Source organism: Budorcas taxicolor, chromosome 13 (assembly GCF_023091745.1).
Source record: "Budorcas taxicolor isolate Tak-1 chromosome 13, Takin1.1, whole genome shotgun sequence".
Lineage (NCBI taxonomy): Eukaryota > Metazoa > Chordata > Mammalia > Artiodactyla > Bovidae > Budorcas > Budorcas taxicolor.
Window position 1 is genome coordinate 76,496,672 of NC_068922.1, and position 72,089 is coordinate 76,568,760.

At 46.7% G+C, this 72,089-nt stretch overlaps 1 pseudogene; it reads left to right on the forward strand.

Annotated features, from left to right (window-relative positions):
- Positions 1–20,507: 20,507 nt before the first annotated feature.
- On the forward strand, positions 20,508–44,184 carry LOC128058110 (kinesin-like protein KIF11; annotated as a pseudogene).
- Positions 44,185–72,089: the final 27,905 nt, after the last annotated feature.

Consider the following 72,089-nt stretch of genomic DNA (forward strand, 5'->3'; position numbering starts at 1 on the left):
ATGAGAAAGATAACTCTCTAGGACCATAAATACGGCACACAGTTAACATACAGACCAGGACAGATCCTAAAGCTTCTATTCCCTCGAATAAATCCTTGTCTTTCTAGAGTGCAGGAGGCTGTTTTGGAATAAGTTATCTGGCCCAAGAGGGCAACAAAACTGACTCAAAGCCTGGGCTTTGGAGTATATCTGGGGTCAAGTCCAGGTTTGATCTTAAGGGCTGTGTGTGACCTTGGCAAAATCAGCAGAGCCTCTTCTCTTCAGCTTCCACCCCTGTGAAATGGAAATAGCAGCAGTTTTATTTCCTTTCCTTTATTTGGCTGTGTCGGGTCTTAGTGGTGACACGTGAGAGCGTCATTCTGGCACACTGGGCTCTCTAGCTGTGGCGCCCGGGCTCAGAAGTTGTGGCGTGTGGAATTAGTGGCTCCATGGCGGGCATGTGGGATCTTAGTTCCCCGAACAGCAGTCGAACTCCTGTGCCCCGCATTGCCAGGCAGATTCTTAACCGCCATACCACCAAGGCAGTCCCAGTTGTCTTTTTAATGATCATTTTAAAAAGTATCTGAAATTGGAAAAGAAATAGTAGCTGGACCCTCCCCCTGGGGTTGTTTGAAGGGTTTTCTGAAATCCCACACGTGGGTGGCTGACCCAGGATGCCCCTTCCCATTAGCTTGGCTCTGAGGTCCTGCCCCAGAGAGTGCCCCCTGCCCAGCCCCCTGGCCCACCTGCACCCCCAGGCGGAGAGGCTCTGGCAGATCTTCATAAGTAGCAGAAACAATAAAAATATGCTCCTAGACATATATTTATATAGAGTACATTGATTACATAATTGGCTCTAATGTGATAAAAATTACATAGAGTAGATTAAAACTACAACTCTCTCTGGCCCATAAATTTGACCTATAGCTTGCACACGAAGTTAAAGAAGACATTAAACATTTCATTAACTCTCGGTTGTGGGGCTTCTGAGACTTTTGAACAAGGGCCCTGATGACTCACCTGCCACTCCCCCCACTCTTGCTTTTCTGGAATTTGGAATTCACTGCCCTACTCCTCCCCCGCAACCCAACACGGCCCTAGCTTTCCATCTGTTCCGGACCGAAGGGAATCCATCCCTCCATCAGATGTTTATGGAGCACCAGCTCTGTGCCAAGTGAGGTTCTAGGCACTGGGTAAAACATCGACAAATAAAAATCACTGTGCTCTTGAAATTTAGAGTCTAATCGAGTGAGATAAAGACAAGAAGGAGGAAGAAAGGATGGATGTTTGGGAGGGAGGGAGGGAAAATAAGCTCCTGTGTGCTGAAGGTTTGCTCTGTACCAGGATAAATGCATTGACAGACACACTGTCTCACTCCAGAGTTCCCAACAACCCAATAGGTACAGGTGCTCCCCCATTTTACAGATGTGGAAACTAAGGCCGGGGGAAGTTAGAGACAGCCACCTAGGAAGCGGTGGAGCCAGGGATTGAACACAGGCCCATCTGGATTTAAGCCTCTCATAGGTCTGGAACGAATGGATGAATTCCGTCTTGAGGGAAAGAGGGGGTGCAGAAATAGACACACACGGCCACAACGTCCCTGTGAGCAGAGAGGCGCAAGGGCTTTTTGAAACCCATAGAGAGCCCAGACTTCTCTCTTGTGCCCCTTTTTGTTGCTCTTTAGTTGCCAAGTTGTGTCCGACTCTTTTGCAACCCCATGGACGGTAGCCCGCCAGGCTCTTCTGTCTGTGGGATTTCCCAGGCAAGAATAATGGAATGGGTTGTCATTTCCTTCTCTAGGGGATCTTTCCAGCCCAGGGGCTGAACCCATGTCAGATTCTTTACCACTGAGCCACCAGGAAAGCCCCTTCCCTACTTTCTAATTCCCAAGATTTATTCAGAATCAAGGGCAAGACACCTCATCTGCAACCCACCCCAAACCTTCTTCCTAAAACATTTTGCCTGGACTACTGTGATCACCCTCCAAGCACTCTGCCTGATTCTGTCCTCACCTCGTCACCCCCACTGATGGGGACAGAATGAAGGGACAAAATAGGTGACTAAATAGTTAACCCCAGATGATTATACGAAGAAAAATATGAGAAACTCCTGTAAGTTAATAATTACTCAAGAAAGCAGGTTTCCTTAACCACAAAACCAAGCAGGCTTGCTTAGCAATGAAGCCACGCAACAGAAGCATGGGACATGCCCAAACAATGAAACAATGGTGTCATGAGACCCACATCCTGCCCAGTGAGCTCAATAAGTTACTGACCCCCCAAACAGGCTCTGTCCCCACAAAAAAACAATCATCTATGGGAAGGTGACATTTCAAAATGAAAGACCCTCCTTGTACTGAGACCTGAAAATATTTTTCCAAAGTGTTATGATAGTCCTGGCCTGACCACATAGGGAGGGACAAGTCAAATTCCCTGCCCTCTCTTGGGGAGGAACTGATGATGGAAACGTGAACGTCTACTGGAGAAAGACCAAGGGGATCTTCCCCCCTTCCCCACTTTTCTTTGGATTATAAAACTAGCCCACTAAGTTTCCAGGTCGTGGCATTTCTGGCTTGCCTGCTTGTAAAGCTCAGTTCAGTTCAGTCGCTCAGTCGTGTCAGACTCTCTGTGACGCCATGGACTGCAGCACGCCAGGCCTCCCTGTCCATCGCCATCGCAAGTGTCCTATTCTAATAAATCCTTTCTTATCTGCCACTATGCTTTCGCTGAATTCTTCTCTGCACTGAGACATAAAGGGCTGTGAAGGCAGAGGTCTTCGGAGCTCCCTTGAAATGACACCAATCAGTTTCAGGCCCCGCAGTATATTCTGTACTCACACCCACAGGAATCCACCAAAAATACAAGTCAGGCTGTGACTCCCCTGCTCAGAGACTTCCCCAGCTCCCACCTCACTCACAACAAAAGCCAAGTCCCCACAGGGGGAGAGCCCTCAGCCCCCCACATCCTGCCTTTGCCTCTCTGATCCCAGCTCCTAGCATGCTCTCCTCGATCACTCTGTTCCAGCCACACTGCCTCCCGTGCCCTGGACAAGTTTGTCCTTGCTCTTCCCTCTGCCTGGAAAGTTCTTCTCCAGGGTCCTCCAAGCTCCCTCCGTCAGCTGCCCCAGGTCTTTGCTTATATGTCTCCTCCTCTGGGAAACCCACCCTAATCTCCCACTTTCTGACCTCCCTCAATCCACACCCACCCCCTGCAGTTAAAACAAACTTTTAAAAACATCAATCATATTGTGCCACTACATTCTGACACCTTCAGCAGCTCCCTATTCCAGGGAGGAGGCTGTTGTAATTATTCGGAGTGCTTGGCCTCAGGAGGCACATGGGGGTTCAGGCATCCTTTGGAGATAGACTTGGCATTCCAGCCTGCCCGTGTGGAGTCCACGCTGAGGTCTGGGAATAAAACCTCTGCTAACAGGGAGGTGTGGCTGTATCTGGAAATGCTCTTGTTCCCTGGATGTATTCCTGTTGGGACTTTGTGGGAAAGAGAAGGGGCTGGACCAGTGCCCGTCCAAAATGCTGTCACAGCACAACTCTAATGCCCCCCAAATCTTACGCACCCCCACGTGCTTCTGATGGGGTCGTCATCCCCAGCTTCCCTTCTCAAAGGACAGCCTCCACTGGAGTGTGCACACAGCCATAAAGCTCATGTGTGTTTTGCTAATTGATATAAATGACCTGTCATTCACAGCCCAGCATCGGTGCTGAGCACGTCCACATTAATTGGCTTGGAGGAGGAAAATTAAGTGCTTCAATTTGTCATTTTTCAAGATGAAAAATGGGAAAGGAGAAAAACCACTCATTTGATAGAGAGGTGCTGTGAGTCACTGAAACCCCCTTTGGGGAGGGGACAAATGCTCTCTCAGGAAGGGGTCTGGGTTGGGAGTAGCCCTAGGGAAAGGGAGGTGAGCCAGCACCTCCAGCAGCCCTTCATATGCATAAAGTGTTTAAAAATGACAAAGTGCTTTTCAAAGGCAGTTCTCATCCAATGTTCACAACTGCCCTGTGGGTACCAGTACACTGACAGGATCCTAAAGTTGCAAGGACAGAAAACGCAACTCCAGGAGATGTAAGCAGAAAGAAAATGTATGGGTTCATAAACTAAAAAGTCCCGAGGATGGGGTGGATCTCAGGTAGGGCTGGGTCCAGGGACTGTAGCCAGTTTCTCCCAGCCTTACAGGACTGTTCCTTTCCTCTTCCCTCACTGGGGGGAGATGCTATCTTGCCAATGCAGTAACCTCAGAGAGAAAACCTTCTCTTCCTGGTGGCATCTGCAGATTTCTTAGGATTCACCCAGTTGGACCAACTTGGTCACATGCCCATATCTGACCCAAACTCTGGGGTCACAGGGATTTGCTCATGGCCAGGGTTACCCTCTGAGGTACCACGGTGTCAGTTTAGAAACGGTGCTCATTTTTCTTGGGAGAAGCAGCCTTGCACCAGGACTTGGGCTTGGGGTGGGGCAGGGATTTCAGCCCCTTTTGCGGGTACCACCTGCCCTGGTGTAGCCAGTGGTCTGGGATGTGTGGACTGCCAGGCCAGGGTCATGGATCCCAAATGCAGGGGGTATGGGGCTTGCCTCACTCATAGCTCATGAGCCAAGAATGTAGGACAGAGGTTCCCCAAAGGGCACTCAGGGTGCTGTGGCCAGAAGGGAGACTTCATTCCTTCAGTTAGCATATTTCTATAAAGTACCCACTATGTGCCAGGGCTGCTCAGTGAAGACCGTGGACCTAGATCCCTGCCCTCATGGGACATCCAGCCTAGTTTGGGGGAAGAGACAAAACCGAAATCCATGGATTTATTAGTTATGGGTACTCACGACCGCAGAGCTGTGGAGAAATGGAAGCAGGACAGGGACGGTGTATGGCATCAGATGGGCAGGCGTGGCCGGGCAGCGATGGCCTCACGGACAGGCTGATGTCTGAGCAGAGGGAGGGGGTGAACCGCACGACTGCTCAGGAAGAGGTTCCCCAGGAGCCTCCCCTCCTCCCCAGGGGCTGCTGGCGCTCCACCCGCGGCCTGGGGAACACAAAGCAGCAGCCGCTAATGCAGACTCGGCCGTCAGGCTGCCTTCCTCCTCCGCAGCTGAGAGGACCCGCAGGGACACAGCGGGAGGAGGAGAGAAGCCTCAGGGTGAGGAGCGTGGGGAGGAGGGAAGGGGGAGAGGAAAGGGAGGCCGTCAGCTTCCCTCAGAGCACCTCCAGGGCCCCAAGATGCCTCCACCAGCCTGAGTACAAATCCACACCTTGTCTCCAATTATGCTTGGGTGCCCGAGGCAGGGCAGGCTAGGGGGCGAGAGGCCCGGGGCATCCCCAGGGCCAGGCTTTATGCTGGCAAGATGGCCATTCCAGGAGGTCCAGGGGTGAAGCACCAAGGAGGCTCAAAACCAGACCCAGGAGCCTGAAGGAGAACAAACACCTCTGCCCAGGGCTTCCCCAGGGAGGGGGGCCGTGCCACTGAGACCCACTGCCAGCCCAGGGCTCGGGGCATTTTGGCAGAATACCTGTGCCCTGATTCCTTCACCTTTTCTAAATCCAGCCTGAACATCTGGAAGTTCTCGGTTCACGTACTGTTGAAGCCTTGGAGAATGTTGAGCATTACTTTGCTAGCGTGTGAGGTGAGTGCAATTGTGCAGTAGTTTGAGCATTCTTTGGCATTGTCTTTCCTTGGGATTGGGATGAAAATAGACCTTTTCCAGTCCTGTGGCCACTACTGAGTTTTCCAAATTTTCTGGCATACTGAGTGCAGCACTTTCACAGCATCATGTTTTAGTATATTTGGATCATAGAAAAAGCAAGAGAATTCCAGAAGAACATCTGCTTCATTGACTGCACTAAAGCCTTTGGTTGTGTGGATCACCACAAACTGGAAAATTCTTAGAGAGATGGGAATAGCAGACCACCTGACCTGCCTCCTGAGAAATCTGTATGCAGGTCAAGAAGCAACAGTTGGAGCAGGACATGGAACAACAGATTGGTTCCAAACTGGGAAAGGAGTACATCAAGGCTGCTTATTTAATTTATACGCAGAGTACATCACGTGAAATGCCAGACTGGAGGAAGCACAGGCTGGAATCAAGATTGCTGGGAGAAATATCAATAACCTCAGAAATGCAGATGACTCTACCCTTATGGCAGAAAGTGAAGAGGAACTAAAGAGCCTCTTGATGAAAGTGAAAGAGGAGAATGAAAAAGCTGGCTTATAACTCAACATTCAAAAAACGAAGATCATGGCATCCAGTCCCATCAGTTCATGGCAAATAGATGGGGAAACAATGGAAACAGTGACAGACTTTATTTTCTTGGGTTGCAAAATCACTGCAGATGGTGACTGCAACCATGAAATTAAAAGACCCTTGATCCTTGGAAGAAAAGCTATGACAAACCTAGATAGTATCTTAAAAAGCAGAGACATTACTTTGCCAACAAACGTCCATCTAGTAAAAGCTATGGTTTTTCCAGTAGTCATGTATGGATGTGAGAGTTGGATCTTTATGGTCCAACTGAAGAAGTGCTGAAGAAGTGATGCTTTTGAACTGTGGTGTTAGAGAAGACTCTTGAAAGTCCCTTGGACTGCAAGGAGATCAAACCAGTCAATCCTAAAGAAAATCAGTCCTGAATATTCATTGGAAGGACTGATGCTGAAGCTGAAACTCCAATATGTTGGCCACCTGATGTGAAAAACTCATTGGAAAAGACCCTGATGCTGGGAAAGATTGAAGGCGAGAGAAGAAGGGGATGACAGAGGATGAGATGGTTAGATGGCATCATCAACTCAACGGACATGAGTTTGAGCAAACTGTGGGAGCTGGTGATGGATAGGGAAGCCTGGGGTGCTGTAGTCCACAGGGTTGCAAAGAGTCGGACAGGACTGAGCAACTGAATGACATGTGTACTGGGTGTGCAAGTGTGTGCTCAAGCAGGACTGCATGGACCCGGTGGGCTGGGCTGCGTTGCCTTTTGTGTACTTGGAGGTGGAGGCTAGATCCTGCAGGATCACAGTGTATGCATGGGGATTATATGAAGTCTGAAGTTAAGACTTTTTATTTGCTCCCTACACACCATTCCATGTGGCATTTACTTTTCCAGACCTCCACAACCTCCAAGTCTGGTGAAATGCCACCAGTGAAATACCACCAGTAAAATACCACCAGGCAAGGCCTAGTGTCTCCTGTGTTTCCTCCCTGCCTCCATCTCCTTCTCAACCACCTTCTTACCCAAGAACGGACAGTCTTAAGGGACGATGTTCATTAGCTCCAAAGAAGTCTGTCTGAATCAAACAGGACTGGAGTCCTCCTGTCTCACATTAATTTTTGTAATAAAGATGATAAAACAGCTACCATTGATTGTCAATCACCCTACGCCAGGCACTATTCCAAATACTCGAGATCTCACTCAAGCCTCACCCCGAGAAGTCCAATTCAGTAGTGTTTTCCCCACCCATCATTTACAGATGAGGAAACTGAGGTTCAGGTTGGGCAGTGAGTGATCCAGGATGTGAGTGGTAGAGGCAGGATTTGAATTTAGGACCACCCACTCCAGGGTAAAATCATCCTCCAATTCCAGGGCAGGAGTATGTGCCCAAGAACAGCCAAGAAAACCCAGGAAGGAAGGAGGAATAGAGATTGACAAGGTGGAAGGGAGCAGAAGCTGTAAGCAAGTCGAGGTGGTTCAGACTGTGGAATAACCAAAGTATATCTAGCAAAACATTACAGTGACCCCAGAATATAATCCCAGGAGAGATGAGACGTTAATATTCCTGCCAGGTACTGGCAATTTTTAAAAATCACCATTAGTTTTTTTTTTTTTTACTGTGGTTGTTGCTATTATTATGAATGATTGAGTGGGATCTATTCATTATCCCAGAGGAGATTGGAGCATTTACTTCTTACCCCAAACTATGAAGCATTTGGGGCAGAGAGGCATATCACACAGCATCTTAGGGATTTTCCCAACCTGCTTTGCAAACTGCAACCCATTTTTGCAGATGAAAGAATGGAAGTGAAGAGGCTCAGGAATGGATATCCTAGGGCTACCCACCAAGGCAGAGACAGGGATGGAGGGAGAGAGGAACAGCTCCAACTCAGGGCATCAGCAGCTGGTCGGGGGGAAGGTGGTGATGGGAAGGAAAATAAAGCGAAACCTCGGTGTATCACCTCCTGCGGGGGCCTCCAGCCCAGCAGATTTGTGACTCATAAGGCTCCCAGGGAGCCTGAAACTACGCTTCCCTCCCTCTTTTTTCCCGGGGAGCACTGAGTATTGTCTTGGGGCTGGGGGCCAGGTCTTCAGGCAGCTGAAGTCACCATCCCTCACCAGGATGGACCCACAGTCAGTAAGTCACGGGGTTAGGAACCCGTGAGTCCCCTCTCCCAATGGTTTTTACTACAAGCCAAGCCTGCCGCCTGCACAGAGACTGCCTCCTCGGGAAGATGAACCCAATGACAGGCTTTCAGCGAGCAGCTCCATGTCCCTCCACAACCATCGGCGTGTACTGCAAAGGCCAGCTCACACCTCTTCCCCAACCTTCTGGACAAAAAGCATTGTCTGGATCCACCCCCAGCTCTGTCCTGCTGCCAGCCGCTCACCCTGGCTCACCCCTCCCACCCATCTTCTGGGTTCGCTGGGCCCCCTGCTGTGACCAGCTATTTTGTCATATTTTTATAGGAAAAGTGGCTTGATAGACATAAAAGTACAAAGATCAAGAACAAGGGCACGTGGACCAACATACCAGAGAGGACAATTACTAACATTTTATCACACTTGTGCCTCTAGTTCTTTTTAAATAAAGGCGATACAAATTCGATAAATAAATGCAAATAAAGATAAAAGATCCCTGTTATTTCCCAGAATGTCCGATTTCCTCACCTTGGAGACAATTGTGAATTTAGAGTGTACCCTTCTAAATCAGTAACTTTTAAACAATTAGTAAGCTTTTATTTTTTTAGAGCATTTTAGGTTCACAGGAAAATTAAGCAGAAGGTAGAGAATTCCCGTCTACCTTCTGCCCCTATGTGTGCACAGCCTCTCCCATTATCAACATCCCCCATCAGAGTGGGACACTTGTTACGATCCATGAACCTACATTGACACATCACTGCCACCCAGAGTCCGCAGTTTATGTTAGGTCTCACTCTTGGTGTGGTACATTTAAGGGTCGGGATGATGCACAGCGACATGTATCGATATAGTCTTACACAGAGCCGTTTCAATGCCCTAAAAATCCTTTGTGCTCTACCTGTTCATCCCGCTCTCTGCCATAGACGGGTGGTTTTAATTATCATGGATCACGTTTTCCACTGGGCACCGTCTTATCGCTCAACTTGGCCTTAGCATTTTGGCTCAGGCCCTCTCCCCCATCCGCTTGGGCCGTCCGCTGCAGCGGAGACACCTGTGGGAGGAGAGGGGCCATGGTGGGGACTGTCAGGGCTTGGGCTGAGACGTGCTCCTTCCGAGATGCCCACAGACTGCCAAGCGGGGTGCAGCCGTTAGAGCAGATGGAGACTTCGCATCCAGAGAGAGAGAGAACTGGCAGCCCCACACAGTACAAGAACCAGTGCCTGCTTAACTCATTGTGTCCCAGGCAGTCAAGTCATGGGAGGGGCAGGGGCTTGTTACTGTTTAATCCTCCCTGTCTCTGGAAGATTCCCTGGAGCCCCACAGGAGTGCTTTCCTTCCCTCCCCCGCCCACTGCTGATATTTACTCTTCCACTATCCGCCCCGCTAAGTGCACAGCTTGTTTGTGAGATACAATAATAAAACCGCCACGTTATCACATTAGCAGTTTTCCTGCTGGGAATCTCCCCTCCTCCTCTGGGGTGGCAGGCACCCAAACGCAGTCCCCATCATCAGACTGTTAACACAGCTTATTACCATCTTCCAACAGGGAGGTAAGAAGCTTCCAGAGCCTTCCACAGACTCAAGAGTTGCTGACATGGGTTCTAGAAGGGTCTCCCTGCCAGACTGGTCTGGATGCCCCAAGAGACTTCAAAGACCAGCCAAGTTCTCCAACACCCCGTTTGACAGAAGGGAAGCCTGAGGTCCAGAGAGGGGTTGACTGCTCTCATTTTGCAAATGACAAAACCGAGGCTCAGAAAGTTAGAACATGCTGGGGATGAGAGGACAGGTCTCCTGTCTCCCACACCAATGCTCCCTCAGGGCCCGTCTTGCCTCTTCTCTGCCAGGAGAAAAGACCTTTCTCCCCAGTGCAGTGGGTCAAAAGGAGACAGGACTCGGTGTGTGACACTGGTCCTTAGAGAGAGGGCTGGGCTTGCCTCTGTCCAGCAAATCCTGCCCACTGTCTCCCATCCTTCCCAAGTCCTCCTTCAGGAGGCCTGCCTTCTCCCAGGCCTCTCCCTGGATGCCCACGGTCTGTACCTCCCAAGTTAACTATTACTTCACCACTGCCCCGAATGAAATACTCTGATTGGTCAGATCCCAATCATGTGATAACTGGGACCACCAATGACTTGGCTCTGCCTCTATCCCCATGATCTACTGTGAAAAGTAGGTTGCTTAGCAACCAGCTCCTGGTTAGCCACCCAGGGTCCTGAATATTGAATTATAGGGACCCTCAGCCTCAGATTTCAGGCAGCAGTGGCTGCTTGGAGGAGAGGACAGCAAGATGACCTTGGTTCAAATCCTGAGAGTGACACTTACTAAAAGATCCTGGGAAAATTACTCCATGTCTGTCCCGTCTTATATGTGTGCGTGCTAAGTTGTTCATTGTGTCCAACTCAGTGCGACCCTATAGACTGTAGCCTGCCAGGCTCTTCTGTCCATGGGGTTCTCCAGGCAAGAACACTGGAGGGAGTTTCCAGGCAAGAACACTGGAGGGAATTGCCAGGCCCTCGTCCAGGGGATCTTCCCCACCCAGGTCTGCATCTCTTGCATTGGCAGAGAGGTTCTTTACCACTAGCACCACCTGGGAAGCCTCCCTCTAATAGAAATTGAAGATAATAACACTACCTGCCTCAGAGGGCTATTTAAGGATCAAACAAGATGATTTGTGATGGGGACTTGGAAGAATACCTCACCTATAATTAGGGCTCAGTAAAGAGAGCTAACGATTAACCGGCCTGAGGAGGAAGTGCCCCTTACTACATCTGGTCAGACCCCCCTCTCTCTTTCCTGTCACCCCCCGGCACCTCATCCTCCCCCATCTGGTCACTCCTTCCATTCCTGTCCACCTCCCCACCTGCCCTGTCACTCCCTCGTCTCCTAGGTAACAGGAGGGGGAGAATTTCTAATAAGGATGACAGGCCATGTCACCTCCTCACCAAAAGCACCTTAATGCCTCCTCATGGCCTTCAAGTGAAGTTCAGTTTCCTCACACTGGTCTATGAGGTCCTGCAGGATCCAGACCCCTCCCACGTCACCTCAGCCGCACGGGGATTTTCTCATTTCCAAACCTATCAAGTGTCAGGGCCCTTGTCCTTTGCTGTTCCCTTCGCCTGGAGCAGCCTTCCCCAGATATTATGTAAGTGAGTCCCTAAGTTCATATGGGTTGTTTCTCAAATGTCACCTCTTCCAGGAAGCCTTCCTTGAGCATCTGATCTGAGGTAAACCGCCTCCCCCCTTTCCCTTTCTGTCCCTACCAGCCTGCGACCCATTTCTCCATGCCACTTCTCGTGATCTGAAAGGGTCCTAGTTTCGAGTTTGGGTTTTTGTCATCTGTAAGAAGTGTTTGGGGCTTGGAGGGCATCGTTCAGACAAGGTGAGTCAGAAAGGAAAAAAGGCAAGTCGTAGGGCCTAAACTGGGTCCCTCGGACCGATGATCAAAGGGAAAGCTTTGCTGACCCCTGATGAGCCAGCTGTGGGGTCCTTAGACACCAGAACCAATCACTGCTTGCTAAACGCTTTGCTAGGTCACCATGGAGGCTGAATCCCTTCTCCTGCACCTCAATGAGAGAAAAAGGACAAAGTTGGCCACCCATCCAACCTTTCAGACTTCTCCTCGGAAGCAGGAGGCCACCGCCTGGTGAGTAATTCACCTGCAGTCAGCAGCCCCAAATGCTGCCTTGGCAAAAGGCAAACAGCCTGCGAAACTGTTTCTTATTTTTAATCTGCTCAAAACCAGGGTCTTGAAGCTGTTGCTTTTCCATCCTACTCATTTTGGAGGCAATTAGCTGTTGGGTGTTCTTGCCGCCAGCTCCCTGAATGTCTGCTTGTTCAGAGCGCTCATTCCTTCCCAGATCCACGGGCTGCGGAGAGCTTTGTTAATCCGCTCTTAAACTACAATTTGTAACCAGCCTCTTAAATGATAGAGGCATTTGTGCATAAATAGCACGTGGTAAGCCTCCCCTTGGGATAGTAACCTGATTTATTGAAAATGCTGTAACTCCCAAGCCTTATATGTCAACATCTTTAACTCAAAAAATATGATCTAATCTTCTTCCACCACCCCACCCTGCTGCAGACAGACAGCTCAGATGAGAGGCAGAGCACCTGGAAGACATCACTATGAGGGTGAAAGAAGCCAATTTTAAATATTTTTAATGAAACCAGGCCAGCCAACCAAAACTTGTTTTCCCCAGCATTGACTTTAAGACGTGTGGGAAAAAAACAGAAACCAATTTCTTTCCATGACCAAACCTTCCCACCACACTGGGCTGGGAGTGAGGTCACTCTGACACCTTTCCTCAGCTCATTAGAGTTCACAAGAAAAAGCCCTTCCAGCCACAATGATGGGACTTAAATGCCAGTGCCCGAACCACCCTGCCCACCAGAAACTCAGCATTTCCCAAGTGTCACCCGTTCATATACACTTTGTGATTGTTGTTCTGGGGCCATTTTAAGGCCCCAGTTGGACTGTTATTTAGTATTCTTCTTTAAATGGGCTCACTCTACAGTTTGAGCCTCTCACCAAGCAACATTGTTCATGGAAGCATGGATTTGATGTGCTAATTGTACACATTTTTCTTTCAAACGTTAAAGAAGAAAAGGCAGAATAAATGATGGTTGCTGGCATGCCAGGTTCTACCGGTGTGTTCTCTGCAGTACAGTTGGAGAGTAAAAAAAGGCATGCCTTTCTCCAAAGTTCCGAGCAGTGTTGACTGGGACTTTGAAGAGTCAGAGATGAAGGCGGTCTGGGAGCCATTGCACACAGCGCCCCCTTCAGACCAAATGCCTGCAGCGCCTCTCCTAAGAAGACACAGGAGCACGGCTTGCAATGGAAAGCTAAGGAGATGATTTCTTCCTGCATGTTTTGTTTTTGTGGGCTCAGTCACTCAGTTGTGTCCGACTCTTTGTGACCCCATGGACTGTAGCCTGTCAGGTTCAGGACTCTGTGCATGGGGTTTTCCAGGCAAGAATATTGGAGTGGGTTGCCATTTTCTCCTCCAGGGGATCTTGCCAACCCAGGGATCGAACCCACGTCTCCTGTGTCTCCTGCATTGCAGGCAAATTCTTTACCACTGAGCCACTAGGTAGATAATTAGATTTTGTGAAGGTAGGAGTTCTTTGGAAAAGTAGAGGAAAGGAGGTTGGAACTGTGAGAACAAAGCTGGAGTCTGTAAACCAGGGTCTGACTTAAATCTGTGTCTGGGCCATGCCTCCTCTCATCTGGACCACTGCCCAAGTCTCCTAACTGGGCTTTGGGCATCCATCCTACTCCCTCACCCTGTGCATCCCACTTGGCAGCCAGGGCTCTTTAGATACAGAGAGTCAGGTCATCACATTTCATCACTCAAAATCCTCTACTGACCTAACCTCTCGAACAGAATAAAAGCCAAGGTCTTCACAGTGACCTGTAAGGCCCTATGTGATCGGGCCACCCCCGACCACATCCTCTCTGCAACCCCGGTTCCTACCTCTCTGCTGCTCCTTCACTCTGCTCCAACCACACAGGCCTCCTTGCTGCTGCTTAAAATCATCGGAGTGGTCTCAGGGCCTTTGCACCTGCTGGTCCCACTACCTGGACAGCTCCTCCCCTTTATCTGCATGACTCGGTTCTCTCACCTCCATCTCTGTAGATGTCCCCTCCTTGCAGAGGCCCTCCCTGACCACCCCCCCACCCCCAACTCAGGAGAGCCCCTGTCTCTAATGACAGTCTACTTTGCTTCTCTTCTCAACGCATCTATAGTACATGCACCTCTGTCTGTAAGTAAATGAGGGGACTGGTCTCAGAGAACACACATCAAAGTGGTCCTGGCCTCTGGGCTGAGGAGTGAAGAGTGGGAGGCAAGCGAAGGGTTTCGTGTCATTTAAATGCTTAAAGTATGATTGTGTTATTCTCGTAACTAAGAATATGGAGAGAGGGGTCAGTGAGGAAAAAAAAAAAAAAAAACTGCCTGGAATCAAGTAAACCTGGGTGAGAACTGAGATGATGGGGACTCTGTAGACCTGTCTCAGACCTTAGGGTCAGCATGCTCTGGACGGAGCCTGGGATGTGCTGGGAGGAGCCCACTCTCAGTGCTGGGACCACAGGCAACTGCAAACACTGAACAAGATAGGACAGCCGAGACTCCAAAAGTATTTTGTTCGGCTTTTATGATGCTTTCAAAGAGAATTAATGGCCCATATTTTAAAAGTTAGGAGATGTGTAAAGGTCTGGCTCTCTACCTTCTCTCGCAGGAATGTGAGGTCACAGTCCGGTGAGGAACAGTCCGGCTCTTTCTCGGGATGTGGACTCTTCCGTTCTCCATAGTCCCCGTCTCTCATTTCTGCCTCCTCAATTCTCAGGCTAGTGACCTTTATCATCATTATTCGAGTTGCTACATTTCTTCCAATAGAGGAGCTGACGTATGTCTTTATCAAGCACATGCACATTTATAGATTAACTATCAACATATTTTTTAACTGCGTGATTTTGCAGCAACTTCCAGCTCTGCCTGAAAAGCTGGAGGCCTATCTCTGCATCCCCCTCTCCCCAGGGGGACAGTTGGGGGAGGTGTAGCGGGACTGCTCGAGATTGGACACGTCCTCAGCAGCCCACCCAGGACTGTTTCCAGTTCTCTAATTCACATTACCTCTACCCCCCAGCCTGTTAAAGACACTGAGTTTGCAACTCTGGCTCCAGCTGAAGAGATAATTAATCCTGTGTGTGTTCACAGGAGGCAGAGAGGCTGCAGGGCTGGGGCTGGGGCTGGGGCAGTTTCAGGTACAGACTAAGGCCAGACCTTGCCCTGGAAAGGCTCTGGGTGGGGGGCGGGGGGCGGTCATGAACTCGGGCCACAGGTGGGGAAGCACATGCGTCCTGTACCAGCGTCCTGTACCAGCCTCCAGCTGCTGGTGGCTACCTGCCAGGCTGGAATTTAAGCGACAGCCCTCGACGGGCCCTCAGCTGGCCCTTGAGTGTCCCTGGAATCCCCACAATGTCACTGGCTCAGATTGCGAGCTGCCAGCTCGTGGCAACACCTGCTGAACAGCCACATCAGGCTGGGCCCCAGAAGTGCTCTGTCCCCAGCAGTGGGGTGAGGGGAAGGCCTGGGAAACAGACAGCAGCAATCAGAGGCCACCTCCGGCCCAGGGACCCCGTTGCCTCCCGAGCAGTTACATTTGATCCCCTCCTCCTGTTGGAGAGTTCTCACTGCTGTCAGTTGGCAACAACTGCTGTGCCTGCAACTCAATCCAGAAAAATCCCCTGGATTTCTGGGACCCGCTTCTCAGACGAGGTTTCCTCATGGTGGTGGCAGAGGAGGAACCATTCCTGACCCTGGGAGATTACAAATTAAAGTTTAAAATTACTGCTAGTTTTAGCTACAAAAAGCCAAGACTCAGAATTAACTTTGGGTTTTGGAACCAGTTACGCAGATGTTGAAGAGGCAGTACTGGGATTTCATTAATAAACGCTGGACTGAAAAACCAGAAAAATCACACAGAAATTTTTTCTTTTCCTCTGCCTTCTGCTGGCTCTGGCTGCAGAAGCTTCCAGAACATTCTGCTCCAGTCATTCTCAGTGGAGGAGAGGTGCCCTGGGGGAGGGCGAGTAGGTCACAGGTATCACAATGGTGCTCAGGGATCACCGGTCATTTTCATTTCCTCTCTGAGAGAGAGACTGCCCAGAACTTGTCCTTTTCGGACTCCCTCACTTGTGATTCAGTGAGGCTCTATCCTCAGCAGCAGGATTTCTGTTCAATCAAACATAGCCTATAAAAAGTGTTTCCAAGTCTGGGGGAAGTTGACCAGTCACCAGCCTGGTGGACCATGCCCACAAAGCCTCTTACTGCCCATCCTTATCCCTCCTCCCCCGGTCTCCCATCTCTGTAAATGGCACCACCATCTGCCCAAGAGCCAAAAACCTCAGTCATCCTTGACTCTCCTTCCCGCCCCTCTCACTTGTAATCCATCAGCAAGCCCTTCTGGTCCAACCTTCAAAACAGAACCTGCTCCATCCCCCCCCTCCCCCTGTAGCACCCCCATCACCTCCCACTGGGGCAGCTGGTCTACCTCATTCCAATCCTGTCCAGGGGTCCCTTTCCAACTGCAGCCAGAGTGAGCCTTTGAAAACACAAAGCAGATATTTATTCACCTGCTGAGAAAGTGTCAGTGGCTTTTAAATGCTCTTGGGAAGGAATCTGAACCCTCTTGCATGGCCCAGCAGGCCTTGCCTGAAGCCTCCTTTGCTGATGGGCCTGCCCTGTCTCAGCCCTCACTCCCTTGCCTCCAGGGGTGTGAATGTGGGGAGGAGGGATTGGCCAGGCCTCAGTCACAGAGTTAGTACATGCTTTTTTCCCGTATATTGGAGTGCTGTCATTTAAGGACAGTCTCAAAAGCAAACAGTTTGGAGGGGTGCGGGTTTTTAATCTATTTTTGGAGGGGGGCACTTGAAGTTGGCAATCTAAGAGGATCTCTGAAAGGAAACATCTCTACCTCGTGTGAACACTTGGGAAAGTGAGTCATGATGAAACAATGCAGAATATACTAGGGCTTGGGGTCTGACTGTCTCCTTAACCTCAGACACCAGAGCCACCACCGTATGGTGCCCATATAAGTGTGGCCTCAACGTTAATAGCCTGTGATTCACACTTGAGAAATTTCTTTTTTGCCCCATCTCCATCCTGCTGATTAGGTCAAGGAGAAGGTGTCAGTGAGGAGCGCCTTCATCTTCAGTGATGCCTCTCTTTTTCTTACTCTCATAAATAAAGCCCTATCAGCTATCATGGGAGGCAGGAACTTGCTGAAGATTAATAACTGTTTTCATTGTACTTGGTTTTACAACAAACTTCTCCTTATTTCGGTGAATATTGGCTTCCTCTTCACAGTCTGGATATAAAATTCATTTTAAAACAAAATTCCTTGAGCATAAAAATATAAGCCCAGAAAAGTCTGAATAATAGAGGTGGCACCTGGTTATTCCAAAACCAGTGCAATTGTGAAGCTCCTATACTTTTGCTGCCTGATGTGAAGAACTGACTCATTGGAAGGCACCCTGGTGCTGGGAAAGATCGAAGGCAGGAGAAGGGGACGACAGAGGATGAGATGGTTGGATGATATATCCGACTCGATGGATATAAGTTTGAGCAAGCTCCGGGGGTTGGTGATGGACAACAGGGAGGCCTGGCGTGCTGCAGTCCCTGGGGTCACAAAGAGTCAGACCCGACTGAGCAACTGAACTGAACTGAGTGTACTTGTGTGTGCCTGGCTGATGGTGGGGAACCTGGAGCCACACTGGTTGTTCCTCGAGGCAAGAGCTATGAATCATGCTGTGTCTTAGAGTCTGGCCCCCAAAGATTCGCCTGGATTGGATTACGCCAATAATGCCTGTTCCACAGGTGTCCCTGGAAGAGTCCACCATTGTCATAGCTTCCCTGCCAAAGGATGGAAGGTCTGGATCCTCCCCGAGTTTCTCTCTCATCAGGGTAAGACGACTTCATCCATTCCTCCCTCCCATCCCATACCTCCCCTCAGTTAGGAAGCAGGAGGAGACCTTTTTCCTGCTGTGCCCCAACCAGCCCCAAGTTAGAAGGCTGGGGGATGGCTGTTCACCATCCCTGGGACTGGAAGGAAGCCTGGGGTGACCTTGGTCTAGAAGTCTTCATCTCAGAGGGCCACCAGAACTGCAGCTTGGATGAGCAGAAAGCAGTAATGACATTTTCTCCAGACCTCCACCTCCACATGCCAGCCTTACCTGCCTGTGAGAAAACAAAATATTTTGGGGGTGATCATCATTGATCTGGTCCTGTTTAAAGATTCAGGAGGTCTATAGCCTGTGTTCCCCACTTCCTAGAAGGAACTTGGCCACCTTCAAAGTGCAGTTCAGCTGCTAGAGAAGTCCCAGCTCTATCAGAACAGGAAAGGTTCCCAAGCACTGGCCTAAGAGGCGGGCTGCCGGACACCACAGATGAGAGGGGCTCGAAGACACATCTCCTTGAACTCGTCTTCAGAAACTCTTACCTGAGGTCCAGAGATACATGTACACAGACATTCTCAGCAACATTACTCATAATAGTGAAAGGCAACCTTTCATACAGAAACAGCTCAGTATCAATGAAACCAGGAGACTGTTGAAATAGTACAGTGATTAGGAACATGGGCTCTGGGTTCAAATCTTGGCTCTGCCACTCCAGTAAATACTTATGGACATTCATATACCTATATTGGGCTTCTCTGGTGGCTCAGACAGCAAAGAATCTGCCTGCAATGAAGGAGACCTGGGTTTGAACCCTGGGTTGAGAAGATCCCCTGGAGAAGGGAATGGCTATCCACTCCAATATTCCTCCCTGGCGAATTCCATGGACAGAGTTGCCTGGCGAGGTGCAGTCCATGTCTCAAAGAGTCAGACATGACTGAGCGACTAACACTTTCACTTTCATACTTATGTACAAATACACAGACATACACACACACAGATTTTTCCAGCCATCCACAATTTCTCTTATTCTGCTGTGTCCATATCATACCCATAGCTCTTGTTCTTAGACTAGCATATTTTGTTGGTTTCCATCAAGAGTCCCCGATGCAAAATGATAACCCAGGCCTATGATTTGGCCTGTTTTGACCACAGATTCTCCAACAAGCATTTATGGATCCCAAGAGAGAAATTCTTCTGTTCAATCACCATCCTTGTGCTTCAGGTAAAAATTCTAGGAGATGCTCTCTTTCTATGCACCTTGATCCCCCAAACCCACGGCCAGCCTGGTTCCTTCTCATCATCTGGGGTCTGCACACCATCGTCACCTCTCTGATTGAGAATCTGTCTTCCTCCGTAGTTTCCCTGCTTCAGTCCTCACCGCTGACTGTTCTTCCTCCACATGAGGACAGAGGGGTCTTTCTGGAACCTAAGACAGGCATGTCCGTCCTCTGTTTAAGCCCCCCAACCCACGCCTCTTTCCTTAGAGTGAAACGCAAACCTCACCGCAGCGCACGGAGCCCCAAGTACCATGGCCCTGCTGCCCTTTCTCTCGTGTGCACTTCGCAAAGTTCGGCCTGGAAACAAAGCTCCCACCACACTGTTTATGGAAACAGCCCCCACCCATGACCCCATGTGGCCCATACTAAATGCCACCACATTGCTAAATGCCAAGTTGTTGACGTAAGCCCTGGAATTTGACTGCTTCCTAGCTGCGAATTCTTTTTGAGAGCTGCCTGGGAAACATCTATATGCGTGATCATTAATACATATTGTTATACGAGGAGCACCTTGGTTTCATACAAATCACCTACTCTTGGCAGCTGGAAGGCTGAGTCATGGTTTCAATACTTAATCTTAAAAGGCCACAGATTTGCAATTGTATCATCACTACAATTTAAGAATTCATTGACAAGTCTTACCTAGAAAATCTTTATATTTTCTGCCAGCAACAGTATTCCAAACTCAGTTATCCTTTGAAAGTGTACAGAGGCCACAGCCTCACCCTCACCTGATCAGTGGCTGGAACTTCTTACCACACACGAGAGCCTACAGGAGCTATTGTCTCCAATCTCACGTTCAACTCCCTTCCTAGATTCATTATGCTCTAGCCACACCTGCCTTCTTAGTTCTGCCTCAGGCCCTTTGCACATGCAAAGACAGTACCTGCAAGAATCACTGAACTCCTAATCCAGTATCTTCAACTATGGAGAGCAGACAAATAGGAGATGGAGGGGGTCGTGATCTCTTGCTTCTCAGGATATTGTGTTTTGTTGTTTGAATTGTTTCCCCTTGCCACCATAGTTACAGATCTTAAAAAAAAAAAAAAAAAATCAGGTGGATATTTACACAAAGGCAGCCCAATGCCAGCGCTCAGATAAGGATTTATATTAACACCTTCTGGCATGAACAATGAGAGTTTCTTTGAACAGTTGAAGCTATAGCAGAGCAAAGATTTAACTCTGCTAAAATCAAAAGAAAAATATTTGCAATTTTCTTGGTCGATAGACTGGCAGAAAACTCTTTGGAGACCACTTCTGTAGACAGAATTCCTCCTCCCGGGCCCTGCTGGCAATATTGGTGGTAGCCCAAGACCCAAGTCAGATCATCAGGCTGTCTCCAAACCATCCAATCAGTGCAACAGACAAATCATTCCCCAGAGAAGAGAGGAGAACACCCGACCTGGAGCAGCAGACTTTTCTGGTCATCTCCCTTCACAGGTACCATGGAGGATGCAGAAGTGATCGGATGCAGCCCCAGCTTTCAGGTAGCAGGTAATTCAGGGCAGGAGGATTCTGGGAGAGCACAGCCAGGAAAAGCATCTGTTTGGGCTGGATGACTCTTAGTCCTTGCTCTGCCGTTCACCAGTTCTGTCCCCCATTAACAAGCCAGTTTCTTCAAGTATGAAACAGGGAGACATGGCTATTATAAGAACTGAAGCCAATGGGGATGTGTATAAAGGCCTCCTGTCAACAGGTCCCATAACAAAAATTTGTGCTAGTTTTAAATTCCAGGGACAGAAACAGCCACCTAAGGGGTTTCCCTCTTTCTCCCCAAGCTCTGCCCCAACCCTCCATCCTCTCCAGGGCAGCCAGCAGGCTCTTTCTAAAACTCAAATCCAAGCATATAACTGAGTAGGGCCTGGACGAGCTGAGACCAGAGAGGCACCCAGGGCACAGGTTTGAAGGGGCACCCACTCCAGGAGGACAGGTGTAAGGCACTCAGCTCACCTTAGTCCAGCCCTGTCACTTGCCTGCTCAGGTTAAAAATGGGTGTTATTAGACTATTATTCTTCATTTCATGAGTTTCTTAAATCATATGTGATGGCTGAAACAAAAATAATCACATCACGTGATGTGCTGCTCATAAAAAACACTTCAGACACTTGTATTTTTTTTTTTTCAAAATGCAATCTTTTTATTGAAGTAGTATGTGAATACAGGTTTATTTGTATTTATTTCTTGGCCACACAGTGAGGATGTGGGATCTTAGTTCCCTGACCAGGGATTAAACCTGAGGCCCCTGCAGTGGAAGTGCATAGTCTTAACCTCTGGACCACCAGGGAAGTCCCAACAATTGTACTTTTAAAGTGTGAAAGATAAAGGGAAGGCTTGTTACTTACCTTGCAGTGTTAAAACATTGATAGCAGCATGTTAAGTCATGTACATGCATACTATAATACCTAAGCAATCACTGAGAAAAATATACAACAAAATACTGTATTATAAATAAATCAAAATGACATTTAAAAAACATTTTAAAAAGCCTCAGGAAGCCAAGAAAAGAGAAACAGAGGGAGCAAATTGAAAATAAAAATTTAAATGGCAGACTTTAGTCCTAACCCATCAATAATTAAAGTGCCAATGGCCTAAATATATCAATCAAAAGAGGAGCAGAGTGGATTAAAAAATACCACTCAAATTGCATGCAGTGTGCAAGAAACTCACTTTGAAACTAATATAGGTAGGCTACAAGTAAAAGAATGAATAAACTGTGATGTAAACATTACTTTAATAAGAGCACGAGTTGTTATATTGGTAATCGATTAAGTAGACATCAGGCAAAGAAAATTACTAGAGATGAAAAGGGGCATTGTATAACGATGAGATCAAGCCACCTAGAAGACGTAGTAATCCTAAATGTGTGTGTGCCAAACAACAGAGCTTCAAATTACAGGAAGCCAAAACTGATGACACCGAGACGGATAAATCCATAAGCATAGCTGGAGACCTCAACGTCTAACGCATCAGTATTTGACACCCTCTATCAGTAATTTCCATATCCAGCAGACAGAAAATCAGTGAAGATATAGTTAAACTGAACAGCACCATCAATCAGCTGGACCTAATTGACATTTATAGACTACTTCATCCAACAACAGAATATACATCTTCCCAAGCCCACATGGAACATTTACCAAGGGAGGCCATATCCTGATTCATAAAGCAAATCTTAACACATTTAAAAGAATTCAAATCACTAATAGTATATTTTCTCATCATAATGGAGTCAAACTAGAAATGGAAATCGATAACAAAGAAAACAGAAAAATCTTCAAACATATGAATATTAGACAGTGCCCTTCTATATAGCCATGAGTCAAAGTGGAGGTCTCAAAAGAAAATTTTAAAAACACACAGAATTGAATGAGGATGAAAATACAACATATCAAAATTTGTGAGAGGTGGCTAAAACCATACTGAGAGGAATTTAGAGTACTAAATGCTTACATTAAGTAAGGAAAGAGCTCAAATTAGTAATTTAAGTTATTACTTCAAGAAACTAGATAAAGATGAGCAAAGTAAACCCAAAGTGAGCAGAAGGAAGAAAATAATAAAGAGCAGGATTCAATGAAGGGGAAGATAAAGACAATAGGGGGAAAATAGCAACGAAAAAAGAACAGCTTCTTTGAAAATATCAATAAAATCGATAAACTTCTAGGAAGACTGACAAAAAAGAGAAGAAACAGCTCATTAACACCAGGAATAAAACAGTATCACTACAGATCATCTAGCCATCAATGGGATAATAAGGGGAAGCGATAAACAACTTAATGCTCATGAATTTTATACTTTAGAGAAATGGACCAATTATTCAAAAACCACAAACGACCAGACTCAATCAAGATGGAATAGGTAACTTGAATAGTCCTAAAACTATTTATGAAATTGCTTTTGTAATTAAAAAGCTACTGAAAAAGAAATCTCCAGATTGTTTCACTAAAGAATTTTATCTAACATAAAAAAAAAAAATTTAACACCAACTTTACACAATCTCTTCCAGAAAATGGAAGAAACACTTCTCAGCTCAGTTTATTACCTTGATGCCCAAGTCAGACAGAAGCAATACAGAAATAGAAAACTACAGGCCAATATCTTTCATGAATTTAAACACAGACTTCTCAAATATATTAGCAAATTAAATACAACAGTGTGTAAAGAGAATTTTATAATATGAGCAAGTGGGATTTTTTTTTCCTCAGATATGCAAGACTGGTTCAATGGTCGGGAAAAAAAAAAAATCAATATCATCCCAAAAAAATCATTTTAGTTGAAGAAAAAGCATCTGTTCATGATAAAAGTACCCAGAAACCAGGAAAAGAGGGTAACTTTCTCACAAAGAACATCATTAAAAACTCCTTCACATGCGAAGGTCCAACATGCCTCCAGCCAAGCCTTTCTCCTTTCCATCTCACCTTGCGCTGCTAATGAGGATGCTAAATTACACACCTGGACAGACTGTTGTAATGAGCTCTATCCTCCACATGTGGGACAAGCAAAGCTGGGAGAACCTCTCTCACCAGATGAGTGGTCTTCATTCTCCTCCCCACCCCATTTCTATGTAGAATGAGTGGTTTCAATTTAAGTAAAACCCTCCAGTGACTCTGTGGCTTCCCTGTTAGCTCAGTGTAAAGAATCCTCCAGAAATGCAGGAGATCCCATTTGGATTTCCTGGGTTGGTAAGATCCCCTGGAGAAGGGACAGGCTACCCACTCCAGTATTCTTGGGCTTCCCCGGTGGCTCAGATGGTAAAGAATCTGCCTGCAATGTGGGAGACCTGGGTTCGATTCCTGGGTTGGGAAGATCCCCTGAAGGAGGGTGTGGCAACCCACTCCAGTCTTCTTGCCTGAAGAATCCCCGTGGACAGAGGAACCTGGCGGGCTACAGTCCATGGAGTTGTGAAGAGTCGGACACGACTGAGTGACTAAGCGCGCACACACACACAGGCTCTACTGTAATGGGGAGTGGAGATGCAGCAAGAAACCCCCATCGCTACTAACTACAAGAGAGCAACTCTTCCTGCTCCCGGGAGAGGTGCGGGGCGTCCTCCAGGGGAAGCCCATCCTCCCTGCTTCGCTGGTGCCCAGAGAACCCGCTTGAGAGCATCCTTCCTTCTCTGCCCCAAAGGAAGCGAGAGCGACCCTGCGGGAAAGGGGCAGCAGATAGATGGAGAGGCGCGTGGGCAGGGGCCCGGACATGCACAGACGTGCAAATACCCAGATTCAAGCGGAAGCTAAATGTAATGACTTGGTTAATTAAATATTGACTTTTAACTCAAAAAGTGATTAAAACAAGTTGCAGGAAAGGCTGCCGAGAGAGGAGAGGGGGCAGGGAATATTCAGAATTCTCAGGAAGGTGGAGGAGGAGAAAAGGGATTGTCAAAATGGGCTTGTCCTACCGTGTGCTTCCCAGGTGGCGCTGGTGGTAAAGAATGCTTGCCAGTGCAGGAGACGTAAAAGACAAAGGTCCAGTCCCTGAGCTGGGAAGATCCCAGGAGGAGGGCATGGCAATCCACTCCAGTATTCTTGCCTGGAGAATCCCAGAGACAGAGGAGCCTGGTGGGCTGCGGTCCATGGGGTCGCAAAGAGTCGGACACGACTGAAGCAACTTAACACACACTTACTGTATGCAGGGGGTGTGGTCTTCAGCCTCCTGGTAGATAGGAAATTGCAGACAGAGGTCATTGGGCAAAACTAGGATTTGTGGCTATCTGCTTACTTTTAGATAACATCTTTTTTCCCAGTTGCCCTCCAAGTATACCAGGAGCTTTGGGCCCCCAGGAATTAAATTGTTTCTCTGAATGTTCCTGGAACGTAACGCGGTACTTGGCAAGAGAGCGCGCTCTATAAATATTTGCAGAGTGAATGGATGAACTGCTGAACAAACAATGGCAGTGAGTGTGCAAGAGCAAGCGTGCACATGTGCAAGTGTAAGCACATGTGTGTGTCCGCTGCAGGCAGATGCTGTGGATCAGGCCTCAGGTCAGGACCTAACTCACCAGCTCAGACACTCGCAGGATCAGAGGATCTGCAGAGTGTCCTCTGGTCGTGTTCTTCCCCACAGCTCACTTCCCAGTTCTCTCGGTCCAAGGCCTCGGCCTAAGTTTCCCAGGTTCCCTGCAGGCAGGTGGGGACTCCTGGCCCCATTCAGGAGCGCAGGTTCCTCCTGGGAAACATGAGGGGCCTCAGGGGCTCAGATGCCCCCCAGCCTGGGAAGTCACTCAGCCACAACTGGGAGGGGGCTCAGGATAATTCTCAGAACCTCCCACCTCCTGATTCTGTGGCCTCTCCCACCTCTAACCCCACCATCTGGGACAGCATTTCTCCTCTGTGTCCCTCCTCACCCTGACGTCATCTCTCTCAGTGATCCTCCTGGTCCTGGCTGGTTCAGTTCAGTCGCTCAGTCGTGTCTGACTCTTTGCGACCCCATGAATCGCAGCACGCCAGGCCTCCCTGTCCATCACCATCTCCCGGAGTTCACTCAGACTCATGTCCATTGAGTCCGTGATGCCATCCAGCCATCTCATCCTCGGTTGTCCCCTTCTCCTCCTGCCCCCAATCCCTCCCAGCATCAGAGTTTTTTTCCAATGAGTCAACTCTTCACATGAGGTGGCCAAAGTACTGAAGCTTCAGCTTCAGCATCAGTCCTTCCAAAGAAATCCCAGGGTTGATCTCCTTCAGAATGGACTGGTTGGATCTCCTTGCAGTCCAAGGGACTCTCAAGAGTCTTCTCCAACACCACAGTTCAAAAGCATCAATTCAAGGGGACCTTTCTCTCGATACCCACAAACCTGTTTTCCTCCTCAGGCCAGTTCCCTTTGTGCAAAATGCCCATCTGTATCTATCTGGCTGACCCTTAATGCTCTTCTATTTCCTGGACTCCTATGCAACAATTAAAAATCATTCTTCTTATTTTTTTTTAATCTCTATCAAGAGCTGAAAGATCCCTGGGCCATTTTAGCTTGAGCACTTTTAGGCCGAGTTTAGGTTGCAGTAAAGGGATTTTATGAAGGTTGTAAAAGTCAGTCTTTCGTCAAGTCAAACAAATTGGCATATGCAACATAAAGGTTAAAAGTAGGAAAAATGGTTGCAGCCTGGCAGAGTAGCTCAGGGGAGGGCAGGCATAGAGCTGGCACAAGGGGGCTGTAACAGGTGCTTTTCAAGAGGAAAAGATGCTACAGGAGTCACCTTCAGAGTTGGATTCAAACTCCTCAGCTCCTGGAGTGGGGACTGGGCATGTGTTTTAAAATAGAAATGCCAGTATCATCTACAACAAACTCATGTTAATTCTGCCCGAGTTTTCATTTAGACATAAACTGTCTCGTATGTAGGACTGTAATTACATTAGGGGAAAAAAATCTGTTTATATGTCTTGAGAAATTATGATAATGAAAAATAACAGCATAACCCCCCATTAAGTCAGAAGAAAGATAATTGTATTTCATGCTGCCTCCCTGAGCTGTGCGTTGACATAGAGATGGAATTATTTTGGCAAAATAGGGCTCCTCTTTGCAAAGAGGTACCCATTTTCCCCCTTAATTACACCTAACTGAATAGTCTGATTTATACTAATACCCAGTGCCTAACAGTGCATCTTCATGAAGGGAGGATTAGATTGGGAGATGGAAGAATTATAAACTGGCTTCGCTAGTCATCCGTGTACTATTTTATGTATGACCTCAGAGAGTGATGGTGATTACTCTAAACTCTCACCATCACGAGTTAAGACACTGCTCTGAGATCATAGATAATAAAGCAAGCAAACAGCCACCTTTATCTACCAATAATTCTCTTTTGGATAAGCAGATGAGGAAGATTAAACATGTGGACTTCACTGTGTGATGAAGCAGACACACAAGCATCAGTGCACAGGTAATTGTATGTTACCGGGCTTCGCTGGTGGCTCAGGGGTAAAGAAGCCACCTGCCAATGCAGGAGACCTGGGTCTGATCCCTGGGTTGGAAGATCCTCTGGAAAGGGAAATTGCAACCCATTCCAGTATTCTTGCCTGGAAAATTCAGTGGGCAGAGAAGTCTGGCAGGCTACAGTCCATGGGGTCTCAAAATAGCCAGATATAACTTAGTGACTAAACAGCAACAGTGGCAAAATATTGTGTATTATAACAAGTCATGTCAGGCTTCCTGTAGCTCAGTTGGTAAAGAATCTGCCTGTGATGCAGGAGACCCGAGTTCGACCCAGGTCAGGAAGATCCCCTGGAGAAGGAAATGGCAACCCACCCCAGGATTCTTGCCTGGAGAATCCCCTAGATAGAAGGGCCTGGCGGGCTGCAGTCCATGGGGTTGCAAGAGTCGGACCCAAGTTAGCGACTAAACCACCACCACCATAATGAGTAATACCCTGGGCTGCTCAGCTACAAATCTCTATGGGCAAAGTACAGCTTGGGGGCCTGGTGGGTAATAGGTTTCTGAAGGGTTTGAAAAGCAGGTTCCATTGGACAATAAGTGCAATTCGATTTGGGTCTCCCTCTGTGACAGCATGTCTTGTTTCACAATCACTTTCCAGAAAATTTACTGAATGAGCTGATTAACGTGATTGCTGACTTAATAAAAGCAGAGCAAAGCAGCCCCAGGGCTGAAATTCTAATTAACCTGACTCTACAAACCACCATCCCATCTCCAGGCCTCAGTTTCCTTGAATCCTTCTGGAACTCTGAGTCTCTGTCTTCCTCTTCTCCTTTCAAAGGCTCATGTGACTACTTTGGTTCCACCTGAATAACCCGGGAAAATCTCATTATCTTCCCAGGTTCCAGGGATTAGAGCATGAGCGTCCTTGGGGGGCAATTATTTTGCTTATTTCCACACGTGGATGCATATGGAAGGGTTTCCCAGGTGGCTCAGTGGTAAAGAATCTGCCTGCCAATGCAGGAGACGTGGGTTCGATCCCTGAGTTGGGAAGATCTTCTGGAGAAAGGAATGGCAACCCACTCCAATATTCTTGCCTGGGAAATCCCATGGACAGAGAAGGCTGGCAGGCTGCAGTCCACGGGGTCACAAAAGAGCCGGAGACAGCAACTAAACAACAAATGCCTGTAGAAAGTGCATTTCAGACAGAGAACGGTAGAGGCAAAGGCTGTGAAACACTAACGAACTTAATTTGTTCAGGGGCTTTAAGGGACTATCATAGCCAGGCAGTTGAACTTGAAGAGGGCGGGTGGTGAGGTCAGAGAGACAGTGAGTTCCAGATCAAAGAGAGCTTTGCAGACAGTAGGAACGTGTTTGGGTTGTGTTTCATGTGCCAGTGAAACTCACTGGAACATTTTGAGCAGGGGTGTAAACATATCTAACGATTTTTAAGATGACGGGCTTCTGTGTGGCACAAAACAAGGATGAAGTGAGAAGGCCACGGTCACCGACCATAGTGACTTGGAGCAGGATGGTGACACTGGAGGTCATGAGAAGCTGTCAGAGTCTGGATAGCTTTAAATGATTAAAAAAAAAAAAAGACAAGCAGAATTTTCTGATGATATTAAAGATTTTTGGATTCTCTTCTAGCTAACAGAAGCAGTGGTTTTGGAAAACTTTCTCTCTCCTCCAAGATGCCTCATAACCCTCCAACTAAAGGCAGCTGGAGTAAAAAAAAAAAAAAAAAAAAGTGAAGCAATCCACATGCCTTCGCAAATACCTCCTGACCAGTCCACCCCCGCCCTCGGTTCTCCACAGCCCTTGCCACCGGATGCAGACGTACACAATGATGGATAAAAACTCGATTTATCCATAATCGAAAGAGAGACAGAGAAAAAAAAAGGACACCTAGCAGATGTAGAACCATTTTGCTGGAATTTGAAATAATATTAATAGTAACACAGAAAGGATGTCTTCAGCATAGGATGTGTGAAAAATGCTGCTCTGAAATTGAGGGCTTGGGGGGTAATTTTGTGCTTTGCCAGCATCCTGGGCAGCACGCACAGCCCTGAGGTTCACGGATGAGTCTCTGCCTCCTTCCATGCACTCCGAGACCACACCAGGCAGCCTTGGGCTCTGGCTTTGTTTAGCTGCGCAGGGTCTGACTGCCTGGGACTCATGCAATAGAGAGGAATGAAAAATGAGACTGTAATTACTTTCAAAAGACACACAGCCTGGGTTTGCCTTGTGATTAAGTTGCTAGACCTTGGAAACAGCACTGGCGTCAAGGGCATGCAACCCGCATTTGGAAGGGTCCCTGTTAGGAATTTTAAAACAGAGTTAAACCAAACAGTCATTGAACAAGGGTCCCCATGTCTTCATTTTGTGCTGGGAAACAGTCTTTCTCATTTTATTACAGTTGCTCAAACCCTCTCTCAAAAAACTTTCAGAGGGGAAGGGTGACCTGGGGGACATTCCTGGGACTATGGTATGGAAGGGTTTTGGGTTCCCATGGCAGCTCCTGGATGGTTGAGGATGATGGCCCTGGGGTCATGAGTGAGGCCTCAGCAGAATGAGACTGTAGGGCAAGCCAACCTTGGAGGTCCATCCCCACAGGAGGGAGGCATTATTTTACTCAAGTATAGACAAAATTGGGGGCACTGAACAGAAACTGCTCCAGCTCCAAACTTATCAACAGAGCAGCCAGGGCTTAGTGAGACCCTGATCAAACCCATCCTGAAGCAGAAGAAATGGATAAGAGAGGAAGAAATGAATGAGGAGTATCTAGGCCAGACTCTAATGATGTTCCATCTTTAGTCAGGCTCAGATCCTGAAATCATAACTTGGTTCCCAGGACATAACCTGAGCACTGGTAAGACTTGTGTGGTTTAGCCAAGACAATGGTGGCTTGTGAATTCCACTGAGTGGGACCCTCCACTGGCACACCCAGTGATCAAACACTTGGGGAGCTTGTGTTTCTTAAAACCTGAGATGGGGCAAACCTTGTTCCTTGGAAGGTGGCAGGTTCAGCTACGTTTGGGGCCCAATGCCAGATAAAAATGCAGAGTCCTGGGTCTAAACATTCTAAGACTTTCAAGACAGTAATAGTAGAGTATTAAACTAAGTAAGGGCTGAAGAATTGATGCTTTTGAACTGTGGTGTTGGAGAAGACTCTTGAGAGTCCCTTGGACTACAAGGAGGTCCAACCAGTCCATCCTAAAGGAGATCAGTCCTGGGTGTTCTTTGGAAGGACTGATGCTAAAGCTGAAACTCCAATACTTTGGCCACCTCATGTGAAGAGTTGACTCATTGGAAAAGACCCTGATCCTGGGAGGGATTAGGGGCAGGAGGAGAAGGGGATGACAGAGGATGAGATGGCTGGATGGCCCTACCAACTCGATGGACATGAGTTTGGGTGAACTCCAGGAGATGGTGATGGACAGGGAGGCCTGGCGTGCTGCAATTCATGGGGTCACAAAGAGTCAGACACGACAGAGCAACTGAACTGAACTGAAGAGCCCCTCTGCGTGTGGGACTCCGTGCAGCTGTGCAGGTAGTATGCCCATCCAGCTGGCCCTGGAGGATGAGCATGGCATTTATAAATGTCTGGGTTCAGGTTCAAGGTTAGTGAAAAGGATATGCAAATGAGCTCCAGCTCAGGAGGTGCCCAGGTAGCACGTGACTGTGGCATAAAGGGACAGATTTCCCCGTGATTCTCACCCCCTCTGAGGATCCTGGAGAAAACCATGATCATCTTGGCAATGACTCCATTGTTGGAGTAAATATGATTCCTCCTGAGACTACTCTGCAGGCTCTAAGATTATCCTGTTGTTCAGTCACAAAGTTGTATCCCACCCTTTGCGACCCCACAAACTGCAGAATGCCAGGCTTCCCTGTCCTTCACTGTCTCCCAGAGTTTGCTCAGATTCATGTCCATTGAGTTGGTGGTGCATCCAACCATCTCAACCTCTGCCGCCCCCTTCTCCTCTTGCCCTCACAATCTTTCTGAGCATCAGGGGCTTTTCCAATGAGTCAACTCCTTGCATCAGGTGGCCAAAGTATTGACGTTTCAGCTTCAGCATCAGTCCTTCCAATGAATATTCAAGGTTGATTACCTTTAGGATGGACTGGTTGGATCTCCTTGCAGTCCAAGGGACTCAAGAGTTTTCTCCAACACCACAATTCGAAAGCATCAATTTTTTTGGCACTCAGCTTTCTTTATGGTCCAACTCTCACATCCATACATGACTACTGGAAAAACCACAGCCTTGACTATATGGACCTTTGTCGGCAAAGTGGTATCTCTGCTTTTTAATATGCTGTCTAGCTTTGTCCTAGCTTTTCTTCCAAGGAGCAGGAGTCTTTTAATGTCACAACTTTACACACTGTCTACAATGATTTTGAAGCCCAAGAAAATAAAATCTGTCACTGTTTCCACATTTTCCCTGTGTATTTGCCGTGAAGTGTTGGGACCGGATGCTACGATCTTCATTTTTAGAATGTTGAGTTTTAAGCCAGCTTTTTCACTCTCCTCTTTCATCCTCACCAAGAGGCTCATTAGTTCCTTTTCCCTTTCTGCCATTAGAGTAGTATCATCTGCATATCTGAAGTGGTTGGTATTTCTTCCAGCAATCTTGATTCCAGGTTGTGAGTATACATATATGTACACACATTATATATATATACACATTATATATACACACAATGGAATATTACTCAACCATAAGAGTATAAAATCTTGGCATTGCTACAATATCAGTGCCATTGCTATGACATAATTCCCTTGAGGAAATTATGCTACATGAATTAAGTCAGAAAGACAAATATCTTACGACTTCACTTATATGTGAAAGCTAAAAACCAAAACAAATGAACAAGCAAAACAAACAGCCTCATAGACACGGAGAGCAAACTGGTGGTTGCCCAAAGGGCGAGGAGTAGGGGAATGAGTGAACTTGATGAAGGGGATTAAGAGCTACAAACTTCCACTCATAGCATAAATAAGCCATGGGGACGCCATATACCAAATAAGGAATATAGTCAGCAAGACTGCGTGGTGGCAGAGGGCTCCTAGACTTAACGACGGTGAGCAGTTTTTAATGTACTTAAATGTTGAAGCTGAAACTCCCATACCTTGGCCACCTGATGCAAGGAATTGACTCATTTGGAAAGACCCCGATGCTGGGAAAGACTGAAGGTGGGAGGAGAAGGGACGACAGAGGGTGAGATGGTTGGATGGCATCACCGACTCGATGGACATGAGTGTGAGTATTGGCTCTTCATTGCTTTGAGTGGGCTTTCCTCTAGTTGTGGGCAGCAGGGGCTGCTCTTTGTTGCAATGCGAGGGCTTCTCACTGTGGTGGGGGTCTCTTGTTGTGGAGCACGGGCTCCAGAGCAGGGGCTCAGTAGCTGGCAGCGCACTAGCTTGTCATTGTAGCTCACGGGCTCTAGAGCAGGGGCTCAGTAGTTGTGGCGCACGGGCTTAGTTGTCCCATGGGATCTTCCTGGACCAGGGATCAAACCCATGTCCCCTGCATTAACAGGTGGATTCTCATCCACTGTGCCCCCAGGGAAGTCCTCCTCCATCTTTCTTAACACAGCTTATTAGGGCAGGACTTTGCCAAGTTTATAATATTCATTGCTGTTTCTCCAATGACTGTCCCTTAGAAAAGTGCAACCATCATTGAATGGATCTGAAGAGGGTCCCTGTGTACAAACTCTGCTCTTGCCTTGTTGCCAGCTGTGTAACTCTGGATGAGTTACCACCTCCTCTGAGCCTCAGTTTCTTTTTCTGAATACAGAAACAAGGCCAACCCCAAGGTGAGTGAGCCAAATAATCCACAAGAGAGGAGAACACCTGTTCCCTTCAAGGAAGATGGCAGGCATCCTCTCCCTGTCTCCCTTTCTACCCACAGCCCCTGGTTTAATTCAGGAGGATCATCAGCTCCTGCCTGGACAGGCTCAGGATTCCTTTCGACTCACTCCACCCCAGCCTGGCCCCAAAGATAAGGAGAAACGGGATGGGAAACAGGCTGGAATTATCGCCTGCCTTCCCAGCCAAGTGCTATGGGAATGTGTACATCCATTACCTCATTTCCCTTAAAAAGGCCAGGTAACAACCAGATGGAGGGAGAGCTGAGCCTCTGCCTTTGTGTAAGTAACAAAGTGGGCACCAAGATCGAGGACAGGAAGGAAGGAAGGTTTACTCTGAATGAGCCTGGGAGATATGACCCACTAGTGCAGCTATGCAAGCACATCCACAGCCATTGCCTTCTGGGGATGAAGGGCTAAGTCACTTCAGTCATGTCCAATACTCTTTGTGACCCCATGGACTGTAGCCCACTAGGTTCCTCTGTCCATGGAATTTTCCAGGCATGAATACTGGACTGGGTTGCCATGCCCTTCTCCAGGGGATCTTCCTGACCCAGGGATTGAACCTGTGTCTCTTACCTCTCTCCTGCATAGGCAGGCGGGCTCTTAACCACTTCACCTGGGGATGAAGACACCTATAGATTATTCAGCAATGACCCTGGAGTTTCTAGGCAGCTTCTGGGATGGGGAGCGTGGAATCACCACCCCAACCCCTTTCCCCACTGCCCTCCAACTCCTCCTAGCAGGTGGATCCAGCGCACGTTTTAACTCCAGTTTCAGCTTAGTCGGCAGCTGCTGTTGTTGCCTGGGGACCCCTATCTTTTTACATGTTATTGTAGATCAGTTGCCCACCGCTGCAATAAAGAACTCTCACTGGGTTGTCTAGAATTTCTAAATCAGTGCTGCAGAGAGGCTGGTGGATAAAACAGGCAGGCTCCCTGCCAAGTGTGATAAGTGCTTGACTCAAGCAGGTGACCCTGGGGTCCTTGTCTCCTGAGATCAGCCCCTCCCCAACAACATCTCAAGGAAGGAAGTGGCTTCCCTGCTATGAGACTGATGGAAGCACACACACCGTGCCTACCTGGCATCCCTTGGCATCCTTTAGTCTGGATGCTAACACACTCACCAGGTTTAACGACTTTCTGGTTCCCAACATGGTTCTTGCAATTATGGGGCCGAGGAGAGAGGGGCAGATGGTCGGATATTAGATCAGCGATCATCAAATTGGAGTACTCAGACCCCTGGGGGCACTCGGTGACTTTGTAAGGGTTCACAGGCACAGACCGTTTTAAGAGAATCAATATCCAGACCCCTCGCAACCGCCGTATGCTCTCTGTGGGTTCTTTTCCACATTCTCTTTTACAAACGCCCTTCTCCCCCTTTATAAAAGGAAGATTGATCAGTTGGGATTCCAGCAGAAAACAGATGGCACTCATATTGGCTAATTGGAGGAGAGCTTCACATAGGTACTATTTAAAACTTGTGAGCAGGGTGGAGGGGAATGACAAAGGCTATCGCGGGGCCCTGGCTATACCAGCAGGACCCTGGGTGGGGTGAAGTTGGGGAAGATTTCTGGGACTTAAAGGCAGACAGGAGCTGTGACCTGGAGGGGATGCACCCAGCTGGGGCCACACCCTGTGGGGTCCAGTAGAATGAAGACCCACCCTCGTACTTCCTCCTCTCCCACCCATTCTCCCCACGCATCAGCAAACTCATTCAAAAGCCAGAAAGCAAGGCAGCCCATTTCTGTGGAAGGCACACAGAGCATCGAGTGACATAACAGAAGCTCTTCAATGCCCATCTATTTACGTGGATCAAGGTCCACTATCCTTCCTGTGCCTTGCGCTCAGTCGTGTCCAACGCTTTGCAACCCCCATGGACTGTAGCCCACCAGGCTCTTCTGTCCATAGGATCATCTCAGGCTAGAATACTAGATCGGGTTGCCATTTCCTTCTCTAGGGGAACTTCCCAAGCCAGGGATCGAGCCCCTGTCTCTTGTGTCTCCTGCACTGGCAGGCGGGTTCTTTGCCAACTGAGTCACTTGTGAAGCCCAAGATTCACCATGCTTATATCAAATCAAACTAAAGTTATTTTTTAAAGGAGGGAATAGCTGAATCTTGTCTCTTTATATCAACAATATTCATTTGTGACTATGTGAACAAACAGCCCTGCCCACAATATTTATATTGTTTTGATCATTCATGCACTACTCACAATTAGAATCATATATTAAACATTTGGAGTGTGTGGTCACAGACATTTGTAAATTTTCTACGTTAACTCACCCATGTTTTTGTGGCATTGAAGATCGATGAAAGATTTCCAAGCATAAAAATAGAGCACATCCCCATCAAATTCTGCCAGAAAAGGACAAGTTTGAAAGAAAATGGAATAATGAAAAATTTCCATCAATTAGAGCTGAGTTTCTCATACATTTTCCAAATCATTGATGATGTATATCAAATTTCTGTGGTCCTGAGCTTCCACCAGACATACTTGAAAAGTGATCTAAAAGTTTTCTTTTAGAATATGAATGTTAAATATTTCTGGTGCAATGATTTACAGGTATGTTTTTAAATTAGGTGTTAAAAGTGTGTGTGGGGGGGGTGTGTTACATGGATTTTTAAATGCAGAAGGAAATAGAAGGGATGAATTTGGAGAATTCAGCAGGGGTCCAAGGGTGATGTGGGTGCTTCATGTGACTGGAGATCAGGGGATGAAAAATAAGAATCTAGAAGATGACCAGGACAGACCTCATCTAGACCCTGATAAGAAATAATACGATGTCAGAAGATCTCTGGGGTCAGAATAGGTTTCGTAGAGAGGACCCGAGGCTTACCAGGGCTCAAAACCAGGGTCGGGGTTTGAACACATCAGGGGAAACGCTGCCAGGACATTTTAGAAAGAGGAAATTGGCTTAAAGACCCTCAGAGTTCAGTTCAGTCACTCACTCATGTCCGACTCTTTGCGAGCCCATGAATCGCAGCACACCAGGCCTCCCTGTCCATCACCATCTCCCGGAGTTCACTCAGACTCATGTCCATCGAGTCCGTGATGCCATCCAGCCATCTCATCCTCTGTCGTCCCCTTCTCCTCCTGCCCCCAATCCCTCCCAGCATCAGAGTCTTTTCCAACAGAGTCAACTCTTCACATGAGGTGGCCAAAGTACTGAAGCTTCAGCATCATTCCTTCCAAAGAAATCCCAGGGCTGATCTCCTTCAGAATGGACTGGTTGGATCTCCTTGCAGTCCAAGGGACTCTCAAGAGTCTTCTCCAACACCACAGTTCAAAAGCATCAATTCTTCGGTGCTCAGCCTTCTTCCCAGTCCAACTCTCACATCCATACATGACCACAGGAAAAACCATAGCCTTGACTAGACGGACCTTAGTCGGCAAAGTAATGTCTCTGCTTTTGAATATGCTCTCTAGGTTGGTCATAACCTAGGGGTCCTCTTTTTGCAATCAACAATTACAAAATGATAATGCCACAGTTCTATATCCAGCACACATTTTCTAGGCACTGAGCTAAATATTTATTCCTCCATCTGTATGTATATACCCCACTCAACAATCCCTATAGGCGTGTATGCACAGTCATATCTGACTCTGTGACCCCAAGGACAGGAGCCTGCCATCCTCTGACCGTGGGATTTCCCAGGCAAGAATATTGGCATGGGTTGCCATTTCCTACTCCAGAGGATCTTCCCTATTTAGGAATCGAAACGAAGTCTCTTCTGTCTCTGGCACTGGCGGGCGGATTCTTTCCCAGAGCGCCACCCGGGAAGGCCGGTCCCTATAAGGGGAGGCTTTATCATCACCATCACCCATTTACAGGAGAATGAGCTTGTTAATTACCTTGCCCAGATTACTCATCACCTGCTAAATGGTAAAGCTAGACTTTTAAGCATTTAAACCCCAGTCTTCAGGTTCTGGCATCCTTCCTTTAACCACCAAACCGCATTACCGCCTCTTTCATTTGGTTGGTGGATTACTATACAGATATCTCATCTTTATTTCATGAGGCAAATAATTGAGCCCTGGCTGGTGCTGGGCCCTGTGTATCTTAACTGTGGGTTAAGAGACCCTCTAGAAACCCACTCCAGTGAGGTTTAATCACCTCCTGCTGACGTGGTAAGGAAGGACAACTCGCCTTCTGAGCCTTGGAAGGTAAGCCATATTCTCTGCCATTCTCCCCTCATCCTGCAGCCTCGGGGCCCAGTTCCCCCGCCCACTTCCCCTGACCAAGCCCCAAGCGTCTGCTGCACTCATTCCCATAGCTCTTACACCCCCTACTTCTCACCACCCAGCCTCCACCCCCAGGGAGTTTTGTGTTCTCTTTCTACCAGACATTTTACTGGAACTACACAATTTCTTCTCAACGACCTCCTCCTCTGCCCAGGTCCTAGCCCAGTGCTGAGCAACACGGACTGTGTGTTAGTGAGATTGCAGCCTGCTGTGAATTTCCAAGACTGATAGTGCCTTAAAGATAAGTGTATCTGTGTCCATTAAAGGTGGGTACTGCAGCGCTCGCACTGTGGCTCTCAAGACACTGAGAGCCCAGGCCCCCTCCACCTTGTTGCTCAGCCAGGCTCAGCATAAGGCTTCTCACTCTTGCCTTAAGGTGCCTGCCCTGGATGGGTGGCCTGCGTCTGTGTTCCAGCCACAGGAAACTGGAAAGCAGCTTGCGGTCCTTGTGATACTTCTCAGAATTTGAATACGGAGCTTGCACTCACGTTCCCACTGATTGAACTGGCCATGAGCCCCTGCACAAGTTCCTAACAGGCTCCGAGTGATCAGATAAGGCTCTGGGATTCCACGACTCCAGAAGAGATCATGGATACTGGGGGACCGCCAGGAAGATCAGACCCAGCAGCCGACGTATTCTTTTCACTTGATCCTGACTCTTCTCCCCCTCAACCTCCAACCCTCTGTGTCTCACTCCTCACGGGGTTCAGGGGCCAGGGCGGCTTCTCTCCCACTTTGTGACCAGCCCTCTTCCCTACCCCACCCCTCAGGAGAACCCATCTTCATTGTTATGAATATCAATGTTGAGAAGAACTCTCCAGGGACTTGTTGTCCCCCAACTCAGAACACTTGGCATTTGTGGGAACGTGTTCACAGATGGCCCACCATTGATTTACCATCCAATTTTCATATTGTGAAGCAAAAAAAAAAAAAAACGTTTTCTGCTCTGTTAGTCTGTCAGCTGCTGCAGGCAGGCAACAAGGAAAGGTTCCCCCACTCCCCAGTCAGACAGTTCGGTGGCTCTGAGGATCACCAGTTGCTCAGACTTAGAAAGGATGGGCAGGCGGAGCAGAAGGTCCTGACCACGCCTCTGTCAGGGGACTCGGTCGCCTGTGTCCACTTGGCTCAAGTAGGAAAGGAATTTAATAAGCAGCAACAGGAAGCTCCCCAGCTCTCTGGGAGGGACAGCAAATCAGGCTTCTGGGAGTCTCTGCAGCCGGGAATCCTGTCTCAGTTACACTGTGGAGCTCTGCAGTGTTAACCTGAGCACTGGATTCCACCTGTTTGGTCCCAGCTGTCTCTGGAGACAAGTCACAATGCCCCCATCACCAGCGCAGAGTCGTCACTAACCCTGCTTCTCTGCATCACCAGCTTTCAGGGAAGCCTCCACGTGCCGACTGGCCAAGCCCTGGTCAGGTGAGAGCTCTACCTGCAGGAGAGGTCGTGGAAGCCGGGGATGGGATGGCAGCTAGGACAGGAAGTCCCCCGCAGGCACTGGCAGTGTTTAGATATGAGTGTCAAGCGCCATCTGCCCCTACAAGGATTAAGTCACAAGCCACTGCAGTCACTGACCTTCAACACATCCTGAAAGGAGTTCAGGCCGGAGATCAGGAGGGAGGCACTCGGGGCTCTGGGCAAAACTGGCAGAACATGTCACATGTTAGATATTTTCAGGAGAAGATCTTATGAGCCCAGATTCTTGCATCTCTCCATATCTAGCAAAGCACTAAAATCACTAACATAAACACCTGCTCCTTGTGACTGGCAACAAGCCTCTGCCAAAATACGAGCTTGACTGCAAGCACCCCCCTCATTCAGATCACTGACCTCCCTCAGGGCAGTCCATCAGAGCTTTCTGAGACACTGTCTTCTGGGGTCTAGTCCTCATTTTGCCCCCAGAAAACAACTCACAACTCTCAAGTTGTGCTTTTTTTTCCCCCAATTGACATGCAGGGCAGCCAAAACCCTGCCAAGTGTCTCCTCCAAACAGGGCAGGTCTTACCCTTCTCTTCCAATTGTATTTGAAGTTCTGAGGACAATCTTGTTAGGAAGAATTCTTGATTATTTTTCACTGTTTCTGTATCCATTGGGCTCTTTGGTCACAAGCAGAAGAGACTGGCTCTAGTTAACTTACGCCAAAAAAAAAAAAAAAAAAAAAAGAAGCTATGTTGGAAAGCTATGGGAAGGTCACCAGTGAAACAAATTTGTGAATCGAGTTTTTGGAAAGAGTAGAACATGGAAGCTTTGGAACTCTAGATATTAGAGACTGTGACATAATATTTGGTCCTACCTTGCCTCATGGCACTTCTCAGTACCTGAAACTATCTTGTTTATCTGTTTGTAGGTCCTTTATTTTCTGTTCTCTCAGATTGGGCGGAGATCACAGCTATTCTGTTCCACAGTCTCCACCGCCAGCACAGAGCCTGAATTAAGGCCAGCTGCCAGGGGGAATGCTCAGGAAATATTTGATGAAAAATGATGCAGAAGAGCTAATGAAGATGATGAGCTGAGCTCCAGGATTCCCAATTCTCATCTGACTCGATGAGAATTCAAAGACTTGCAGGACCAGGACGTGTAGATCCAAAAGGGAAGCAACTTGGAAAGATTTGGAAGCTGAACGAAATAACCAACCCTCTTGTTTCCTCTTACGTTTAGACTTCAATCCAACCATCCATCCCCCAGGAGACATTCATCAGCTTTTCTGGAAGAAGCTGCCTTCTGCTTACTGTCGGATATCCTCAAAGTGCCAGGAGAAGATTAGTTGATGGGAAGGCTCGGATCTAAGCACAGCTGTTCCCTAGTGTTTCGGCACGAGGGATCGGTTTCATGGAAGACAATTTTTCCACAGACCCGGTTGGGGGGATGGTTTCAGGGTGATTCAAGTGCATTACATTTACTGTGCACTTCATTATATCAGCTCCACCTTAGATTATCAGGCATCAGATCCCAGAGGTTCGGGACCCCAGTTTTAGAGAATATTGGGCTGTACCTGTTACTCCATGGAGATCCTCATTTCTCAATACAGAGGAGCTATGACCTGGAGCAGAAAAACTGAGAACCTGCAAATGTAAAACACACTGGGAGCGTAGGCAGAGGCATCGGAATTGGATCAAATTTTCCCCCCTGGAGTCCAATTTGGAGGCATTAATAGGCAGCCCAGTTTAATGATCTCAAATATTTGGTTAAAAAAGTGCTATAAATGTCTGTATTAAATCCAGCTGTTGTCATATTAAAAAATGTCAGCTGGTTGTTTATTCCTATGGTTTGCTCAGAAAGCAACAAAAGCTGGTGACCTATTTTGTAAGAAACTGCACAGAAAGGAACAATATTAAATTAGGTGCCTGTCTATTCCTTCAAGCTACCTCATATTCTTTGCTTCACACTGAAATTCCTTCCCCCTGTTTATCCACATTGTTTCCTTCCAAGTAAAACTTATTACAAAAATTCCCCAGGGTATTTTTTTTCCCCTTTTCGTTTCTTGACTCTGGTTAAATAAACTATTGATTTTGTTTTCAAGGTAATTTAAGGAGGGAATATAGTTCCGATTGATAAGTATAACCTTAACGCATTCAGAGTAAACACATTTTAGGGGTTCAATTAAGGCTTAAAAAAATCAAATTGACCAGATGATTGACTGTCATGGGGATGTGGAAGAGCATGGAGCTGCATGGTATTAATAACACAGAGACAAATTAGCTAAAGGGAAGTGAATATTAGTGCCTGGTTGGCTATTCCAGAGACATGTGCTTTATGAGGATGAATTAATACTCAGTTTCCCAGAAGGAAACAAAATAAACTGTAATTTTTGAGAAGCCAACAGTGCTTGTTCTAAATGGGCCAAGACAGACTCCAGGTTTCCAACGGTGTCATCGTTCAAGCATCTGAGCGCCCGGATTCACGTCACCTCTGACATCAGACTGCCAAAGGCCAATGGGCACACGGGCTAGAACTGCCTGTTGAAAGCAGCCCGTCTTCTCTTGCTCACATGAGGAAATATCCAGCATCCACCCACTGGTTGCTCTATAAATTATCCTGTAGCCTCAGACCAAAAGCATTAAAATTGGGTCTCAACGTTTGCATGGAAACAGAAATAGGTATGTTTTATATGCGTTGTTCATCTATGTGTGCACACACCAAAGTGATGGGACACAATGGAAGATTATTCTGTGGGTTGAAAATGCAGCTGCTTATAAATTACAGACTAGCACAAGACACACTTGGACTACACAGTGCTGTACAGACGTAAAGCGTCGTCTTCATCAGCATCATGGCTAAACTTTGAACACCACTGTAAGCACTTCACACTTATTTTACTTATCAATGCCCTGAAATTAGCATTGTATCTGTTCTCATTTTACAAGTGAGGAAACTGAGACGCAGGGAAATTAAGCAACTTTCCGAAGGTTAGGGATGGGGTCAAGTGCATGATAGGATTGACCCTTGTCACCTGGGAACTGGGAGTGGCCATGTGCCTGACAAGGGCCAGTGGAATGTGACGGGAAGTGTGTGTCCCTCTGGAGAGAATGTCACTGTGATCCGTGATGTATCTTGCTTTCTTGCTGCGGTGACACTTTCTAGATGGTGAGGAACTGCCATTTCGGGTCTGTAAGTCAGTATCTTGTGGAGTCAGATGCCCACCGCCCAGCCATGGACATAAATCTGAGTAGATAATAAATGCTGTCGCTTCAAGCTACTGAGATCGTTTCTTTTTCCTCACAGGTTATGGGAGGATTATATCAGATATCACAGAGAACTTTAGCCTCATCTAAATGTTTTCATTACCTATTAAAGGAACATATTCACATATCACTTGGGTAATTAGTTAATAAAAAGAAACCTAGGATGCTCTAATGGCAGAATTAATCTTTAGTTTGTAACCCAAGTAAAATAAGGCATCCTGGACATCTGTGTTCCCAATGGCTAATGATTAATAATTAAACCTTCATTTTATATTTAAAGAATTTTGTTATGCGGGTGTGTACTGCTCTCTTCTTTTACCTCTGATATAATTTAAGATATTCAGTTGTCTCCTTAAAGAGTAACTCGACCTAGTTTATGTCAAAGAAATCTTTTGTTTTCAAATGCTTTTATAGCACATTTTTCTATGTGGTTAAATGCTTTGCAAATAGGGAGCATTGGTAAAAATCTGCCTACTAATGCAGGAGACAAAAGAGTCGTGGATTTGGTCCCTGGGTTGGGAAGATGCCCTGGAGGAGGAAATGGCAAAACCCACTCCAGTATTCTTGCCTGAAAAATCCCACGGACAGAGGAGCCTGGCTGGCTACAGTCTATGGGGTCGCAAAGAGTCAGGCACAACTGAGCACAAATTTGGCAATAACTCTTCAAGTATTATTAATCCTCCCAGAGTTCGTGGGTAAGGAAGCCAGGATTTGGTCTACAGGTGTGTGTGTGGGCGGGGGAAGGGGGTGGGTGGGTGTACGGGTGTGTGGGGGGGTGAGGGGGCAGGGGGTGTTCAGAGTTCCAACCTTTAATTATTACTCCATCATTTTCCTAAGGATCTAGAACAACCCATCAATAATTACTCAAGTGAATGAATTCCTCTTTACCAATACCTTTCATTTGAATGTCACAGCAGTCCATTGGCCAAATGTGTCATTCGTATCCCCAAGTTATAAGAACCGAGTCTTGGCAACATGATGGGAGAAGGAGGTGGCAGAATTGGGCTAGAGCAAAGAACATTCTCAATAAGCCTAAGGTTAACCAGAAACTCACCAAGAAAGCTCTGATTAAGGTTGACCCTGCAGGCAGTGAGAGAACATCAGCCATTCTGGAGCAGTTGACAAGAGAGCTCGGGAAGCTGGAAACATCGATCAGTCCCTGTTGACCCTGGGAAGGGGTATCATTGTTCTTGTAGAAAGAACACCTCATGTTCCTTATCGAGGATGTGAACTGACTAGAATCCTCCAGGACTCTCTTGGGGGAAGTACAAGAGCATCTATCATTGCAACAGTCTCTCCTGCATCTCTCAACCTGGAGGAAACTGAGTACATTGGGATATGCTCACAGAGCAAAGAACATACTCGATAAGCCTGAGGTTAACCAGAGAGTCACCAAGAGAGCCCTGATTAAGGAATATACAGAAGAGATAGAGCATCTGAAACGGGATCCTGCTGCAACTCGCGAAAAAAAAATGGAGTGAACATTTCTGAAGAAAATTTTAGAGCTATGAGCGAACTGTTCAAGAGGAAGAAATTGTAGAATTGGTTGAAAAAATTGCTGCTGTTGAGGAAGAGCTAGATAGGGTTACAGAATTGTTTAAGGACAGTAAAAATGAACTTAACCAGGGCACATCTGACCTGCAAAGTAAGACACAGGAACTTGAAACACTCAAAGACAGGAAACGAAATGACAGCTTGTTGAAGAATATATCCCCTCGGCTTGGGAAAGTACGGAGGAGAGACTTCATGAGGCTGCCAGCAGGATGCTTAACACAGTTGAAGGAAAGGCAGTTATCAGCATAACGCAGAAGTTCAGGATGTTTCTGGTAAAAACTTGAACAGTCTGTTTAATAATATGGAAGAATTAAGGATGGCAGCACAAAACAAAGGCCATGCTGGAAGTTCACGAGGCCTCGCGTGGTGCCCTGCTGACGTCCAGTGTGTCTGCATCAGACATCGTTACTGCAATACTTGGGTCTCTCACATCGATTCCAGAAAATGTGTCTACACTTGTTTCTCAGACGTCTAATATGATATTGAAAGAACAGTCGTTAGCAGCAGAAAGTAAAACTGTACTTCAGGAATTGATTACTGACCTCCTCAGTTCACTGGGAACATCTTTATCCCCCCACTGTGGCATCTATCCTGGAAATCAGTAGTCAACTGAACAATATTTTCAAGACTTCATCTATTGTGGCTAATAAGATAGATCAGAAGAAGGAAATGGATGGCTTTCTTAGTACACTGTGTAACAATCTATATGAACTAAAAGAAAATACAGTTTCTTCCTTGGCTGAATCACCGAAGCGGTGTGAAAACTGAAGACGTGAAGAAAGCAAAGAAAATATATTCGCAGGAACTTTACCAGTTAATCAGTCTTTGGGAGGAGAGATTCTGTGATTTGGAGGAAAAGTTAAAAACGTCCAGAAAGCAGTGAGCAGTGTTCAAGAAAATACAGAGCAGTAAGCTGTTTTTACAGATTAATTGTTCCCATTTCACCACCATCACCAGGCCGACCATTGGCAACAAGAGATATGGGGCATCAAATGCCAGCTCTCACTGGAGAGGCCCAGTCGTCTATGAAGCCTCTGTTGCAAGATGGTGTCTCCTCTTTTCTTTGAGCAGCGAAAGTAAGCAGGAAGCCCAATTGTGGAGAGCTCAGCTATTTTTATTCTTGGTTTTCCATTGCCTTCCTTCTCAATTCAGTTCATTTCAGTCGCTCAGTCGTGTCCGACTCTTTCCGACCCCATGAATCGCAGCACGCTAATCGTCCCTGTCCATCACCAACTCCCAGAGTTCACTCAGACTCACGTCCATCAAGTCAGTGATGCCATCCAGCCATCTCATCCTCTGTCATCCCCTTTTCCTCCTGCCCCCAAATCCCTCCCAGCATCAGTCTTTTCCAATGAGTCAAATCTTTGCATGAGGTGGCCAAAGTACTGGAGCTTCAGCTTTAGCATCATTCCTTCCAAAGAACACCCAGGGTTGATCTCCTTCAGAATGGACTGGTTGGATCTCCTTGCAGTCCAAGGGACTCTCAAGAGTCTTCAACACCACAGTTCAAAAGCATCAATTCTTCGGCGCTCAGCTTTCTTCACAGTCCAGCTCTCACATCCATACATGACCACTGGAAAAACCATAGCCTTGGCTAGACGGACCTTAGTCGGCAAAGTAATGTCTCTGCTTTTGAATATGCTATCTAGGTTGTTCATAACTTTCCTTTCAAGGAGTAAGCATCTTTTAATTTCATGGCTGCAGTCACCATCTGCAGTGATTTTGGAGCCCCCCAAAAATAAAGTCTGACACTGTTTCTTTCCACTGTTTCCCCATCTATTTCCCATGAAGTGATGGGACCAGATGCCATGATCTTCGTTTTAAGCCAACTTTTTCGCTCTCCACTTTCACTTTCAGTCAGGAGGCTTTTTAGTTTCTCTTCACTTTCTGCCATAAGGGTGGTGTCATCTGCATATCTGAGGTTATTGATATTCCTCCTGGCAATCTTGATTCCAGCTTGTGCTTCTTCCAGCCCAGCGTTTCTCATGATATACTTGCCTATAGGTTAAATAAGCAGGGTGACAATATACAGCCTTGACATATTCCTTTTCCTATTTGGAACCTTCCTTCTACAAGTATACTAGAGAATCACTGGAGACAGAAAACTATGAAGTGTTGCTTTTTAGAAATGACTATGAAAGCATCTATCATTGCTATACCCTTAAGAGCCTAAGGTCTATGCTTTTTGAAATTTTAGGGAGAGTGAGCCTACAATTTCAAGATACCTTCAGTTCAGTCGCTCAGTCGTGTCCGACTCTTTGCGACCCCATGGACTGCAGGCACGCCAGGCCTCCCTGTCCATCACCAACTCCCAGAGTTCACTCAGACTCATGTCCATCTTGAGTAGCAAAATTTGAACGTCTTCCAAGTGCCATTCTTCATAAATCTATTTAGAATCAAGCTTAAAAATCACCACCAGCAAATCATTTTCATAGCCTATATGGCAACTGAACATTCTATTTAATTTTTCAGCACTGCTTTATTATAAGACATAGGTTGCAAAAAATGAGTCATGTGTATTGTAAGCTGAAAAAGAGAATCATAGAGTAGGATTTGCAGCAATCTCTTCTGAGGAAGTTTGGTTGGGGGGTGCAGAATACAAGTCTTGTGGAATTTAGAGCACTCTCTTAGTAGACTAGAAATCAAGGCCCATATCACCGAGTGCCTTAAACGTCTCAGGTATTGGGAATAAGTATAAATGCAACAGCAACAAAATAAGATTATGATTTAAACTGTTGCCAAAGCATTTATAGGTTTGCTAATTGGACATCCTTCGCACGTTTAAACCTTTCCTGTTCCAGGTTTAGCTTCATTTCCCCTTATTTGCTTCCTTTGTGGCTCAGCTGGTAAAGAATCCGCCTGCAATGCGGGAGACCTGGGTTCAGTCCCTGGGTTGGGAGGATCCCCTGGAGAAGGGAAAGGCTACCCACCCCAGTATTCTGGCCTGGAGAATTCCATGGACTGTAGTCCATGGGGTCGCAAAGAGTCGGACACAAGTGAGCGACTTTCACTTCACTTCTGAGGATAGCAAGGAAGAGAGACATTTCAACTGTGCCTTTAGATTCTCAATCAGGTTGATGGAAACAAATAAGCCCCAGGTCATTCACCTTAAAACCTTAATAAAGAAACAATAGGCCAACCAGAGGTATAGAATTGGTATAGAATTTAAAGACTCAAGAGACAGTTTTCTATAACAGGTTAACCTGGGGTATCCTCTAATGCACATTAATGAAGTCTCCTTTACATACAGTTGGGAAGGTCCTCTGGAGGAGGAAATGGCAACCCACTCCAGTATTTTTGCCTAGAGAATCCCATGGACAGAGGAGTCTGGCGGGCTACAGTCAGTCCATGGGGTCGCAAAAAGTCAGACACAACTGAGAGACTAATACTACTACTATAAGCGTCTGAGGACTTCCCTGTTAGCTCAGTTGGTAAAGAATATGTCTGCAATGTAGGAGACCCTGGTTCGATTCCTGGGCCGGGAAGATCCGCCGGAGAAGGGATAGGCTACCCACTCCAGTATTCTTGGGCTTCCCTTGTAACTCAGCTGGTAAAGAGTCTGCCTGCAATGTGGGAGACCTGGATTCGATCCCTGGGTTGGAAAGATCCCCTGGAGAAGGGAAAGGCTACCCACTCCAGTATTCTGGCCTGGAGAATTCCATGGACTTGCAAACAGTCAGACACGACTGAGCGACTTTCACTTTCACAACATTTGAACTCCTAGTTCACAGTTCTTTCCTCCTGCACGCAGTTCAGAAAATTGATAGCCTCAGGTGAATCCAGGCCACAGGCTGTTGAAATTTAATTAGTTGGGAAACTCCAAATAAAACAACCAGGTTTCCAAGCTGTCTCTAAAGAAAGAGGGTTTGGCCACACAGGGTTTCACTCCTGTAGACAGCCACCCAACTCCTGGAGCTGGGCCCCTATGGCCTGCCAGGTCCCAGTGACCCTCACGGCAACCTTAGGGGAGGAGTTAGCAGTCTCTTTTTACTGATGAAGTTGAGGCTTGTGGAGAGGTTTGTGGTCACAGGTGGAGGCAATGGTGTCACTCTGGTGGGATGGCTGTGGGGCTACCTCTTAGATAGCATTTGTGCTGATACTAGGCCTGCCCAGGGCCCTGGAGTGTGGACAGGAGGTAAGTAACAGGCCCTGGAGTGGGGAATGTTTCCTTTTGACCAAGATCCCCAAGAATGAAGAGAAACAATTCCCTTAAGAGACCCTCACCCTCACTAACTCCCCAGCTGGTCAAGTAGAAAAAGCAGCCACTGTTCCACATCCCAAAACAGATATGAAACAAAGGTTTTCTTTTCTTCTAAGGGACAGATGATTCTGCCTCCTTCACCTAAGATGGCACCAACTTGGAGGTCTGCACTTTTAACATATGTCCCCTCTCTGTTCAGTGCTTTCATCAGCTACGTGGTAAAATCAGAGGGGGGTCTTGAACTGCCCCCCTCCGGGGACCCTGCCTGTTTCAGTAAGGAACGATGTTCAGGGAGGAACACGGTCTTTTCTTTGTGCACGAGAAGTCGGCTCTGGCGTCTCCTCCTCTATCTTATAAGGACAGGAGCCCTTACGGATTAGGGCCCTCCCTTATGACCTCCTTCCAGGCCCCATCTTCAGATACAGTCACACTGGGGGTCAGGCCTTCCTGCCTCCTCCTCCCTCCCCCGTCTGCTAGATATGCGCTAGCCACTATGTGCCAGACATGAGTTAAAATACAAGAACAGAGCCAACTCAGCCCTCGTCCATGGAGCTCACACTCCATGGTGGAGACAACATAAAAAAGTGAAGCCACAGCCTCCTCGGGGACACCCCAGACTTCCTCTGTGGTCCCAGAGTGACCCAGGGCATCACTCCCATCCTGCCACCCCTTTTAGAAGGAAGTTCAAGAAATTGTTTTCTTTTGAACAACAAAAAAAGTTGTTTCTAACGAGTGGCTCATGGAATTCTACTATAGCAGACCTCTGTGTGAAAAGGGCTTGAGAGAAGCTTTCATTGCCCATGAGCATCGTCCCCTTCTACTGCTGACGCACCAGGCTCTGTTTGATGCAAAACAAACCCAGGCCCTGAGACGCTGATATTTGCAGAAGAGACAGCACATTTGCAGGACAGTCAAGCACAGAAGTGACAAGACCAACCTCAGCTCAAACCCCCACAGGAGGGTGAGCGGCTGGTGTATTTATGGGTTAGGGGATAAAGCAGCAGGGCAGGCTGCGTAGGGAGCGTGGGGAAAGGTGATCAGAAACAGGTGCAGCCTGTCCTTCTGTGCAGGCGTGACTAAGCCTTGGGTCTCTTCATGGAACATGGGCTCACAGGTGAAGGTACTCAGCCAATCAGAGGGTGGAGTTTTCAGCCCTCTGACATCTGAAGGTCGTTAAGGGGAGCTGGCACATGCCCAGTTGGTGATCCTAGCCAATCTTAACTTATCCAATCCTAACCAGCTCAAACTAGGCACAGCTGACTCCAAGTTTCTGCAGAAAAAAACTGGACAAACATCTTATTAAGCTACATGCCGCTTGGAGGACATGCGTGTCCTTGATTAATGAAGGCAGATGAAGTGGATTTGACTAATGATTTTCCATGGTCTCACCTCCAGAAATAGAGGTACAATGCTTCGCAGTGCCCTTTAAGCTAAGTGGGGCCAGGAGGCATGCTCTCGATGGTTGGTGTGAATGGAAGAGGCATTGTGGGTCACTTCACTGAAGCATTTCATGGCAGGTGAGTGAGCTCCAGGGCTCTCTGCCTTGCACCATGATGGGGGAGCTGGTGCTGCGAGATCCACACCGCGCTTGGTGGGACACCAAGACACAGTCCCCCCATCAGCCTCTGCAATGGTTGAGTCTACTCAGGGACACTACCCTCGAGGGCCACCTGGACCTTCAATGAGCCTCACATGAGAAGAAAAATAAGCATCTAGGTTCATATTCAACAAACACATTTTTGAATCAGTTACCACTGAGATTTGGGAGCATTTGTTGCTACGGTGTAATTTCAGCCCTCTATGTTTAATTAGGGGTTATCATGATGGGTGGAGGGCACTTGTCATGAAGAGCCTCAGCAAAACATTCTGGTTCTATTTGGAGTGTATGTCTAAGATCAATAAGATTAAAACGAAACAGTTTTATTTTGTTTTTAAACACATCTTTTCTTAGTGGAACTGAAGTGGAGACTACAGAGGCTGGTGAATGCCCTTTTTCCAATTCTTTGCTGGCACTACCACCAGTAAAGGATATTAAGACAAGAACTCAGGTGTTTGGGGATTTCTTAAGGGCCAACTCTTATTGCGACTTAATTAAGAAGCTCAGCTGAGAAGCATCAGGCTATTAAACAGGTTGACGGAGCCTTGGTTGACTCAATGCAGAGAGACAGTCTTCTTTGCTTCTATGAAAGCAAAGTAGGTTTGTGTTCCACTTGGGGACTAATCCATTCGTCACTGTGAAATCTCTGAGGACAGGCAGGTCCATTTCAAACCTAATTTGCAGTTGGCTTTTCATTTTAGTGGTCTTGGAATAGGATTCATCTGCCTATCCCCTAGCGTGTTTGGTTACCTCATGCAAATATTTAATACCCACTGCGAAATTTCAATAGAACACTAACAATTTGTTTTCCCTGCTTTCAGCCTCATTTGTCAAAGCTATTGACCCAGGTCCATAAAGAAATGTCACTCTCACCCCCTTTGCAATGGTTTTATGCAAATAGCTTTTGAGACTTAATTCTGGGGAAATGTTTAGGGAGCAAGAAGGTGGGGGGGAGAGAAGATAGACCAAAATGGCAGCTGCATAGAAAGATGGAGGGGAAAGAAGAGGGAAGTGGAGGAGAGATGGGGTCATGGAGAGAAGGGAAGCAGGAAAGAAGGAACAGGTCAGTGCCAAGGGCACTAGACTTTCTATGCAACACAGAGTTCCTTCCCTGGGCACCTCCCAGACCTGCCATGAGGACAGACATGAGACAATGATCCTAAAAGGGTCAAATACAACTCAGAACTTCTGACGCTTACAGTTCGAACAGACAGAGAAGCCAGAAAAATAATCATGGGAGTAAGAGCAAAGATTGCCTGACAGAGGAAGGCGTACCTGGGGCTCCACCTTGCTCTCCAAGGGGTGTATATATGTGTGGGCATGGCAGTTCAGAAGCTTCTGACTATTTTTGCTGCCTGAACTGATCTGCCCAAGAACACTCTTGCTACGTTCTCAGCAAGCCTGTTGCCTTCTCCCATCCCCCTGCTTCATAATATTCCTTCTCGAATTTTGCAAAAGAAAGGCATGGTTTCAGCCATCCAAGCTCTTTCCCTGGGCCTTTACCTCCAGGTGTACACACCTCCTGGGCATTAAACCAAGGGGCAACTTAGCACGTTGGCTTCTGGGCCAGGGCCCCTCTCACCAACACTCCACCACGCTCTCTATCCATTTTTTGAAGAGATGCATTTCCAATATAAATATTCTTCTAACGTTTAAAAGTCATCACATTTTGCTTTTTATACTATTTTCATGAATTGAGTTCTTCTGATAATTCAATCCAAAATAATATCTTTAGGGACTTTTCTGGTGGTCCAGCGGTTAAGCCTTTGCCTTTAAAGCAGGGGGTGCAGGTTCAACCCTTGGTCGGGGAGCTAAGACTCAACATGGCTCTTGGCTAAAAGAAACACAAATTACACAAAACAGAAGCAGTGAAAGTCGCTCAGTCATGTCTGACTCTTTGCGACCCCATGGACTGACTACACAGTCCATGGAATTCTCCAGGCCAGAATACTGGAGTGGGTAGCCATTCCCTTCTCCAGGGGATGGAACCCAAGTCTCCCGCATTGCAGGCGGGTTCTTTACCAGCTGAACCACCAGGGAAGCCCTCAGGGAAAACAGAAGCAATATTGTAACAAATTCAATAGAGTTTAAAAAATGGTCCACATCAAAAAAATCTTATACATACACACACACCCTTAGGGACTTCTGTTCACAGTAAATTTTAAAATTCACGTATACATTTGAATCCCATAGGGGCAGAGACCTGTTTTACCTGAGCGACCGCAAAGCACCCAGGCCACCTGCTTGTAGAGCCTCGTTTTTCAATATGCAGGTAGATCCCGACTTCCAGAAGCCACTGGAAACGTCCATATTTACAAACAGCTCTGTGGTCTCGATCAGGTCCCCTTAAAATGCAGCTATGTCACAGGATACCTTCTCACTGAAGAACAGTTTCACGGATTGCTTTCTGTTTCCATTCAGCCTGTAGTGCAGTCTCATCCATTTCATTAATCTCAGATGTATTTGCATCTCACTGTTTCATTTTTTCCAAAAGAGCCATTTCCTGGCTAAGGCCATTCATCTTTCAGGCTTCTCCAACTTCAAAGGCCGTGCTGAGTTGACTTAAACTACTCCATAATACTGAAAATCCCCCGAAAGACTACTTTATTATACGCAAATACCACAGAAGCCGCTGCTAGCCTTTGGGCTCAAGTTCATGTTTCTGGGATCATTTATTCCATTTAGTATCAGACTATGCTGTTAATCTGACCTCTTAAGTGTACGTAGTATTTTACAAGGTCACCAGCACCTCTATAATACTGTCCCTCTTCCAAACAATAGCCAGGACCCAGGTCTTATCTTGGGAAAATAAAAACTAAAATGTCCTAACAATAGGCATCTAAATATGGAACACTGGTGAAGACAGTTATAGACTGTAAAGGTTAAAAGGAAATTAAAAAATCAACTACTCCATAATATTGCTGCCTCAGCGTCCATTTCGTGAGGCCAGGAAGCCTACAGGGGCCTTGAATGGACACCAGCATGCCTACCTCAGGGGCTCCCATGCCCAGCACCAGGGGCGGTGGGAGGCCTCTTAGGACCCGGGTTGCAGAGCAGGAGGGGAGTGGGAGGCCCGTGAGCAAAGCTTCCATGGCTGCTCCCCTCACCAGCATTACTGCTTGAGGCATACCCAGCCCTCACCGCAACCCCCTTCCGCTCCCCATGCCAAGCGCCAAGGCTCAAGCCCCACCCTCACCCTCCCGCTCCTCTCCACCATCCTGGTCTCCCAGGAAACCAGTCCCTGGTGCCAGAAAGGTTGGCGACCGCTGCCCTACTTAAGAGCCCGCTGTGTCACAAGTAAACATTAAGTTCCTAATCTGACTCCCGCAATGACCTTTATGGTGAACTCTTCCCCACAGCCCAGGGCCTTCTTGTGTGCCACCCAAACACCTCTATCACCTCACAGCTCCAGAGCTTACCCAAACCCTTCTCTCTCTGCTTAAACTGAGTAATCCAGCCTTAGTTCCGGGTGGACCCTAATAAAGGCACTCGGCCCAGGCCCTGCGGCACCCTCTCTGCCTGCACCCTGCCCTAACTTCCCCAGGGGCCCCTCCGGATGTGCCATGTACTGCCTGCAGGACCTGTGAGTAATAAGCCTTCATATTTCACTTCCCCTGGCAGTCTTTTGTTGAATCTGTTTCATCCAATACGCTGGACTCTATTTAACAAATGTTCATTTAACAAAGTCGCAACAGAACGGAGGTTGGGTTTCTGTTCAGAGATGACTATTCACCAGGAATCTGAATTTTAGTCAATTGCGTGGATGGGAGGAAAGTTTAGCCCTTCCTGGGTTCCAGACGTCGAGTGGTGGGCCAGCCTGAGTTACCAGCTAAAGTGGGTTGCCCTGCCCATCCGCTTTGCTGTGGGACAGTCCAATCCATGCCCCAGCAAAGCTACACATCGCTGTGTGTGATGAAGCGTGGTGGTTGTCAGGGCTATTTGCTAAATACACAAGGCCCTCCTTCCTTCTAGACAGCATTGTACTTCCCCCCCATATTTGAAATTTGGTGCAGCCATGTGACTGGCTTTGCCTGTGACGTATGAGTAGAAGTGGAGTGTGTTATTCTTGAACCATTCCCTTAAGCCCCATTATCATCCACTGGCCATAGTGGTATAATAGAAACACCTGTCGAGCCGAAGGCTGGGCCCTTAGTGAAAACAATCTACAGAAATCCCTGCTGTAACAGAGGTGGAAACGCAGCATTCATGAGAATTAACTATTTCTTATTTCAAACAACTGAGATTTGTTATTGCAGCATACTAGGCCATTCTGACTGACACACAGAGTTATTTACTAGTTAAAGCTTCATTTACAACTTGTTAAATCTGTAATGCATCTTATTTCGGTTTTACTGTTTAATCGCTAAGTTGGGTCAGATTCTTTTCAACCTCATGGACTGTAGCCCGTCAGGCTCCCCTGACAATGGGATTTCCCAGGCATGAACACTGGAGTGGGTTGCCATTTCCTTCTCCAGGGGATCTTCCCGACCCACAGATCGAAGCTGCATCTCCTGCGTGGCAGGTGGGTTCTTTATCACTGAGCCATCTGGGAAGCCCTTTATTTTGGTTACTGTGCTTTTTTTTCCACCTAGAGAACCTCAGTCCTTTGCATGATTTGCATTTTTAAAATACATTTTAGAAAATCTATTTTTAAGTGGAGGATCATTGCTTTACAATGTTGTGTTGGTTTCTTCTGTACAACAATGTGAATGAGCCATAAGTATGCATATATCCCCTCCCTCTTGAACCTCCCCCTCTTACCTCCCCCCTACCCTAATCCCACCCCTCTAGGTTGTTACAGAACACCAGGTTGAGCTCCCTGAGTTATACAGCAACTTCACATTAGCTATCTATTTTACATATGTTAATGTATGTATATTTCAATGCTACTGTCTCAATTCATGATCTGCATTTTAAATCTGCCTTTTGGAACCAGTTCTGCAAACTGCCAAGCTTGTATTTTCTCCTTGGTATATATATGACTTCAGAAAGGACCCAAGAGTTTACCACCATGATTTATTCTGCTGCCGGCCAAAACCCTTTGACCATGGAGTCTGTGCTCAGGGAACTAATCCTGGAGGCCATGACCTCTGTAACTTTTCTCAGCAATTCCATTTTCTGCTTTGACCCAGGGTCAGAGACACTGGTCAATAAGCCAGCCCGGTGTCCATCAAAATTTGATTTAAATAAGAAAGTAAACAGGAAGGTCTTTGCAAGAGAAATGTCATGTGCAGCTAATGGAGACCAGAGAACAAGATTCATCAGCCCTGGAAACTCGAGAAAACTGGTGAACCAGACCAAAGGGCATGGCCTGCAATCCAACTCAGCAATGACAGACCCAGATGCCATCCTGCATGGGTCCATTCACCTGGTGATTAGTGAACCCGAAAAGCTGGTGGGAACCTTCACTCCTTTAAGACAGCAACATAAATACCCAAACTCCAATTTAGATAATCATCCATTTGCAGAACAATGAAAAAAACATCTCATCATGATTGAAACAATACTTTTCTCTCCATGCATGGAATTGTCTCCTTGTTTGTCTAAGGCCTTAGCAGATCAGAGACAGCATTCTTAAACTCTGAGTGATACCAGGGCACCTAATCCAACATCAAAGTCTTGAATGAGGTCAGCTTCTCCTGGAAAATTCTTGAGGGTATGTATCATCACATTTCATCAGTTCTGGCTTTAATTTTTCCTCTCAGTTTCTTAACTGTAGACCTAATTGAAACCACGCAAGGCTACTTGATCCCTCTATCTTAAAGGACAGAAGGACACCTTCTGGAGGATGAAGGGAGAGAAGTAACAACTGGAAGACTCTTCTTGCAGAACCAGCTGAACCTAGAGACCGTGTGTGTGTGTGTGTGTGTGTGTGTGTGTGTGTGTGTGTTAGTTGCTCAGTTGTGTCTGATTTTGTGTGACCCCATGGACTGTAGCCCGCCAGGCTCCTCTGTCCATGGAATTCTCCAGGCAAGAATACTAGAGTGGGTTGCCATTCCCTTCTCCAGGGCATCTTCCTGAATCAGGGATCAAACCCATGTCTCTTATGTCTCTTGCATTGGCAGGCAGGATTTTTACTGCTGAGCCACCTGAGAAGCCCCTTGAGACCTAATAGCAATCAGCTATCCAATATGACATCAGAGACCCTCTACAACCCATTGTTGTGTGTTTGCAATCCTATTATAACTACAATAATTCCTCTACATATGAATCTCCAAGTTGCTAACTTTCAAAGATATGAACGTGTATCTGGCTGGAACCAGAACCTCTGCCATCAACATCAGCCATGAGTGGAATTGTAGCTTGCCTTCCATCTCCTCTTGCTGACGATCCTTCAGCTCTACCCTCTCCCAGCTCACTCCAGCTCATTCCTAGGTCTTGTGAAGATGTCTCTGATAGGACACTCAGTGTGCTGTTACTAGGTCTGATCAACAGTGAAAGGGCTCTGGACTAACCTGTCTTGCTCTCCTTCCTCCAGTCGGTAGCTCTTCTTGCCCGTTCGCTCAATGCCAGCGTCTGTGTGCCCAGCTGTTGTACTGCACTACTGTACTTTTCAAGATATTGTACTGTAAGATTTAAAATGTTTATTTTTGTGTTTGTTATGTATCATCTGATCATTTGTGTGAAAAGTATTACAAACCTATTCTAGTACAGTACTATATAGCTGATTGTGTTTGTTGGGTACCTAGTCCAACTTTGCTGGACTTAACGAACAAATTGGACTTACAAACGTACTCTCAGAACTCGCTCATATATAAGGAACTTACTGTACTTCTTCTTGGCTGAGACCGTGGACACTCCTTTTTAAGTGTAAACATCATAAACCTGAAAAGACTGTATCAGTCAGGACACTTGGTTTCATACAACAGAAAACCTGAGTTAAATAACTTTAAATTATTTGGACTCAGAGGGAGAGGGAGAGGGTGGGATGATTCGGGAGAATGGCATTCTAACATGTATACTATCATGTAAGAATTGAATCGCCAGTCTATGTCTGATTCAGGATACAGCATGCTTGGGGTGGTGCATGGGGATGACCCACAGAGATGTTATGGGGAGGGAGGTGGGAGGGGGGTTCATGTTTGGGAACGCATGTAAGAATTAAAGATTTTTTAAAAAATTAATTAATTAATTAAAGGAATTTATAACATCAGATACCTAAGAAGCACAAGGAGTAGTTTGTCAGTTGCAGGCACAGCTGAGTCCAGATACTCAAATGACGCCATCCGGTCCTGACTAACGTCCTGGTCTCTCACTTCCTGCTTTCCCTGTTAGGCCCATTCTTGGAGATTCTCCTGCCAAAGCTGCAGGACAGACTAAGTCCAGTGGGAAAGGGCCACCGCCTCAGTTCCAGTAGCTATGACGACAGTCTTGTTGCATCTCATTGGTCCTGAGTTTATCACATGTCCACCCCTGAGCCAATCAGCATTGTCAGGAAAAGAAAGCCCTGCGGCCTTAGTCCCGGGGGCAGATCTGACGCTCATAGGTGGACCTGCCCCCTCTCCATCTCCAGGCCTGGACTAGCGGAATCCTAAATCCTCCCTGCGGCTGACGGGGGCAGGTGGTGATGGCCATCTCTTCCTCTCCTGCTCCTACCCTGCTGTGAGCCTGGAATTCCATCATCAGAGATTTCCTCCTTTTTGACTTTCTACCAGTCCCTTCTCCTTGGTCGGGTGGCTGGCGGAAGCATAAATGTCTACGTTGTAGCAGGGGCTTCTGGAAGGCAATGTGGGTCTATCTCCGCAGATGGAACAGAGGGCAGAGTTGGGGGAGTCAGGAGGAAGGAGAAAGCCTTGTACATTCGAGACACCACATGAGATTTCCCTTCTGGCTCTCCTGGGGGCTTACCCAAGTCTATGCTGGGAGGGGTAGCGGGAGTTAATGTCACCTCCTGTGACTGTTCTTGGGGAGGGGCTGCCCCTGTTGACTGACCAATGGCTCTTTTGGAGACTTTCAGGATCCTCAGAGGGTCCTTGGAGGGCATAAGGTGGGGATAGGGGTGTGAAATGCACCCCTGCCGTTCAGCCAGGGCAGCTCTGTGTTCAGTCTGTTTCTGAATGGAATTTTTACGTAGGGTTTCATTTGAAGAAACTCTTCACACCTAACAACTTTGAGAATAGCTGCTTCAGTCTAAGTTGGGATCACTTTATTTTAAAAACAGCCATTTTCAGCAGGACATTTCAAATATTGTTCTAGTCAGGGTCACTGCCCACTGAAGCTGGCACCTGTGTATTAGTTGTCTATTGCTATAGAACCAGTTGCCCCAAATTTTAGCCGCTTAAAGTCAGACATATGATCAACTATAGCTCTGTGAGTGGCGTAGCTGGACCCTCCGCCTCTGGACCTCTCACGTGCTACAGTCAGGGTGTCCGCTGGGCCTGGGGCTGGGAGACCTGCTTCCAAGCTGACTCAAGTGGTGGTTTTGTTCCTCACAGGCTGTTGTTGATCTGAGGGCCTCTGGTGTTTGCTGGCTGTTGGCTGAAGGCCTCCCTTGCTTCTTAACCCCATGCGCCTTCCCCAGAGGGAGCTCACCGTATGGCGGTGGGCTTCCTCAGTGAGCAGCTGAAAGGGCTAAAGCATGTGAGAAAGGCTGAACCCACGGGGTTGAGTTTGTTCCACCCAAATTTCAGAAGTGACATCTATTACTTCTACTCTGTTCTACTTGTTGGAAACAAGTAATCAGGTCCAGCCCACTCTCAGGGAGGAAATCACGTACGGACATTATACCAGGATGGGACCCATTTTAGAAGCTGCCCGACACACCGTCTCTGACAAAATGTGTAAGAGGTGTTAGACTCAATTGTGAATAATTAACAGATTGCATTTTCTTCCATTTCCCAATTTTAGGAGAGATTTCTCTCCTGGAAATAGCCCTTGTTCACACAATGGTTGTGAACAGAAATTCTTTTGCTTTGCTGGCCTCAAACCCATCGAAAAATGTGATATTTCAGGGAAAGCGTTCCTCACTTGTTAGCTGAATTGTGTCTTTTTTTCCCCCTAACTCATGATTTTATGGACTGTTGAAGAGGATGGGAAAATTGGATTGGGTTTTTTGGGGTTTTTTTTTTTTTTTTCTGCTTTAAAGGGAAAAGTCTTGGCTAGAGTTGAGTGCCTTTTCATCCCCACTATGAGAAATCCGACATTCTCATTTTGCTCTACACCCTTCTCTAATCTTCCCACAGCCCAAGGTGGGGGTATGTCCGTCCAGCACGCTACAATAATCCCACCCAGTAATAACAAAGGCATGCCTGAGGGCTCCAGTGGAGACTGAAATGTCCCAAGCCCATCTCTTTTCTAAGGCGATGAAAAGTTGATCTGGGCATGGCCCCAAACGTGACTTCTCAGATTCCAAGTGGCATTGTCCCTGGCCCCTCACCCTGTGGGGTCGGGAGCTCTTGTTTGAGGGTGGGCTCCACCAGGTAAGCAGGGGAGGTGACCAGGCATCAGGCTTGGGGGTGGGGGTGGGAGGTGGTTCAGGATCCCTGAAGTAGTTCCTGACTGGGGCTGTTCTCTGCTTCTGGCAAAGACCAGGGCTCCATGGAGACAAGGAAATAGGCAGAGAAAATGACTCATCCTGGCTCAAAGCCCAGAAAACACAGGCTAATGGCTTCATGCAGACAAAAATAAGATTATAAGAGATTGAGTGCAGAGAAAGGCAACCTCAAATGGCACTTCTGTTTAATCCATCCGCTCAGAAACCCAATCTTTTGAGATCCAACGTGTCAAAGAGAAAACCATCACATTAGTGAAGTTGTCTTTAAGTCAGTCCTTTTCTTTCCACAACTAGTGCTCTGCTAGGGTAGACAGCACAAGCCCTCATTCGCCTTCTGGGTTCCCCTCCTCTTCCAACCCCACAGGAGGTTCACACTTCCTTAACTTGTAGAGTCATATGGAGACAGATGATCTCACACGGGCAATGGAATCTGAGAGGAAGTGACTTACTGTTTGCAGGTAGACTCATTAAAGAACTGGTGTGTGATTCTCTCTGGTCTCACGGGGGCCACGGGGATGGTGGGAACATAATAAGGTGGTGGAGCCTCTGTTGCCCTAGATCCGTGAGAGGTAATAATAATAATAATAATAATAATAAACAGAGCCCCTCTACCAACCCTTTTATATAAAGAGAATTGGTTTTGTTGCCTGAAGCCAGGATGATGTCAGGGTTGATAATGCAACATCACCTTACCCATCCTGACTAGTAACTGCAACCTGAACCCCAATCAACTGCTTATAGAGGCGTTAAAAGCTTACAATTCCCCCTAAACATAGACACAAAGTACGTCTGGTTCTCAGGCCCCTCCAGACAAAAACAGAGTGTGGCTAGAGACAAAGATAGCAGCTAGCATCGGCCAACAGGAAACACTGCCCCCAAACTTGAACATAATGAAAAGGAAAGGACCCTTTAAACTCTCTGTCACCAGGAACAGACACTTTAATGGTTCTGTCAATGGAGATCCGAAGTTGAAAATAGCCAAGTGTACACCTTTCAAGGTCTATATTTCAAACGAAACAACAGGAGGAATGAACCTGTGGGACTAAGGTGCTTGGTGCCATTTGGGAATTATTTGAGCTAAATAATTACAGTCACACACATTGTGGGGTATATTTTTTCTTTAGATCTTTGAAGAAACAGGAAGGAGAAGGTAAGAGAAAAATATATTCTACACAAGAGACTGGACGATTGATCATTAACCACAGCCTCAGAAATCAAAGGAGTATAGATTGCTTTTGTTCCCATCACAAGTAAGCTCTGAATAAATGTGGGAAAGTTCCAAAATTATGAAGCATTAAACTATGCACACGAACTCAGGGTAGTAGGCAAATGTTGTTTTTGCTCCCCAGCATTCATTCACATGCCTTTCGATAAAATCATGTCCCCATTTATTTTCCTGGGAATCTATCCCAAGCCCACGCTGGAAAACATTGATTCTACCCTCAGCTCCAGGAATGAGTTGTTATGGGCTTAGTTCAGAAGCCTATTTGATTCTGCCCAGACTCGTTGATCAGTTCAGAGAGGGACAGAAACCCAACAGAGCTCCATAACGAATAGTCTTAGAATCCTGCTGGGTTATTAGAAGCTAATCTGTATTTTTCTCACTCGTGAATCTGCAGGTTAACTGAATGCATTTTGCTTCAGACTTCAGGTCAGGCTCAACTCCACGTCTTCATCCTGGGCTCCTAGGTTGCTCAGAGCCTGCCCTTCTCGTGCCCCTACCCTAAGTGCATTCCACACAAGCTTATTTAAAGGGTCTTCTCTTGTCATGTCCTGGCAACTCACTCCAGTATTCTTGCCTGGAGAATCCCCACGGACAGAGGAGCCTGGCGGGCTGCACTCCATGGGGTTCCAAAGATTCGGACACAACTGAAACTAAGCACAGCACAGCAGCATGTCATATCTACTCATGTTCTGTTAGTCAAGCCACATGCTGCTGCTGCTGCTGCTAAGTCACTTCAGTTGTGTCCGACTCTGTGCGACCCCAGAGACGGCAGCCCACCAGGCTCCCCCGTCCCTGGGATTCTCCAGGCAAGACCACTGGAGTGGGTTGCCATTTCCTTCTCCAATGCATGAAAGTGAAAACTGAAAGTGAAGTCGCTCAGTCGTGTCCAACTCTTCGAGACCATGGACTGCAGTCTACCAGGCACCTCCGTCCATGGGATTTTCCAGGCAAGAGTACTGGTGTGGGGTACCATTGCCTTCTCCAAGTTAAGTCACGTAGCCAAGGTCAAATTACCTCAAATGAGGCTGTAGCTCTGCCCACTCTCCAGGGAAATACCAAGAGACCCCATGATGGAAGGAAGGGACTGAGAAATGCTAACCCAACCTATAGCATCCACACAGCTCTGAACCACAGTGACAAAAGCATCGCCTCTCTTTTCTGTTGAGTTGGGTCTTCATGTTACCTGTGAAGCAGAGAGTGCCGACCCAGACTCCCAGCTGGTCTCCGAGTTCCTGGCCATACGGACACGTATGTTCATTTCTCTTTCAGAAGCACCTGGGAGACTCTCTAAGGGAAACCTCAGTTGGTGAAAGATGAGTGACAGGTGACAGCAGTGGAGAGGATGAACTTCTAGTACACAAGCCCTTCTCGGTTCTCAAAGTGGTATTCGGGCACTGGCTTTGAGCTGTGAGCATGAACATCAGAGAATTCAGCCTGAGGCCAAGGCCACCCTGAATTAAAGGACTTCCTGAATCAAAGACTTACAAAATGAAATGAGCTTCTATTCCTTCCAGACATCCACAGTCTCTAAAACACACAGTCCTCTTGTTCCCTTGTTGACACTATTAATTGATGTATGGACATGAGTCAGAGAGCTAAGCCATGCCTACGATTGGGAAGGACTTGAGAACTGTTATTAATTCTCTGGTCAATCCCTCAGAACATCTTAAATGTAAACAAAGCTGGTCCAGTTGACAACTATCAGCCAAGATCGTTCAGGGCCAGGCCTTCCACACACAAGAGTTAGGGAAGCACCCACTAGGACTAGCCTGCCAGAGTTTAGCCCCATCTTCTCCTCCTCCAGGCTATGAGATCTTGGGCAGGTGATTTCATTTTTCTGAGCCTCAGCCTCCTCATCTGTAAAATGGGTCCATTGCCCTCATGTCATGTGACATGGCTAAGAGCACAGACTCTGGAGCCAGAGTCCCAGGGTTGGAACTGAAGTTCCTCTACATCCCAGCCACGTGACCTGGCTAAGTGACTTCAACTTCCCATCCCCTGGTTTCCTCATTTGTAAAATCCAGATGATAACAGCACCCACCTCACTGCATTATTTTGAGGATTAACTGGGTTAATAAGTAGAAGTGCTCAGAAGAGTTTGTATCACATATTTATCACTCAATAGGTGTTGCTATTACTATTAATATTAGTGGTTGTAATAGTGGAGTTTTCCTTCCTCTTAAGAAACCTTAGAATGAATCACAATATGATCATAAGTATGATGACAATTTCACTTGGTTCAAACTAACAGCAACCTTTGCTGAATGAACGTGTAGGTGCCTGACACTCTGCTAAGCCACGTATATGCCTCACCACACTCATTCTCAAATCTTGATGATGTGGAGGATAATGACGATGATGACAACTATGATGACTTATTCTCCATCAGAGATGGGAACTGTGAGACTCAGAGACACCAGGGAAAGGGACTAGGGTCACACAACAAATTGTGACAGAGCCAGGATTTCAACACAGGCCCCCTGGTTCCAGACCTCAAGTCGCCCTAATTCTGCTTTTTAGAATAGGAAAGATAAGAATGAATGTTCATTCTTTCGGTAGTATTTATTGAGTCCCTCCCACGAGCCTAGTATACAACAAGTCAGAGAAGGCACACTCACCTGTCTCTCCATCCATCCGTCCATTCACTTTTCTGTCCGTTCTTCATCATGCGTCGTTCCATCACCCATCCATCTGTACATAACACCTGATAGTTCTAGGATGTAATGCCTCTACCACTCGCAGAGTAACGGGATGAACCATGGATCTGCCTAAGAGGCTTCACCATAACCTTTTCACTAGAAATGGCTGTGTCCCATCTCTAACCCTAATCCTTAGTCCATATGCCAGTTTGCTGCCCCCATCTTAAGATTCAGAGCCATCTCCAGGATACAAACACCTCTGGATTCCCAGTTGGTCACTGGTTGGGAGTTTTGATGCATCTTGTTGCTGCCCAGGGGCTGACCGTGGCACAGCTGATCCATTAACAGGTTTCCCTGGCTCTGCTTCCAGACCAGTCAAGGTGTCTGCACATCTCAAGATGTGGACGGATGTAGGCTGGGTAGCTGAGCGTCATGATACTTACTTATCAGCCTCCAACACTTTTTCAACTGTGTCTTCATTTTTTTAAATACCACGAGTTAATAGTTTCTTTAATTTTAAGATGTATTTGGTTTGAACTGGGCTACTGGGCTCGGAAATACACCTGTGCCAAATTTATCTTTCAAGAATATTTGAGTGGAACTTATCCTGTTAAAGTTGAATTTTGAAACAAAATATACATATTCAATTCTCTAAGGAGATGTATGCTGAGGTTTGAAGAGGTGGGTTGAAAGAAAGAAAGTTTGACATCTAGCTTTGAATCTGTGATTGCCAATCTAGTTAATTAGCACTGTTCATTTAGATGTTTGGTTTAGTACAGGTGACTAAAAATACTTATTAATAGGCGTAAATGAGTATGCTAAGTAGTCACATTTCAAAAATTTCGGAAAATAAATATTTGGGTGGAAAAAATAAAGGTTTTGAGTGATAATACAAGGTCTTCCATGGCATAGCTCTGGTGCTTTGTGCTTCTGTATTTATGAAGTTCCCTCTGTGTTTCTTAGGGATGAGATCACAAGTCTCTATAAGGCAGATCCCATTTATACATTTGAAGGAGGGTAGGAAAAATAAGAGAAGTGAGACAGGGACATATTCAGCTGTTCGTTTTCTTTTAATGGAAGATAGCTGCTGCTGCTGCTGCTGCTGCTGCTGCTGCGTCACTCCAGTCGTGTCCGACTCTGTGCGCCCCATAGACAGCAGCCCACCAGGCTCCCTCATCCCTGGGATTCTCCAGGCAAGAACACTGGAGTGGGTTGCCATTTCCTTCTCCAATGCATGAAAGTGAAAAGTGAAAGTGAAGTCGCTCAGTCGTGCCTGACTCTTAGCGACCCCATGGACTGCAGCCTACCAGGCTCCTCCATCCATGGGATTTTCCAGGCAAGAGTACTGGAGTGGGTTGCCATTGCCTTCTCCGATGGAAGATAGCACGTTACCAAAAAAAAAAAGAGGAAGAGGAAAGGAAAAAATGAAAAGTTCTTATTAGAGAAAATAGAGCAGAGACATGACTGATTAGGTTTGTATCAGAGCTTGTTGGCCTGTCCAATATTCCTTCTTTCTTTTTAACTGAAGACTTATTTTTATTTCAAGAAGTAGTATTCCCAGCTAAAAATATTTGCCAGGTTACCTTTCATCCTGGGTATACAGATCTAGCCAATGGTTACTAAACATGTTACAAGGTGGTACCTCTAGGAAAATCCTTGAAAGGGAGCTAACTCAGCAGACATTGCTATTGTTCGTCTTCCAAAATTTGGTCTTATTGGCTGGAACTCTGGCAGCCACCTTGAGGCCATGGGGACAGGACTCACCCTGAAGATAGAGCAGTAGAAAGCCATAAGGAGCCTCGTTCCTGATGTTAGTGTGGAGCCATCGTGACATTCCAGGACTGTATACCTCTAGAGTTGTTTGACATGAGGAAAAATAAACCCCCAAGTTATCAGACTTGGGAGAGAGCATCTCTGTAACCTGTATTCAAAGCAGACTTCGAGAAACTCTATCTCTATTTTTCAACCACCCTTAACAAACCACTCCCTACGGTGACAGTGTGTATTTCTCCTCTTTCCAAGTGAACTCTCTTTTGAACTGAAATGACAGGTATTCTGCTACTTTTTTCACCTGCGTGGAAAATGTCAAATTATAATGTATAATTTTCATTTCACCATCCTAACAAATCCTTTGTTGAAGGCAGTAACTAAAGAGCTCATTGAAGAAGTAATTTCCTGATCATCAAATTTTTGAATAGATCTATATTTTAATTTGCTACCCCTGCTGGGATGCCTGTTGGCATCTGTGCTAAATCTTGGTGATGTTCACTGTTAATTTTCAAAGACTGATACAAGTCAGCCCTCAGATAACCTTCATATGCATTTGTTAAGAGGCATCATAGAATCAGGAAATCAAGAGCCAGAAGGAACTTTAATTAAAGTTGAGATTTGCTTATATAGCAAGGATAAAATTTATAGAAGTCATCAGGTGTCAAGGCACATTAGAGCCTTGTTTGGTCCTAGGAAAGACTTTACATATTCCAGAATTTTCCTCGGGGTAGGAGGTGAGTTTCCTGCCCATCTACTCAAATCTGATCTAAGCATCTCTGAGATTCCATTCCTCCCACTTAATTCAGTTTGGATCAGCCATGGGTATAACCAGTGATCTAATCAGAATTAATCCCAGGTCTTTGGTGGAAGCTGCTGGAGATCTGGCCCCCATTCCTTTTGTCTGAGAATCTCTATGGATGCTAGGACGCAGGCGCTGTGGACCAGCAGGTCCCTGAACCAAGATGTCCTAATGCCTTAGGGTGAGTGCTGGATCTGGCTATATAACTGACGCCTGCCTAAAATAACCATGTAACTTACTGTCCAAACCAAGACACTTCTGTAAATAAAGGGGAACGTTCTTTATAACTATTACAATTACTAACTAGCAGGCATAAACCAGGGCTGTCCTGGGTAAACTCTTGACTGACCTCTCAATTCATGAGACAAGAAATCATGTTCTTGTTAAAGCCACTCTATACCCTCACAACAGTGTCTTAAGTCAGCCAGAGAGTTGTTCTGTGCCTCACCGATAGGTTGACAAAAGAATTAGTTATTCAAGCTGGGTCACTTTGGAGAGTGAACGAGGCTGCTATTAATAAACCAAGGAGGCAAACAGGCATGCATAGGGACGTCCTCACTCAGATCAGGACATAAGCTCACACTTGGGACCCAGCATCCTGAGCACTAGACCCGCACTGGACATGGAGGATTCCAGGATGAATAAGACGTGAAGCACGGGGCCATGCGCTCTGCCTTGGAGACAGAAGCACCTGATACCATAATGGCAGCAGCCGATGCTGCGGGAGGGACCTCAGGCGAAACCTGTCAGCCCAGCTGCCGCTTTGAACTGTGAGCACGTTTTCCCTGTTTGCTTTTGTTCAGTAAAACCCGGCGATGACGGATTGCTGAGCACAACTGACTTGACCTCTTCCCTTCCTCCAGCATTTCCTGAAAAACTCCAGCACTTCAAGGAAAAGCAGCAGGCCATCTGTGGTTTGATGTTTTGAGCTACTTTCTGTCCCTCGATGATGAGAATTTCAGTCCGGGGGGCTTAGAGATGGAAAGCCTTCATCTTCAGGTCAAGAAAATGGCAAGGATGGAATAAAGAGAAGGCTCAGCCACTCCCTCCACCTCTCCCATCACCTCCACCCTGGATCAGATCTACTTTGGATGGGGGTGGGAATAGGGGTGGGTCCAGATTCCCCCTACCCCTGCCCCCACACCGGGCTCAGTGACTTTCCTTCTGAAACTGAAACATTAATGTGACTTTCCTCTGCAGAGTCTTCAGTGAAGTTGGGTGGGATTTATTATCTGGTACAGTGTCTATCGTGAAGTTGTTGCCACATGATCCCAGGGCTGTTGGACCAAGCTGCAGGGAAGGATGAGGGGTCAATTGTGGGCATCTCCGGGAGCATCCATCAGGATGGTCACATCATCTTTTGCTTCCTGATTGACAGACACACTGGGGCTTCATCCATCCTGCCCTCCACGACCCTGGCTATATTTTGGGTACTAACACCACCCTGGACTGCCAAAATAAAAAGGACCCTTTTATAAGCCATCCACGTATGTTGTTTCCAGGCAATATATTCAGATGGCGTAAACATCAAAATAACATAAAAAGGTACTCATTTAATGGGCTCATTCCACTCTGAGTACCCCATTCTGCTCAAAGACAATTACTGTCCCGGCTTCCAATGTAACTTTCAGTGCTTCTTCATGCGAACATGAGCAATATAAACATAGATAGTCCCACATGCTTTCCTGTTATACACAAAAGCACCATTTTTTGTATATTGCTATGCATCTTGCTTCTTACCATTTATAAGACTGTATGTCCAAAATGTTATACCATGATCCTATATCTTTATTTTAACCCTTCCATGTTTCAGTACATGGACAGTTCATAGTTTTTGTTTGTTTAGCTTTTTGTTTTGAACCAGTTTCCTGTAGTGACAAGTTTCTCTTGGTGCCTATGTTCAGTTCTCAAAAGCAATATTGTGATTTGTAACCTTGATCATAAGTTGTTGCTCAGTCACTCAGTTGTGTGTGACTCTCTGTGACCCCATGGACTGCTGCACACCAGGCTTCCCTGGAGTTTGCTCAGACTCATGTCCACTGAGTCAATGACGTCATCCAACCATCTTATCCCTCTGCCATACCCTTCTCCTCCTGCCCTCAATCTTTCCCATCATCAGGGTCTTTTCAAATGAGTCAGCTCTTTGCATCGAGTGGCCAAATTATAGGAGCTTCAGTTTTAGCATCAGTCCTTCCAATGAGTATTCAGGGTTGATTTCTATTAGGATTGACTGGTTTGATCTCCTTGCTGCCCAAGGAACTCTCAAGAGTCTTCTCCAGCACCACAGTTCAAAAGCATCAATTCTTTGGTGCTCAGCCTTCTTTATGGTCCAACTCTCACATCTGTACATGACTACTGGAAAAAAACATAGCTTTGAGTAGATGGACCTTTGTCAGCAAAGTGATGTGTTTGCTTTTTAATACACTGTCATAGCTTTTCTTCCAAGAAACAAGCGTCTTTTAAGTGTCTTTTAAGCAATCTTTTAATTTCATGTACACAAATACTTACAACTTAAACCCCTAGAGGTCAAATTGACTGGATCAAAGAGCAAGCGCATTTGTCAATTTTGTAGATGTTATCAAAATGTCTTCAACAGAGTGCTACCATCTCATCCCCACCCACCACATTTGTGAGTGCCTATTTACTGACAGCTTCATCAACATGGAACATTACAAAACTTTTGGATTTTTGCCATAAGGGAAGAGAGAAATGATATCCCATTCTACTTTGTCATGATCAAAACTATCTGTATTAAGAAGTCATCTGTGTGTGCTGTGTAAGTCACTTCAGTCTTGTCCAAGTCTTTGTAACGCTATGGACCGTAGCTCACCAGGCTCCTCTGTCCATGAGATTCTCCAGGCAAGAATACTGGAGTGGGTAACTGTACCCTCCTCCAAGGGATCTTTCCAATTCAGGGACCGAACCCGTGTCTCTTACGTCTTTACCACTAGCACCGCGTGGGAAGCCCAAAAAGTCATCTAGGAGGCCCTACATCACTTGGCATCCCTGGTCACACTCAGAGAGGAGGACGACAGTGCTGACCCCTCTGGATCTGCCACTGGACGCTCCCTAGGACAGCAAGGACCGTGACTGATGTGAATCAGTGGGGCCATCTCAGGGCTGTGGGGGGGCCCTGGAGCTCTGCTTGGTTTTATTGTAGTGGTGGTTTGGTTTGTTTGGGGAAGATACAAACACGTGCCAAAGGCCACACTGATGCTGGCATCTTTTCTAAAGCTCGCCTCTTGACAGAAAGCAGAGGTCCAGCCTCCGCCCTTCCTAAGCGGGCCACGCTATGTGTCAAGTTACCAAGGGGACTTGATGAACTGGGACATGGCTCGTCATCCAACAGTGAGTGGCTGTGTTTCCTCTCCCCAGGAGAATATTGGATTTCATACCGATAACCTAAACAAGAGAAAGGCACGTACCTAACAGCTAATAGCTACAGAACACGTGTTTCTGTTCAGTTTTTGCCCTTTTATCGCTCTGACGTGGTGATCCTTTCTGCTCCGTAACAGCCAGATCCCACTCATCTGTCTTCCACCTAAGTCCAGTTGAAATCTCTTAGGCAAACCTGTTCCTGGCCTACTTGTGTCCCTGTCTACAAATCACTGCAGCTGATTCACTTGCACTGCAGGATTTTTTTTTTCTTTTTTGGTGGGGGGGGGGCGGGGTGGGGAACCAATAGCTGAAAAAACTCTGATGATGTGAAAAGAGATCTCATATTATTTTTCATGTTGTTTTAAATAAAAGATGACAATTTGGGGTCCCCTTGGGACAACATGCCCGGGTATCCTGCATTGCAGGCAGATTCTTTACCATCTGAGCCACCAGGGAAACCCTCTGGCATAAATAATATGCTGCAATTTTTCTTTTAAAAACAGACCACAAAGCAAGAGAAAGTATCTACCTTTATCCTCAGAAACACAAAACGAATTCTTCAGAAATATGTCTGTCTCTGGATAAACTCATACCACCTCACTCAGGTAAAACTCAAATCTTCACAACGGCCCACACGTGAGGTCTGGTCTCCCCGCCTCTCTGGTCTTTTCTGTACATCTGTCTCCTTCCTTCACTCTGCTTCAAACATGCCAGGTACGCTCCTGCCTCAGGGCCTTTGCGCTTGCCATTCTCCCCATTTGGAATACACTCTCTCCCCACATATTACACTGAGTCTCTTCCTCATGGCCTTCAGGTCTCTGCTCCATGTCAATGCCCTCTGAGGACCCCTCTTGGACTCCAACCCCACCATCCCCTGCCTCTTTCCTTCTTAGCACCTGCCACCTCCTGGTTCATTCCAGAAACACTTTATCTTGTTTTCAATCACCCCTGACCAGAAGTGAGCCCCACAGTGTCAGGAGCCTCACTGAGCCCCCACTTCATACCTGGAGCCCATAACAGTGCCTAACACATAACAGACACCTGGTAACTTCTTTCACTGAGAAACCAGGCGAAACAGAACAGCTACACAGGCACCAAATGCCAAGTGAAACAGGCTGCATGAACGTTAAATAGTCCATTTAAAAAAACGCCAAAACCAGAGTTCTATGACACCTTTTTTCTTTGTAAGTACCTCCCAATCTTTATATTTTTTGGAAGAAACCAAATAAGTACATTTTCATCAGCCTTTACTTGTTTTTAATAAGCATTTCTTTGCCTGCCCAGCAGCCACTGGAGTGCCTGGGTCCCACAGAGGCCCATCTGGCTGTGGGGTCGTTTACAGTTTGGAGAAAATGAGGCCGATGTGAGAAGTCGCTGCCTTTGTCAGTCAAGGCCAAGATCCACAGTGCCAAATGTCAAGACAGCCTCTGTAATAAGGGCTGCTCTGCTGGAACATTTTGCCTAACTGGAAAGCGAGGTTAAGAGCAATAAGGAAGACTAATTGTGGACGTCCAGTGGTTTATGAAGCAGATGCTGGAAAATAGAGCAGAGGGCTTCCAGCGAGCTCAGGCTGATGCTGTTATTTGCTTATTTTTCTAGAGCAATGGAGCAACACGGCCAGGAGTGGGAAGGACAGAGCAGGTTTGGGGAAAGCCGTGGCTGTGGAGTCAGGCTGAAGTTCAACTGCCCTCTCTCCAGGGCCCTTGGTGACCACTCCTCAGGTTGTAAAAGTGGAACAACATTGATGAGAAGCTTTCTGCCTGTTTAGTTAAACCCAGCATGTTAGGGGAGCGGGCAGTATGGCAGAGGACGGTAGCACAGGATTGGGTGCTATTTGTTACTGCAACAGCATCTTGTCTATCCTGACAGATGCAAGTTCTTCTGTGGTCAACTGAAAAATGACACCCCACCCCCCCAACCCCTGGCCAAAAGCTGTTCGGTTCCTAAGCCCCAGAACTTGTGAATATGTTACCTTCCATGGAAAAGGGGTCTTTGCAGGTGTGATTAAGTTAAGGGCCTTGAGATAAGAAAATTGACCTGGACTATTCAGATGGGTCCAGTGAAATCTCAAGGGTCCTTGTAAATGGGAGGAAGGAGGGTCAGAAAACAGGGGATGTGACCCCAGGGGTGAGAGATTTAGAAGATGCTACCCTGCCAGGTGTGAAGATGGGGGGCCATGAGCCAAAGAAGGCAGGTGGCTTCTGGAAGCCAGAAAAGGCAAGGATACAGGTCATCCCATCAGGCCAACCCACTTTAGACTTCTGATCTTCACAATTATAAGAGAGTAAACTTGTATGTTAAGACACTAAGTTTGGAGTAACTTATTACAGCAGTAATAGGAAACGGATATTTCCCCTGATGCTTTTTGTAAAACAAACAAGGCTTCAACAAGCCTTCTTCTCCACATCTCTGATAAGTGTGGGTATTCCTCAAATTTAAATTTTTAAACACAGTATACCTCCTACAAGATCATTTTCTTCTTTAAGAGTGAAAATGAACTGCTAAATAAAATGTCATTGAAAAGTTCTGAAATGTCTAAGATTAAATACACAAAACCACTCACTACTCTCTCCCTCCCAGTTTAATACAAAAGCTTGAGATAACTGCCTTTCACTCTCCCCATGATACTTTTTGTTGAATCTGGCGCAGATGTCAGCCCAGGATGGGGAGTCCCCAGACTTGGCCTGAAGGAGCTCACCGAGACAAGCCCCCCTCTGCAGGAGAGATAAGCCTGAGCTTTCCCCACCTGCACCTGGTACTTGCCCTGATGCACACCCTCCCTTGCATTTAGATCCGAAGCTGCAGGAAATGGCAGGACAGTCACCTTGCAGGTGTCAGAGCCCCAGTGTCACTTTGCATTTTGCTCCCCTGCATTTAACCCAGGAGGGGGTTAGGGAAAGTCATAAACCACCAGCACAATGAACCCAACCTTGCTAACCTTTCTCCAGCCTGTCTGCACATCCCTGTGTTTGTGGCTAAACCCCTTCCCTTTAAATTTTTCTCCCCAGGAACCCAAGATGGAGCAGGACTGTGGACAAGGCTGGATTCTTAATGGCTGTTTTGATTGCTGAGGTCTGAGCCGTTCTCTCAATTTGGTCACAAAGGTTAACTGCGCTCCACCAGCAGATCAATTAATCACTAACGTATGCAGACGTGTTTTCATCCCCTTTCAGGCCACAGAACGGGTAACAGACAGACTGCCAGGTCATTTTAAAGCCATGAACATTCTAATTGCTTCTGAGCTGAGTCTATTCTAACACATAGCAATTTTGAGCCTTTGTGCAGCTGATTCTGCATAAGCTGGTAATGGGTACATGGGGAGAGTCAAGGCAAGATTGGATGGCTTTCCTTTAGGATGGCAAGAATGGAAATTTGAATAGAAGTTAAAGAATCATCATGAAGCTTCATAATAACACCTCCAGAAATGGGGCAGCAAACTCTGTTAAGACATCTGTGTTGTTTACTGGGCACTAAACTCGGTCAATGCAACCTTGGTCAAGGTTAGAGCTCTCCAAATTCCCACTTAAAAGGTAATCATTTTCAAGGGGCAGTAATAGGCATGGCTGGGGATTGCTGGGGAGGCATGTGCAGTCCAGAGAGAAGAAACTAGCTACCTGCCACCATTCACTTTCCAGAGGGATGAGAGAACAGCAAGAAAGCAAGTATTTGTCCAGCATTTAGCCTCACACAGAAATAGACATTACGATCAATAATG